Here is a 70,078-nt window from a genome sequence, read left to right as displayed (position 1 = left end):
TTTGTTCTCCCACAAAAAACAACTTCTATCCACAAACAAAACTAGCCCTGGGAGGGCTCAGTCGTCCAATTAAGAATCTATAGCAATGCCATAGAGCAAAAATCTAGAAAAACCACAAAGAAAGATTGCTAGGGATGTTGACTTAGCTGAGCTGTCTGGAGATGGCTAGGAATAAAGAAGGGTGGGAGCTGTCAGTATCAGCCCCATGGCAGTGCCATCAGGGTCCTTGATGGCCTGCTTCATGGGGACACCAGCAGCTTTTGCCAACAGGGTAACAAACAGCCTCACACCATATACAAAACTCAGTTCAGATACAGAGACCTAAATGTGAACGTTCAAACAAAACAATGTCTGGAAGAAAACAGAAAAAAAGTATCTTCATGACCTTGCAATAGGCAAAGATTTCCTAAACAGGAACAAAAATCCCTAACTCTGAAGGAAAGTAAGTGAAAAGACATCTTAAGAGAGTGAAAAGGAAACCAGAGAGGGAGAAGATATCTGTAATACTTCTCTCTGACAAAGGACTACTATCAAGAATATGAGGGGGGCACCTGGGTGGTTCAGTCAGTGAAGCCTCTGACTTCGGTTCAGGTCATGATCTTAACGGTTCGTGAGTTCAAGCCACATGTCCAGCTCTGTGCTGACAGCACAGAGCCTGCTTGGGATTCTCTGTCTGCCCCTCCCCTCTCAAAATAAATAAACTTTAAAAATATAAACATGAGGAAGTCCTACAATCAATAAGAAAATGATAAAGAATCTAATAGAAAAATGGGCAAAGTACTTGAACAGGAAATTCACAAATTAAGAAATATGAATGGCCAATAAATATATGGAAAAAAATGCTCAACTTTATTAGTCATCAGGGATATGCAAATTTTAACCACAGGAGATGCCATTTTGTTCCCTCCAGATAAACAAACAAAATTTTTAAGTTTGACAATCTCACTATTAGTGGAAGTGTAAATTGATGTAGTCGCCTTGGAAAGCAGGATTTATGTTATCTAATGAAGATGTATATACTCTGTGAGGCAACAATTCCACTTCTACGTATACACCCTAGGGCAAGTCTTCCCTGTAGAAGAAGAATATTCGTGGCAGCCTAGCATCCAGTACTCCCAAGCTGGAATGATGGATACTTTTCATCAGCAATAGAATTGAGAAGTAATTCACACAATGAATTCTGCACTATAATTAAAAAACAATGAATGGCAACACGCGCAACACAGATGAAAGAAGCTAGTCACACAAGAAGATGAGTGTGTGCTTTGCTTCCACTGAGAAAATATTCAAAAATATATGAAATCAAACAGTATGTCATTTCGGAATAGAAATGTGATAAAACCGTAAAGAGAAGCAAGGGAATCATGAGCACAGAATTAATGATGAAGGTTAACTCGGATCAAGGAGGGAATGGATAAGATTAGGGAGGCATTCAAAGGCAATGTTGCCATGTTCCGTTCCTTAAAATAGATAGCAGGACCATGAGTGTTTGTTGAATTTTTATTGTTTTACACACATTATAACTTACAAATGTTACTTCTTATTTAGTGATTTTTTAATGTTTATTTTTGAGGGAGAGAGAGAGCAGGGAGGGGCAGAGAGAGAGGGGTGGAGAGAATCCCAAGCAGGATCAATGCTAACAGTGCAGAGCTCGATACAGGGCTCAACCACACAAACTGTGCGATCACAACCAGAGCTGAAATCAAGAGTCAGACACTTAACCAACTGAGCCACGCAGGGCCCCTATTTAGTTAAATTTGATACAGCATTTAGAACTTTATGTATTTCACATACATATGGATTTCTGGTCAATTGGCTTGTGATGGAAAAAACATGGCTGCCCCTATACTAGGTTTCACCTAAGAAGCAGACCACAGTCATTTTCATTGTCTCCATGAAGGCCCTGTTGGAATGCTCTTCCTGAGAAGAGGGAATGTCCTGACCAATATGTTTATATAGTGTATCAGTCAGCTTGGGCTGCCATAATAAAATACCACAGGTAGGGTGGCTTAAACACTGTTCTGGAGGCTGGAAGACTAAGACCAGGGTGTCAGCACCGTCAGGTTCTGGTGGGGGCCCTCTTCCTGGCTTCCTTCCACTTCCTGCTCTGCTCACAGGGCCTTTCCTCAGTGAATACACTTGGAGAGAGAGTAAGCTTTCTGGTGCCTCTTCTTAAAAGGGCACTTCCCTTTTAAGTGGGGATCCCACTGTGGGGTCCCCACCCTCATGACCTCATCCAATCCTAATTGCTTCCCAAAGATTCCATCTCCAAATGCCATCTCCCTGGGAGTTGGGGCTTCAACATCTGAATTTGTGGGGGAAATAAACATTAAGTCCATAGCATGTAGCCACCCAGATGAGCTAGTTATTATAATTAGCTAATATATTATTTTAACTAGCTAATTATTGCAGGTTGAGAGGGGCACACAGGACTTATATGTGTTTTTAGTGAGTAGGAATGAGAAGAAAGGAAGGGACCAAGGATTCTCACCTCATCCCCTCCCAACAAGGTTAAGGGTTTGCTTAGCTCTGGGGACTCAGAGAGCCACTGCTTCTGAGCCCCTTTGCTGTGGGTGGTGCCTGCCTCATAGTCCCCTCAAGTTTTCTGGGCACATTCCATCCGCCTTACAGCCGCTAGCCCTCCCCAACGGAGGGAGAACAATGCTTCTGGGCAATTTCTTTAAACGGGCATTTCCTTCCAAAAGAACTGTTCCCCAGAGATTTCCTCGACATCTGCAATGATGGAGAGTCCACACAGAGGCTTGGGAAGAGCTTTAAATTCTAAATTGGAGAAAATAAAAATCCTGCCAGAAACAGAAGAAGATGGGGAAGGATGGAGACAAGGATCTAGGAAGCTTCTGCTTGTGGTCTCGGTATTGGGGTTTCATAGAACAGATGGCCAGGGGTTATTTATAACTTGCAACAGGCAGAGCTGAGATCCGTGAAATGCCAGGGGCTTGGCTGACAATGGATGGGGCCAGGGTAGGGACTGAAACTGCTAGAATGCTAGCTGTGTGTGCGTATGTGTGTGTATGCATGTGTGTGTGTGTGCACATGCATGTGTGTGCATGTGCGCACGCGTGTGTGTGTGTGTATGTATGTGTGTGGTGGGGGACGGGGATACATCATGGAAAGGTTATGGAACCCAAGCCCCATCCTATCGGCTACGTGGGAAATCCCCCAGAGAACCACTGCTTTCAAGAATAATAATAGTCCCACTAATAATAATAAATAGTAACTAACACATTGTTAGCTGATGTGGTGCCAGGCATTAAGCTAAATGTATTATTATGCCCATTCTCCAAATGAGAAAACTGAGGCTTAGTGAGGATAAGTAACCGACCTAGGGCCTCATAACTCTAAGTGATGAAGCCCTCTGCCTGGCTCCCTGCCTTGTATGGAAAGGACGAAAGATCAAGGATCTAGACATCTTCCACTGTCACATCAGCCCTTAGCCACCTCAAGAGGCAAGATCACAAGGGGTAGAAATCTGGACCAGGAAATTTGATGTGGTTAGAAGGGGACAGTGACCTGTCAGAGCCAGGGGAGGTATAGACGGAGGCTCTGGACAATGTGTGTGTGTAGTGTATATGTGTGTGTACACGTGTGTGTGTGTGCATCCAGGTGATCACTCAGCTGAAGGCAATGTGATTATACATAGAAGACATTACATGTATATTAAATGAATATTTCCTGGCTCTCGAAGACAAGGCAGGCAGGCTGCTGAAGTCCAATATGGTTTACTCCACTCTGCCATCTGTCACCTTAAGCAAGTCACTTCCTTCTCTCTACTTCTCAGTTTCTCCTCTTTAAAATGAGGCAGTTGGTCTAAGATCCTTCCCAGCTCTGATCATCTATGCATCTATGGCTTCACTGGAGTTAGCAGGTGTGGGGGAGGGGGAGGGTTGAGGTTGTCAGAGGTCAGAAGTCAAGCTCTTGGCTACCAACCTCCCCAGCCAAGAACCAAGCCTTGGCAAGGACAGCCAGCAAGAGCAAAGCAAAAGAACACAAGTCAGGAGGCTTGTCTCTGTTGGCTCCATGTGGCAGGGAACAAGGCCATGATCATGCCAACACCCACTCCCAGGGCTATAGGCACTGGTGCCAGGCGTGCCCGCCAACGAGTGGATGGGATGTTCCTAAATTCACGCCTCTAGGAGCGAGGCTGTCTGCCTCAGAATAAGCAAACCACCAGACGGCTTGATGCAGCTCACCATTCCTGCAACAGCCCTTTTGAAGGTCAAGGTGTCCGGCCTCCTGTCTCAATTCGTTTACAATTCCGTTCCCCCCTGAATGACATCTTGACTCATCCCAGTGGGTACCACCAGCATCCAAAGGATCAGGAATTCACCCCAGGTCACAGAGCATGACATGGAGGCTATGATGTTCAGGTCAGCCCAGAGAAAGAAAAATGGCCTGAACTCTCATTCTGTGCCATAGAAGGGACTTGCTTTGATGACATGGGCTCCATTGTTTAGCTTAGCTAATCAGTAAGTAGGTAATGAACAGCTACGTGTGCACTTGCTGAATACCCACTATATACCCACCGTAAGGAAGGGTTGTTCACCAAGGTTTTCCAAGGCTTGAGTCTGAGGTAGTAGACATTAATGGAGGAGACCATCCACCAACTTTGGAGTTGGCCAGGCTAGGTTCTAATCCTGCCTCCACCTTCTATTAGTACTATTAACGAATTTCTTAACCATTCTTAACAAATTTCAGACTCCTGGTCTGAAAACTGAGGGAATACCTACTTCATAGCATTATTGTAGGGACCAAAGAGTTCATGTGTATAAAGCATTTATCACAGTGCCTGACAAACAGGAAAGTCCTAAATGGTGATGTAGTTGTTGATGATGACCTAGTAAGGATAGTCACGTTGTCCCCTTGAGTCAATCCTACTTTGGACCCAGATTACTTCCCCTGACCATCCAACGCCTACCAGGTGGCACTAGATGGAGAATGCAGCTGCCTCTGGGTTCAGGAATCCAAGAAAACACTGCCCCTCGCCCCTGGACCAGGAAGTATGAGAGCCTCACTAGCCAACGAAGGAAACAGTCTCTTTTGATAATCTGGTTACAGTCAAGAAATATGAAGAACAGGCAACTGGAGACTTAGGAAGCCAGACACAGAGTTGGGAAAGCAGCCTTATTGAAAGACAGGGGTGGGGAGTCCAGTCCAGTCTGGGAAGAGCAGGTGCCTGAGTTCCTGTCCCAGTCTGGCCCTCTGACCCGCGTCCCAAGGCCTCAACTTCCCCATCTATGAATCATCTATAGACCAAGGGGAGCCGTGGCTAGCAATCTGAAGTCAGGGCTATGTCTCCGCTGTGGAGGGAGGACATGTGAGTTAGCCAATGTCTGGCTACAGGAACTCCATCAATGGTCTGAGAGGGTGCAAGGCCGGCACTTGAGGAATGAAAACAGCCTGCTGAGGAAAAGTCCCTGGGCCTGGGAACCAAGCCCACCCGACCCCACCCCTACCACCCGGAAGCCATCTGCTTTCAGCTGCAGAAAAGCAAACCGGGTCCTGCCTTGGGCTGGCCCAAGCCCCCACGGAGAGGGGAATGCAGACAGGCAATATGGCCCAGGGAAAACGCTCCAGGCACCAGGGCCAGAGGGCAGAACGCAGTGTTCCCACAGCCCGCAATTCAGGGAATGCAACAGATGGATCTGCCCCAACTCCAGGGAAACATTTGGTTCCTTGTCTCACACCGACTTGCTGGAGAGGATGGTGAGGAGGGCCTGGCGATAGGCAAACAAAAAAAGAAGGTCGGGAAGGTCAGGGAAGCCAAGCCAGGAAGCTAAGCACAAACTTCCTAAGACCCTTCCAGAGGCTTTGAGCGCGGGGTAACAAAATGCCAAAGCTGGAAGGGACCTTCCAGAACACTGAATCCATCCCTTTGTTTTACAGATCAGGAAACTGAGGCCCCCAGAGAAGTCAGCATTGCACAGTAGAAAGAAACTGCAGAGAGAGACAGGAACTAATTATTTAAAGACGGTGTGGTTTGATCCAGGTTCCTTAACTCCTCTGAGCCTCAGAGAAGTTTCCCCTTTGTAAAACAAGGATTCTGTCGCTACTCCATATACTTGGGAGAAATGAGTGGGGTAATGCACGTAGGCCATTTAGCACTGTGGCCAGCACAGAGGAGAGACGCAGTAAATGTTGGCTTCCATTTCGCAAGGTCACATAGGAATCGACAGCAGAGCTAGGACTAGAATACAAATGTCCTGACTCTCCACTCGATGAGTTACACCACATTCCTCATCCCAGCTAAAGGAAAGAGTCAAAGACAAGATATGCCTATAATGTGCTATTAGGGTGGGGTAGGGTGGGGGTGAAGTGATGTTAGAAGGGATTTTCTCATGGCCAAAGCATGGGAATGTATTACCAAGGGTTCCATTTTGGGAGCTTATTTAAGTGTGTGCCTGGGATGGATTAAAGGCTGGGAGTGAACTAAATGTCATCTCAATGACCTGTTCAGCCCGCAGATGCTAGAATTCGACTTACCCAGAGCACGGCTGGTTGCACCCCTCCTTAACTCCCCGCCTCCAAAAGAAAAGAAACAAATATGCATTCACTCATTCATTCATTCATTCATTCAACATCTACTGAGTATATGGCATGCCCAGAGTAACAGGTTTTCTAATTAGCATTTTGTTATGAGAAAACAGTTTCCAAGATATCAAATGAATAAAAGGTCACGCAATTAGGAAGCAGCAGAGTTAGGACTCAATGCCATATCTGTCTGCCCTTTGCCCCATGCCATCCACATCTCCGGTCTTCCGATGAGGAGAAAAGAATTAAGATCGTGCCAAGGCCTGATAACCTCAGTGGTGGACATGGACAGAAAGAAGGTCTTGGGACAACTTCTGGCCGGCCCCTTCCTGAGGACAGAAGTAGCCCTTGGAGGCTGCTCTGTGACCTCAATCCTGGAGCTGCTCAGCATTCTCTGGGGGCCCCCCTGGGTAGGAATCTCTGTCTAGGACTCCACGGCTCCCTCAACAGGGCCCCTCCCTGCAACATCCTCACCACCTGGGAGCTCTCCTGGTCTGCCATATTCACATCTCTGTCCTGAGTACCGGGGCAAGCAAAGAAGGAAATTCAGAGCCTGAGGACAAAGACACAGTCCCTGTCTGATGGAGAGACATATTCTTGTGTCCTCAAGGAGCCCCCCCACTCATTAGGGAAGATGCAGCCCTCTCCCCAGAGAACTCCCAGGATGACAGAGCAAAAGAAAAAAAAAACACTACTGCTGCTTCCAGGAAGCTCCCAGTCTGATGGGGGAGACATGGACAGAAGGCAGGTTCAATAGTGATAACGGAGCTAAAGTTTATTGAGTATATACTAAGTGCCAAGCACTTTATAAATATGAACTCATTTAATCTATACAACAACTCTATGAGACAGGTCCTATTTTTATCCTTATTAAAAGATTTAAAAAGTAGAGGCACAGAAAGGTCAAGCCACTTACATAATATCACCAAGCTAAAAAGTGACAATGCCAGAATTAAAACCCAGGTAGTCTGGCTCAGGGGTCTCTCAAGTAAAAGACCAAGAAAAAGCAAGCAGTCCAGTTGCCGTGGATTCCAGGTAACTGATGATAGTGGATCTGGTCTGAGAAGGCTGCCTGAGGAGCATAGTGTCTCAGGTCTTGCTTGGAACTGAGGACCCGGGGATAAGGTTCCAGAAAGCCCTGGAGCAGAGAGCAGGCCTGCTGAGATCTGGATGGGAGAGCCAGGCTGGGGGCAGTAGATGTAGAACCCCTGGAGGAGGAAGACCAGGAGCACTTGTGAAGAGTTTAGATGAAGCACCTGCGAAAGGCCAGTGAGCCTGCCATGGAGGGAGCTGGCTGGGACAGAGGAGCCCCAAAGCAGAGAGGAATTTGCTTGGGGAAGAGCACAAGGAAATATCCGAAGTGAAACTTTCCATGGGGAAGGTTCTTCAGCACCAAGCCTGGGGGTGAGACTGGGGATGGGGAGTTGGAGAGGAGGCAAGCAGCTTGTCAATGGCTCAGCCATGCACTCCTCCCCCCACCCCCAGGCCCAACAGGGCTCCCCAGCACAGCTCTCTTTAGTGCACCCATCTCAAATACTCTAACTAGTTGATTATTGACTAACATACTAATCTTGAGTTGGGCTTTGGCATGAGACGGCTCTGTTTGTGGTCCTAGCTTTACAGTTTACCAACTGCCTACCCTCTCTGGGCTCTGGATGCTCATCTGCAAAATGCTGATGATAGTAATTATCTTATGGGGATTGTTGTGAGGGTTAAATGAGTTACAGTTATCTAGCACTTAGCACAGATCTTGGCAGAAAGGACTCAATAAGTAATGATCCATGGGTCATTTAAAAGTTTAATTGCCAATTATTTGGGGATTTTCTAGAGGTCTCTGTTATTGGTTTCCAGTTTGATTCCATTGTGGTCAGAGCACATGCTCTTTCTGGAATAAGTATTTTTAAATCTATTGAGACTTTTTTTAGTAGCTCAGCATATGATCTACCTTGGTCAGTGTCCCATGTGCCACCTATTGTTGGGTGAAAAACCCTACAAACATCAGCTGGCAAACTGATGGAATGAGTAGTCTTCTGTTTCTTCATTGATTTTACCTACTTATTCTGTGAATTACCAAGAGAGGATTTTTGAAATCTCTAACTAAAATCTTGGATGTATTGGGGCGCCTGGGTGGCTCAGTCAGTTGAGCGTCTGGCTTCGGCTCAGGTCATGATCTTACAGTTTGTGGGTTCGAGCCGCTCATCAGGCTCTGTGCTGACAGCTCAGAGCCTGGAGCCTGCTTCGAATTCTGTGTCTCCCTCTCTCTCTGCTCTTCCCCTGCTCATGTTCTGTCTCTCTCTCTCCTTCAAAATTAATAAAAACATTACAATCTTGTATTTATCTATTTCTCCTTAAGTTTTGTCATTTTTGCTTCATCTATTTTGAAGGTCTATTATTAGGTACATAGACATTCAAAAATTAATGTCTTATTGATGAATTGACCCCTTTATCATTATTTAGTATCTCTCTTTATCCCTAGTAATATTTCTTGTTCTGAAATTTGTTTTCTGATACTAATATAGCCACTCCACATTTCTTTTTTTTTTTTTAAGATTTTTTTATTTTTTAAGTAATCTCTACACCCAACATGGGGCTCAAACTCACAATCCCAAGATCAAGAGTCACATGCTCCACCAACTCAGCCAGCCAGGATCCCTCAAATTTCCTATGATTAGTGTTTGCATGGTAGGTATGTTTCCATCATTTTACTCTCAACCTGTGTCTTTATGTGTCAAGTTAATTTCTTGCAGACAGCCTATAGTTGGATATTGCTGTTTATTCAGTCATACTATTTACATTTAATGCAGTGATACAGTTGGGAGTAAATCTACCATTTCATAAATTGTTTTCAATTTGTCCCATCTGCTCTTTGTTCCTCTTTGTCTCTTTTCCTGTCTTCTTTTAGATTAACCGAGTATTTTTTTCACATTCCAATTTATCTCTAGTATTCGCTTCTTAGCTTCATTTTAGTTTTTAGAAGCTCCTCTAGTGTTAACAATATGCATCTTTAACTTTTCAGTCTACTCTCAAATAATATTATGCTATTTCACATATAATGCAGAAACCTTATAACAGTATATTTCCCACCTCCCATTCTCTGTACTGTTGTTCTCATAATTCTGTTTTTATATTATATACCCTACAACACATTGTTACTATTTTTGCCTTAAGTAGGCAACTATCTTTTAAATAAAATTTTAAATGGGGGAGGGGGGTATTTGGAATCCTTTTTCTATTACCCACATGTTCAGCACTTCTGATACTCTTCATTCCTTTATGTGGATTCAAGTTTCCATCTTGTATTGTTTTCCTTCTGCCTAAAGAACTTCCTTTCACATTTATTATAGTGACTATCTCCTGGTGATAAACTCTGCTAGCTATTCCCTGTCTGAAAAAGTCTTTACTTCACCTTCATTCTTGAAAGATATTTTTGTTGGATATAGAAGTCTTGGTTTATAGTTTTTCTTTTAGCACTTTAAAGAGGTTGTTCTATTGTCTTCTGGTCTTCATAGTATCTGATGATAAATCAGTACTTTTTTTTTTTTTTTAACTTGGTTCCCCTATATATAGCATGCCACTTTTTCTCTGGCTGCTTTTAAATTTTTCTCTTTACCACTGGTTTTTGGAAATTGGATTATGATATGCCTTGGTGTGGTTTTTTGTGTTTATTCTTGGGGGGGTTATTAAATGATTTATATTTATGAGTTTATAGTTTTCATCAAATTTGGAAATCTCTTTTTTTTTTTTTTTGAGAGACAGAGAAACAGAGTACACAGGGGGAGGGGCAGAGAGAGAAGGAGACAGAATCCAAAGCAGGCTCCAGGCTCTGAGCTGTCAGCACAGAGCCCAATGTGGGGCTCAAACTCACAAATCATGAGATCATGACCTGAGCCAAAGTCGGATGCTTAACCAACTGAGCCACCCAGGCGCCCCTGGAAATCTCTTTTTAAGTAGGCTCCACGCCTAGCCCAATGCAGGGCTTGAACTCACAGCTATGAGATCAAGACCTGGGCTGAGATCAAGAGTTGGGTGCTTAACCAACTGAGCTACCCAGGTGCCCCAAATTTGGAGATGTATAGCCATTATTTCTTCCAACATTTTTCTGCCCCTTTCTGGGACTTGAATTACATATATGTTAGTCCACTTGATGTTTTCCCACAGGTCAGTGAAATGTGGTTCATGTTATTTTCTCTGTGTTTCATTCTAGATATTTCTATTGCTTTGTATTCAGATTCAGTGAACTTTTTTCTGCAGTGTCTAATCTGTTATTGATATGCAATGGACTGAATGTTTGTATTCCCACCAAAATTCATATATTGAAGTCCTTGCCCCCAGTGTGGTGGTATTTGGAGATGGGGCTTTGGGGAGGCAATTAGGTCATGAGGGTGAGAGCCTGGTCTGATGAGATTAGGAGCTCTTATAAAAAGAGCTTGACATCTCTCTCTCTCTGTGTACACATGCACTGAAGAAAGGCCATGTGAACACACAGAAAGAAGGCAGCCATTTCCAAGCCAAGAAGAGAGCTCTCACCAGAACCCAACTGTGCTGGTCAGTACCCTGACCTCAGACTTGCAGCCTTCAGAACTGTGAGAAAATAAATGTCTGCTGTTTAAGCCCTCCTGTCTATGGTATTTTGTCATGGCAACAAAGCAGACTAATATATAATCCTATCCAGTGGAACTATAATCCTTTTTTATATCTTCTAATTCTCTCTTCATTATGTTCATGTTTTTCTTTAAATCCTTAAACATATTGAGCATATCTATAATAGCTCTTTTAATGGCCCTGCCTGCTAATTCTATCTTCCCTATCATTCCTGAATCTATTTCAATTGACTGATTTCTGTTTGTGGGTCACATTGAAATAAAATCTTCAGAGAAGACAAGAGTAATGGGATCAATACGACGGGGAGAGTTCCCAAGTCTCCACAGTTAACAGGTGGCAAAACAACTTGCTGTTGGCAGGGAAGACATTATTCATGGCCCCCATCTTAAAAGATAGAAAAATGAAGCCCAGGGCAGGGAAGAGACTTGCCTCAAACCACACAGCTTGGGACTTGGCAGAAGAGATCCTATCCCCCACACCCAGCCACCTGACTTTTCTATCCCAGAAGACTCCCTTTCTATCAGTCTAGAGCCTGGGCCACTCCTGCGGAAACCTAGGAAAAGCTGGATGTCTGAGTTCCAGAGAGGGGAATGCAGGGAGGGTCTTCTAGCACATTCTGGGAAGGGGTGGCTGTTGGGAGAGGTATTGGGGAGGAGAAGACAGAGCCAGAAGAAAAGCAAAGGCATCTCCACCCAGGCAGCAGCTGCTCCCAAATATGTCACAACTTGTCAAAGAGGCAGAAATAGAAGCTGTCTATGGAGTGGAAGGGGGTGGGGCAGCTTCTGAACCCACAGTGAGGGCAGAAGCTTCTGAATCCACAAGGAAGACAGAATGGGGTGGGATTAGAAAGGAAGGGGACCGGGTGGGGGGCTAAGTCCGGGGGCGAGTATGACAAATACATGCCAGGCGGCGGTTCTAGGTGGGCCGAAATGAGTCCCGAGAACCATCTGGTTGCACTTCAGTGAGACTGAGTATGGGAGCAGAAGTGGAGATGGGAAAAGGACAAAACTTCCAAAGAAACCTGCCCCCTCCGATCCTACAGGTCCATTCTTTAGGGCCAGGCCCGCTTCAAACGAGTCTCCAAACAGTCCGACTCTGACCCTATGAGCACTTCCTCCAGACCCACGTGCTGAGTCAGAAAAAGAATGTTACCTCTCAAAGGGCTACTTGGGTCATTCATATCAGCATCTTGACTTGCAAACAGGGAAAATGAGACCCAGAGAGGAGAAACAACACCAACGTGCCCCGACTCCTTATCCGGGGTTCCTTCTTCCACATGCCCTTCGTTTCCTCACAGTATTTGTCTTAATCCAGAGCTAAGGCCCAGCTCACACAGGAACACGGAATACGCATAAGAAATCCTCAGCCGTATTTCCAAAGGCGCCCAGGTTCACACTGGCACACACTCTGCTGAAATCTGGTCTGGTTATTTTTAAACCTAGCTCTGTGCTTTGTGTCCACCAATCACCTCTCCGTGACCCCCACTCCCTGGGGACCCATTCCCTTCCGCCTCCAGGCCCACACCTTCCCCCACCCCAAGGCCAGAGATTCTTGATGAATGAGCCTGGCTCTGAGCTCCAGATTCCAGGCAGGGACGGATTTCCCAGTGGTTATCTGATGCTCAGTCCTCAATGGAAACAATGTGTGGCCTCCGGAGGCCTAGAGCCCCCCCACCCCCGACACCCCTCACCCCTCAGCTGGGGCTCCCATCTGCCTCGAGACCTCTCCTTTTGTCTCAAACCCTCAGGCTTCCTTCGGTCTCTCCAGCCTAGTGTCTCTCACCCGTCTCTCCTATCTTCTGTTCATCTCTCCACATCTCCCTGACTCTCCATTCGAAGCCTAAAGCAGCTCCGGTCCCTTCACTGCCTCCTACCCGGAAAGCAGGTACTCACTTGAAGCATGTTCCTCACCTGTCAGGCTCAGGGAGGGAGACGAGGCACTGGGATTCAGCCCCAAGGCCTAAGATCAGGCCCCCTTCACACTTCTGACACTAGTGCTCTGTGCACCCTTGGCAAGTCACATCCCCACCTCTGGGCCTCAGTTTCCCAGTGTGTAGAAGGAAGAAGGTGGACTAGCTAATCCTTAGGCTACCTCCCAGCTCTGATATTCTAGGATTCTGTGATCGGTTCTCACCCTGCTTGCAAGGCTACTGCTCCCCCAATAATCAAGCTGATTTGGATGCCACGTGCATGCATCTAGGTCCTTGAGATGTACACACATTTCTGCCACCCAAGCCCTACCTAGTTCCCATCCATAACACCCAGAGACCCAGGCTAAGAAAACAAAAGGGGGGACTTGTACGGAGAAGCCAGAGGCTCCTGCCCTTCCAGACTCTTCTCCTTCTTGCTCCTCTACTTCCAGAATCGAGGCTCCAGAATGGGAAACTTGCTTTGATGTTGGCCAAACAACATGGCAGCCCAGGTCAGCCCACCTGCGAGGTCAGCAGGGACTGGAAGAGGCTAGGAGCCAGAGAGTAAGGCTGAGTATGTAGAGCAGAGTGGGGAGGAAGGGCCCGCAAGGCAGGTGAAGGGGATTTCTGGGCATTTTGAAATCCAACCACTAGCATGCAAATGAGATCAGCCCAGCAGGCAAACAGACAGAATTGAGTTGAGACAGACAGGGTGGGGACACAAACAGCTTGGCCCTGGAGCCCCCACCAGGGATAAGGGCTTCCTCCGGAGGGAGCAGGGGACGGCTAGAGGAGGCTACAGTCGGGGCAGGGGGCCCTGAGTGCCCAAGCCAGCAGGGATGGGGATTAGGGCCCGACGCCCTGCTGTCAGGTTAGAGCTGATGGATCACCGCTGGTGGTGGAGCACAAAGGCTGTTCTGTGCTTGGCACCAATGTGTTCCCATCCATCAGAGGGCAGCCTGCATGGGGTGGGTGAGTGTGCAGGGGAGGAAGGCCAAGCCCCTAGATGCGGCTGTTCCACAGCTCGGCTAGGAAAGAGGAGCAGGGTGGATAGAGGGCCAACCCCCCATCAGGGTTTTGAGGCCAGAGATACCTGGGCCACCCTATCTTCTCGGGCCTGGGAGGGTCTGTGCCCCACAGCTGAGCCCTGACGTGGTCCTCGGCGCTTACTTGGGCAGACGTACGCAAGCACGACTACAGACAGGGATGCGCTGAGACCCGGACGCACAAGATCACTCTAGCCCTGCAGCCCCACCCTCACATTTGGTTACAAGCAAACGTTACACGCACAAAGCCAAACTCCCATCAATCCCATAGGCTCCTATTCAGTGCCCTCACCCAGGTCCCGTCCCAGCCCCAGGGACTGACACAGAGTGGGCTCCTAGGGAACCGGGTTCAGCCGATGAAGGGGGGAATTTAATAAATTCTTTCTCTGGATTACAGGATAGTACTCCTTTACCACCTACCGCTTCCCACCTTGGTTAGATAACTTTGTGCGCTCATCTTACCCAGCTGTGTCTATTTGCAGGCACAAAGACCGCATCGTCTTCACATCAGTGACCCCAATGCCCAGTGCGAGACGTGCAATACAGGTTTCTTGATCAAAAGAGTTGAGTGAATAAATATATAGGCACCTGGGGTGAGACCAGGTTTTCCCTCTCCCGTTCTTGCTCTTCTGGTCCCCTGGAGGCAATAATGGCCAAGGCAATAGACTGAGAGAGAGAGAGAGAGAGAGAGGGGCCAGGAGTGGAGGACAGGACAAAGCAAGGAAAGGGACTAACATTGATTGGGTGTTGCCATGTACCGGGTGCCCTTTCATTAATACAACCATCATCCTCCTATCTCACACACACACACACACACACACACACACACACCCCTTGGCCAGCTGAAACATGCATCCTCTCCTGGTGGAATCCATCCTCCTGCCTGAGTGGATTGCTCAGGCCTCCAGCACCCCACTCCTGGGTTACTGCCATGGTTTTCTATGTGGTCCCTTTGCCTCAGCTTTCAAGTCCCTCCACGCTCAGCTGGGCCTCCTCTCATCTCTACACACTTGTCCAATCGCCCACTTACTGGACCCTGCGTGCCATACAAACCCTCCACCCAGTGCCCCCTTCCTCTCTTCTCATTTAATTCTTACCTGTTCCCCAAGACCCAGCACAAACCCTCCTCCTCCTCAAGCCTTCCACAGAGACCCAGACTTGGTGATTCTGACTTTCTATAAACTCCTGAAACATTCAGTTGATGAGCCCACTCACTGGCAATCGATCACGGCCCCTGTGTTTACTGCTGAATTAAAATAGCTCTCTCTCACATTATAATTTAACATTCACGTTTCAGTGTCCATGTTTGCCAACCAGATAGTAAGATCCTGGAAATCAGAACAAGCCCAGCTCTCCTGCTTCCATTTTTAGAGGATGCGAACACACTGTTTAGGGGCAAGGCAGATTGGATCCCAAAAGGACAAAATGATGCAATTTTTTGGTCTCCACGGTAACTTCCACATCCTTCTTTTCCCAAGGCTCATAGGACTGGAGTGTAAACTGAGGCCAGGTTTTTCTTTGCTTGGAAGGATGTGGGTTAGAAATAGCAATTCTTCCTCAACCCAGCTGGTCGGGGTCAAAAGCAGGGTTTAGAACCCATAGCCCCCAGGCTGCCACACTGGTAAGGCCAAGAACCCAGGTAAGACCCCATTGCTTTCCTCAACATGTGTGGGGTTTTTTCTTGTCTAGCTACGACCCCTCCTCATCTCTGTTCCCTACCCCAGACAGACACCGGCATTTTCCCGGCTCCTCACCATAGACCACGAGCGACAGGACATCCAGGTCCGTCAAGCTCCAGCTGGATCTCACCTCCCCTGAGAAACCCTCTCTGAGTCCCAGCACCATACTTCCTCCTTTTACTGTCCTTGCCACTGATTGAAACTTATAACACCAATCTCAAACGTCAAGTGGAGGATGGATCAGACTTAGTCCACGGGTTCCTAGAGGAAAAATGGGGACCAAAGAATAAAAGAGGGAACCGATGGCAGTTCAAAACCCAGAAGGCCTCCCTGTGGCCAGAGCTGCACCTCAGTGGGACGGGTTGCCTTGTGAGGTCAGTAGCAGCTGGACAATGGCCACCTGTGAAGGGGACTGAGGCATCATGGGTTGGGTGGAACCAGACGACCACAGGGGTCTACGAATGGTAAGGTCCTCAAGGGCAGAGACCCTGCCTAGGGCTTCCCTGTGACCAACCCCTCAGCCCGAAGACTGAGCTTGTTCTCTGCTGGTCTCTCAGGCCTGCCCACAGCATTGGGAGCATTGGTCCTCTCAGGCCCCAAACTCTGCTGAGGGGTGACCATGGACTGAGAAGCTTGAAGGTTAAGTAGTCCCTCCTCCCCCTGACATTTGAGACCTACATGCTACGTGTAAAACTGATGGCTTAGACAGGAAGATGCGGAACAACCGAGCCAGATGGTCAAGGAGAAGGGAGAGTCAAAGTGAGTCTGGAGGGTTCTGCTTTCTCTCCCTCCCACTCCACCCACTCAGGAAAAGCTTGGGGTCCCAAGGGGGCAGGAAACAGAGTTGAAGAGGCGACACAGAAGGACAGATAAACGATCCAGAGGGAGAGAGAGGGAAGAGACCGAGGGTTTAATAGATCTTGACCTTGCCACGGAGGGAAAGGTGTAGCCTATTAGTTCTAATTCTTGCTCTGCCCCTGACCAACTGAGTTAAAAGGAAAACCTCTACTGACCCCTGCCAAAAAGACCAAAAAAATTCATCTCGCCTCAATTTCCCCCGTCACAGGAGACCTAAGCGACATAAGATGTCAAGGCTGCTTTGAAAACCCAGAAGTTGAAGCCATTTGACCCTCCAGGTTTCAATCCTTCTTACCCCTGGACACTGAGCCCACACACATGCCCCAAATTTGAAGCAGTCTCATGCTTCTGACTGATGGAGCCTGGTTAAGGTGCTGTCAGGAAGCCGGGGGATGGATACTTTGATTTCTTAAGGCCTCTTCCAGCCTGAACCCTGCCTTTCCTTGTTCCCTCCCCTCAACAACCCCCCCCCCCCACACACACACACACACACATCTTTGGGACTAGCAAGGAGACAGCAGGCAGGCCGCCCGGCTAGGAGTAATTGAAAGGAGCAGATGAGAGGAGAATGTGTGTCCTCCCCCACCTCCCCTGCCCCACGGGGGCTGCTGAGAAATGAAAACTAATCAAATTACACCGACGGCCTCCCTCCCCGTGCACAGGAGCCGGCCCAGGCTGGGGCAAGCGGGCTGGGTGGGGTGGGGGCTGGGGGGAGAGGGAAGGGGAATCACATCTAATCCACTGTAAACGTCTTGATGTGCAGCGACAGCTTAGGGGGGGCTCAGGTTTCTGCGGCATTGGCTATATTTATCTCTGGTTCCATGCCAGCAGGGAGGGTTTAAATGGCACCCAGCAGTTGGCGTGAGGGGCTGCAGGAGCTTGGGGGCCAGTGGCAGGAACAAGTCTCTTCCGACCCCATGGAGCTATATGAGACATCCCCCTACTTCTACCAGGAACCCCACTTCTATGACGGGGAGAACTACCTGCCCGTCCACCTCCAGGCCTTCGAGCCGCCAGGCTATGAGCGGACTGAGCTCAGCCTGAGCCCTGAGGCCCGAGGGCCCCTCGAAGACAAGGGGCTGGGGACCCCCGAGCACTGCCTGGGCCAGTGCCTGCCGTGGGCCTGCAAGGTGTGTAAGAGGAAGTCGGTGTCCGTGGACCGGCGGCGTGCAGCCACACTGAGGGAGAAGCGCAGGCTCAAGAAGGTGAATGAGGCCTTTGAGGCTCTGAAGAGGAGCACCCTGCTCAACCCCAACCAGCGGCTGCCCAAGGTGGAGATCCTACGCAGCGCCATCCAGTACATCGAGCGCCTACAGGCCCTGCTCAGCTCCCTCAACCAGGAAGAGCGTGACCTCCGGTACCGGGGCGGGGGCGGGCCCCAGCCAGGGGTAAGTAAGCGTCCCCCCCACCAGCCGCCCCAGGGGGAGGGGGCGTAGGAGGCCCCTGGACGGCTTCGGGACCCTAGTGTGGGGTTCAGTCAGAGGGTTGGAGCAGGTGGGGTCTTGGGGGCTGCAGGAACCCCTCCTTCCTCACAGCTGGGCGGTCAAGTTGACCTCCTGTGTCCCTCTGTCCTTTCAGGCCAAGCTAAAGGCCACAGGGAGAAGCAGAGGTGGAGGGGGGTGGCAGAGAACAGAAGGACGGGCGGATCCAAGAGCAAGTCCAGAGTCAGCCTGGGTGGGAGTGAGAATTAATCCCAGCGCCTAGGGATGGGGTCCAAAAGGCAAGGCCAAGCGTCGCTTTGCCCCACCACCCCATCTTGAGTGTGGCCGAGCAGAGGCAACACCTACCCAGGGTTTCTCAAGAACCCCAGCGGGCCTGCACCTGCTTCCTTCACCTTATCCTTCACCCTTATCGTAAGGTCAGGAAAACCAGGAACCCTTTTATTTTTTTTTTTTTAATTTATTTTTTTTAATTTTTTTTTTCAACGTTTTTTATTTATTTTTGGGACAGAGAGAGACAGAGCGTGAACGGGGGAGGGGCAGAGAGAGAGGGAGACACAGAATCGGAAACAGGCTCCAGGCTCCGAGCCGTCGGCCCAGAGCCCGACGCGGGGCTCGAACCCACGGACCGCGAGATCGTGACCTGGCTGAAGTCGGACGCTCAACCGACTGCGCCACCCAGGCGCCCCCCAGGAACCCTTTTAAACCGGCTGTCCTGTGAGGACAGAATCGCCACCCAGAATGGAGGACAAGAAAGGCCTGGAAGTAGGGGCTCTGTGGCCAGGCAGGGAGCGGGGGCATGAAAGTTGCTGATGGGGAAGATCCTGAGGCCAGGGGTGCCCCGGGCTGGAGGGCTGCAGCCTGTTGCCCACCCTCCAGCCCCACAAGGGGAGCTTTTGCCCATTGGAACTGGACAGAGAGACACCATCAAGAATGGCTGTGCTCTGACCTTGGGCCTTCTTCACCCCGTCTTGCAGGTGCCCAGTGAATGCAGCTCCCACAGCGCCTCCTGCAGTCCAGAGTGGGGCAGCACATTGGAGTTTGGTCCCAACACAGGGGGTAAGTGAGACCCGGACCCTCATAACCTTGGCTTGACCCCATCAGCCCGTCTCTAGGCCCAGTTGTCTCCTTTTACCTTGCTTCTTGCTCCAGTCCTCTTGCCTTCGGCTTCTCCAGGGAACTGCTGAACCCGGGGTTCCAAATGGTGGGCCGCGAGGCCCTGTGCCTCCCTGAGACCTTGACCAGCTAAGGAGTGGTCTAGGCCTCCTGCAGCTCCCCGACCAAAGCCTGGTGCCTGACCTTCTCCACGGAGAGGGGAATGTCCCTGCCCCAGGGGTCCCTGGGAAGTGCCGAGTCAGTGCTGCAGAACTGGGCCAGCAAAGGACAGTTCCAGTCTCCCAGGATACACCGTCCTGGCTCCGTCTCAGAGTAGCTGCTTTCAAATCCTAACCCCACTAGGGGAGCTCAGAGAGAAGGCACATGCGTTCAGTGTTCACACGCACATGCGCACGCGCGCACACACACACACACGCACCCACACGCGCGCGCACACACACATATGCTTGGCACTGGGAAAGGCATGGGCTAGCGGGTAGGATTCTTGAGTTTTGCGCACTCATCTGTCCTGGGAAACCTGTGCCACCCCCAAAGACCTTGTTCCCTGTCCTGGGTCTTGAAACCCCCTTCGTCACACAGGTGACATCCTCCCCCCTTCTCCTTACAGATCACCTGCTCACGGCCGACCCCACGGACGCCCACAACCTGCACTCTCTCACCTCCATTGTGGACAGCATCACAGTGGAAGACGTCTCTGTGGCCTTCCCAGATGAAACCATGCCCAACTGAGATTGTCTGCCAGGCCGGGCGTCCATGAGAGCCCCCACGCTGGCCACAGATGCCACCGCCCCCGCAGCAGGGGCTTCCTCAGCCAGGCTGTCCTGATGCCAGAGGGCCAGTGCTGGGGCTATCAAATGCCAGCCTATCCCCTTCCTCATCCACGTAAGGTTAACTCACCACCCAGAGAGGGAACGGATGCTCTCGTGTAGCTGACTCCTTACAGCAAGGAGCATGCCGTTTCCCGGGAAATAGAGCAGGGGACCAGAGTGCCCCTCGTGTATGCCCTGTCTCAGGGCAAACTCAGGAGCTTCCCTTTGTTCATAGTGCAGCCTCCAATTCCACCCCCTCAAAAGAAACGGTCTGAGAGACGATGACAGTGTCCTGACCAGGACAGGCTGTGTACATCTTCTGTTCTTGTCTTTTCCTGATGCCAGGGGCTGGGCTGGGCCTGCCCTGAATCGAGGGAGAGGAAAGGGAGAGGAGCAATCCTCTGTTCCCAAGTCCCTGGGGGGCCAAGCTTTTGCAGTGAATATTGGGAACCTCCCAGTGGTTTTATGTTTTGTGTTGTTTGTAAAGCCGCCATCTGACCAAGGTCTCCTGTGCACAAGTGGCCAGGGACAGGCAGGGAGGGGGGCAGGGGCTCTTGGGGGTGACTTCTTTTCTTAACTAAGCATTGTGTGGTTTTGCCATTGTTTTGTATTTTTTTTTTTTTTTTTTTTTGCTAACTTATTTGGATTTCTTTTTTAAAAAACGAATAAAGACTGGGTGCTAGAAGAATGTCTGTGATGATGTGGAGGGAGGGGGTGCCCGCCGCTCCTGCCCCTCCCCCTCCAGTGGTGCAGACACACCTCAGGGGGCAGGCCTGCTAAGGATTGGAGCTGATGGGGCTCCAAAAGCAGCTGGGGCACTACCTTGCTGCTGGTCACCAGGTACTGGGAGCCCCACTCTTTTTACCATTCTGAAGGGAGCGGGGTGTGGTCCACAGGCTGGGTGAGAGCCAGATCCACAAACACCTTGTGGGACAAGGAGGAAACCCTGGCAAACATTCTGTGTCACTCTTTCTTACGCACGGACACCGCAACGGTCTGTGTGTTCCATCTCAAACCCCAAGGGGTCCATCCCAACTAATGAGCATGCTCTGTGCCCAGCACTCATCCCACAGCCTGCAGGCAGGGTGGTAGCATGGGAATTTGCAGGTTTTCCCCTCTCCCTGCTCCCTGCTCCCTGCCTCTCCTCTGGTGCGACATTACCAGGAGCCCAGCAGGAAAGTGGGAGGGGATTAAATCAGCATGATTGGGGTCAGACACTGCCACTTCCTCGCAGGCAGGCCAACTAGCATGTCCCCTTACCAAACCCTTCCGTTCCTCCAGGCCAAAGAGGATTCTGGCCCATGCCCACAGCTCAGAGGATGATGGCAGTTCCGCTGGGGGCGAGGGGAGGGCCTCACCAACAATCACAGGAAGAGAAGCTGGGGTTTTCTTCATATGGGATGCTATCTTCCAACTGCCAGCTGAGGGGAGAAGGTGGGTGGAGAATAGAGAAGATTCTGGACAGAAATTACATAAGGACTAGCTGGGGAGATAGCAGGAGCTAGAATGTGAATGGCTCATGAACATCTACTAAAATTTTGATTAATTCCAACTGCTTGAGGCTAAACTTGTCTGATGTATTGCAAATTATAAATTTCAGAATCATTACAGAAGCCTGGGGATTCACAGCGTGGTACACTGTAGCCCCCACCCAATTCTTCAGGGCCCTTGACAATGGACGTAACCCTGTTTTACCTACCAGGCTCTGTGACCCATTCTGCAGTGTACCCCTGGGTTCAGCTGGGCCATCTCCCCCACATCTGCCCCTCCTGACTTGCTCCTGAAGAGGGCGGTCAACTCTTGGCTCCCAGAGTTTCTCCAGAAACTCTGCCTAAGGAAGAGAAGAAGGAAACCTCAGAGTAGGCTCATAGACCGAGGTGAGGGTGCAGAAGGGAGCAGCCCCCCACTCGGGGTGTATCTGTCCCAAACAACCAGTCAGGGCCGGGCCAACTGAGAGTCACAAACTGGCCTAATCTGCCCCACTGTGGGATTTTCTTCTTGAGTTGTGTCACTGTGTTTATAGTCATACCACCTTGAAAGGGCCGGAGAGGAATACCGATGTCATTTCTAAGGCTCTTAGCTCCCCCTGACTCACCGCCCTTGGAGATGAGGAGAGCCACAAGCCTGATTGCCACACCTTGGTTCTCAAATTTACATTCACTCCCTTACGAACCACTTAAAATGCTGAGCTACACATTCAAGGGGGATCTGCTCCCCTCGAGTTCATTTCCTCTGCCCCTGGCACCTCCCAAGCTCCCAAATGGATACGATCCCACCACCTTCAGTTGACTTGCTTCTCACTGGGGGCTTGGGGTGGCCATGAAGAAGGGGGCTCATCTCTACAGAGCTGATAGGCTCTGGAGTGGCTGCACGTATTTGATAAGTTTATTCTTCTTTACCTATCATGTCAGTTGGAAACTGAGGTTCACGTTCATGACCTGGTAAGAATGAACAGTCCTCAGCAAAAGCCATCAGGGTTAATAGTTCCTGAATGTTGTCAGGGGTGGTGGCCATTGTCTACTTATTTCTTCTTCAGTCTTTACGTCCTTAACCCTTCCACCAGAGAAAGAGAAACGAGCTGCTGGAATCTCACAGGTGTGAATAGCAGACATGACCAAATGGAAGCCAGCCTCACTCGTTATTTGCACAGAATGAGCAATTGTCATCAATGCACTGGGTCTTTCTTAAACTAAATGCTTAGCCTTCACAATTAAAGTACAGATAAGACTCCAATTAATGAATAATGAGTGGTAGTTCTTTAGGGAAATTAGCTTCAATCCGGTCTCCAGGGGAAGTACCTGCAATAAATCAAGCCAGGTTAATCAAATGTTACCTAACAACGGGCTTCAGGGAATGCGCTAGAACGAAAAGAAGAATTACTTGGAATTGGCATATCAGTTGTTGAGAGTGTAGATAGGAACTTCTTAGGGTGTTTAGATAATTAGTGTGACCTTCAAGTACTATTTGTGGCTTAGATCTCTAACTTCTCAAGGTAATCTATCTCGCAAAGTGGAAAACATTTTAAATGCTGCACCTGGAGGGGCGCCTGGGTGGCTCAGTCAGTTGGGCGGCCGACTATGGCTCAGGTCATGATCTCGCGGTCTGTGAGTTCCAGCCCCGCATCGGGCTCTGTACTGGCAGCTCAGAGCCTGGAGCCTGCTTCGGATTCTGTGCCTCCCTCTCTCTGCCCCTTCCCTGCTTGGTCTCTCTCTCTCTCTCCCTCTCTCAAAAATAATAAACATTAAAAAAAAAATTTAATGCTGCACCTGGAGAGGGAGGTGGAGGGGGGCAGACAATGGAGGGTGAAAGGAGAGGAGTCCCCTCAGTTCAGGTTCTGTCATGGATAAAACCCTACCCCCAAGATGTCATCCCCCCCGCTGCCCTTGGACTTGTCTCACTGCCTGGCTTCTGGGCTCCAGGCTCGGGCAGCGATGCCTAAAGGTGAAGGTTCCAGGTGAGGCTGGGGTCTTGGCTAAGGACCTATAGCCCAGGCCCATATGGGAACCCCAAATCTCCACCCCACGGCAATTTGGGCTGTGCCTCACCCCTCAGCCACGGGCAACAACCAGACCCAGACTCTATGCCTCTTGCGCTGCTTAGAACATCCCTAGGGGAGGCATGTTCTTTCTGGGAAAGAAACCTAGAATCTTCTTTCCTACAAATGCTGACAGAAACATGATGTTGGGATCTCATCTCAAGCTCGGCAGGTCTACAACGAAACACATTTCCACATAAGCCTGCTCCTTCCGCATTCCCCATCCCAGTGGATGGCAACACTGGGAAACAGTTTCCCATCCCAAAAAAGTTTTTCTGAGTTCCTTCGGATCTCATCCTGTGGCCAGCTGGTCACCAAGGCTGGTCGATTCTACCTTTGGTCATGGAGGGAGTGAGGGGGGCCCCCCAGAGATGTGTAAACACAAGGCCAGCACCTTCCCTCACCTGTGTGCCCTCTCCGGGTCACAGGTTGCTTTGTCCAGGATGCACCCTGTCACGGGTGCCGGTGGACTCCGCCTTCCCGTACCATCAGTGTTTGGGACGGCATTAGCCTTGGGAAGGATATGGTGTATTGTGCTGTTCTCAGGGAGTTCACAATTTAGGTGAGAAGAAACACAGTCCAAAGACGAACATAAGCCAAGCACCACAGGAGGGTGGGTTCGGAAACTGAGCCACCCAGGCGCTCCAGTATGAGTGTGGGTCTGGGACAGGGAACTGGGGGAGGCTTAGCCAAGGGGCAGAGGCTTGAGCTCACTTAAAAGAGAAGTAGAAAAAAAAAAAAGTAAAAAAGAGAGAAGCAAGTAACATTTAGTAAGTGGTAAGTGCTCTTGGCAGATGGTCAGAACTTTTCACATACGTGTCGCAGTTAAGGACGGGGCCCCGCGCTAGCTTTGGGACCTACGTCTGTCTCTCACCAGCTTAGCCTTACAATTAACCACACTTAACCACACTTAAGAAGTGTGGTTCTTAGCCTTACAATTTCCTGTTCTGCAAGATGGCGAAGATAACACCACACAGAGTTGTGAAGGCTAAGTGAGCTAATACATTGAGCATGCTTAGAACAGCATCTGGCACACAATAGTTCCCAGTAGTGTTGAGCTTTATTTAATAATCATCCTCATAAGAGCCCTCTGAGATAAGGTCGGTTCATTTATTCTCTCGAGCGTCTCTATCGAGGGGATACGGAGATCAAGAAGACAGACCCGAGGGGCTCCCTCACAGCGCCGTGTGGGAAGAGACAAGGAGAGACACCACACGGCACGGTGGCTTCCAGAGTGCCAGCGAGCAAAGGGTTGTCGCTTCTCCAATTCTGCTGGGGAGGGGCTGGTCCTGCCTTCCAGGTGACGCTCCAGGTGGGTCTGGAAGGTTCGCGCTGCAAAGGCAAGAGGCACTCTTGCTGCCTTCTGCTGATGGGGCTGGCGGACACAGGTTTCTGAGGTCGGCGGACTCAGACTGGTGGGAGGAGGGGCGGGAGCCTGGAGCCAAGTCGCAGGCAGCCTGTCACACCGTGTGGAGGGAGCAGGCCTCTGACCTACAGGCTGGGGGGGCTGCTGCAGTGATCCCGAGCAGGGGCCCTATAGCAGCGGCAGCCCTGGGGGCCGTGGGAAAGGCCACGAGGCAGTGGAGCATGACCAGGTGAGTAGAGAGGGAGAAGGAATAAATCAGGTCCAGCATCGGGGCTCCTCAACTCCCCTGGCACAGGCAACCTGCACATTAACCTCTAGCAACCCCATGGTTATGTAAGTAAACAGAAGGTTACTGACTGTATGTTTTTAAAACTCTGATGTCGACTTCCCAGAGGAGCACAGCCCTAGGACGGTGGAAGAAGCTGGACACGTCAGCTGAACGCGAAGTTAAAAAAAAGACCAGAGCCATGTGTAGGTTGTCTTAAAACCATCAGGTTGTTTATTGGTACGTACACACACTCGTACACCCCCGCACATCCACTCCTGACGCACTGGGCCAGTACAGTACTGAGAAGGGAACTGACAAGATACAGCAGGCTGGTGAGGGGGCTTCGGGTCACTGGTGACTCTCCAAATAAAAAATACGTGGACTGTGAGGCAAGGGATACACCAGGACAACAGCCTTCCATCACTGAATGGACAAGTTCTCCTGTCCATCACCTCCCTGCAATACCTCCCCAGATGCCCTGAAGAGACCCAGGTACATGGCCAACCATGACAGGGTCAAGTTGTAGAGGAGAAGATGGGGCTGAATCTCCCACTGAGCTAGTCCATCAAAAGTCCCCTGACACAGTCAGATGGCTTTGCGATCCCCAACTCCACCAATCTTAGGAACCTGGGGTTTCTCCATAATCTTAACATCCATTACCCAAGGATAGGGGCTTTTTCTCTCCACCCAACTCATTTTCTGCTCAAGAACGCATCCAGCTCCATTTGCAGCAGCCTGATGGACAGGGAGGGCGAGGAACAACCAGGGAGAACAAGGGCAGGTGGGGGGCCTTGCCCACACCTAGGGGAGCCCACCCAGCCCCGCCCCTGGCAGACCTCTGCTCTGCCGAAAAACAGAAGGCTCTGAGCCCTGGCCTCGTCCCAGGCTCCATCACTCCTGCGGGCCAGGGTGCTCTGACCCACTATCCCACCTGTTAGCCGAGCCCCTGCTCAGAACCCAAGTCGATCAGGTTGCAAACCAGCTGCTCGGCCACCTGTAGGTGACGAACTGGCGCCTCTCCAGGAAACATGCTCAAGACACGTGTCCTCTCCTCTCACTTGGATGAAGCCCTGGGTTCCATCAACTCCCCCTGAACTTGGGCCCCAAACATGTCCAGGCATTTTGGCAGGACGAGGAAGTGGATTAAGATGGGTTTCTTGGGAATGACATTCCGACCAAACTAGGACCTGTATCCCCCAGCCCCGGTTGCCACCGTGCTGCGTGAGGGAAGAATTCAAATGGTGGAAGCTGGGTGGGGCTCAGGAATTTCTGGAGGAGGCAGTCCCCGCACACTGAGAGAGCCCTGAACAAGGACTGGCTGATTTAGGGGCAAGCAGGAGAGTGAAGACCTTCATCGACACTGGATTTCCTGGACCTGGAATATGACTCACTAAAGCGGAAGCTTTATTTTCTTCCTAAGAGATCAGGGGAAGAGAACCCCGGACTACCTTTTTCCCACATCTGATTTGAAGGTCAGTGTATCTTCAATCCACCCACTGGGTATATTCTTAGGGGCTGGACTACTAAAGTGGGACAGAGGAGGACAGCAAGGGAGGGGATGCTGAGCAGAATAGACGGCGCATGGGTAGCTCTCTTCTGTCCCCAGAGCCAGGACCCCACACAACCCCCAGCCCTGCCCCAGCAGCAACTCCACCCTACCGCTGGGGTAGGAGGCGTTCCCACCACTCTTTGGACTTAAGGCTACTGCAGGCCATTGGCTCTCTGTCCAGCTGACCTGCCTGCACTTCTTACTGGGTACGAGGGCTGAGAGTTTCCCCATCCTTACCCTTGGCCCAAAGCTCACAGGCCCATGTTTCTCAGATTCTTCCCCAACTCACATTTGGGATTCATCTTAAGCAAGAGCCTGGAATCACCACCTTAGCCTTCCTCTTCCCCAGCCTCACCATCTGAAGGAGAATGGGGTTTTCTGCAGCCCCTCCCTGCCCCCAAAGAGGTTCTGGAGGCAGGAGCTGCCGCTGTGGAGATAAGGTGGGAAAAGGGGCTTGTGCTGGGGGGTGCCCAAACCAGATATCAGACAAGCAGGATGTGCACGGGGACCAGAAGGCCCAATAGCCTGAGCAAGGCAGAGTCCGAAGTGCCGTTTTCTTGGAAGGGCCATCCTCAGCCCTTGGCACGACATCCTGGTATCTGGTGGAGGTCGCAGTCCAGAACAGGCTGGCTAGGCCCGGAAGAGGGAGGGTGAAGTCACAACCCCGCCTGGGCTACTGCTGTCCTGTCCCTTCTGCAGAATCCCAAGCATGGACAACCTCGAGTCCCAGCCACAGCCACAAGAGACTTACAAAGGACACACGGTGGGACTCAGAGTAGTGGGATGCCGAAGGGGGTGGACGAGTATATTCTGAGATCCAGGGCAACCGGAAAGTCACGACGAGACTAGGAGCCGTGAGAGGACCAGGGAACGAGCAGGAGAGGCCAGGGCCAGCTGAGCCTGTGAAACCCAGCGGGAGGATGCTGGCCCTGGGGGCCGTGGCTAGTCCCGGAAGGCGGAGAGCATGTGTCCATAGAGATAGTGGGAGCGAGCTGAAAGAGAGAGGGAAAGAAAGAGAGAAAGAGAAAGAGAGAGAAGGAGAGAGAGAGAGATAGAGAGAGAGATAGAGAGAGAGATGCATTGCACGGTGAGCTGGGAGTCGTCCCTGGGGGTCTGGGGCGCATGCATGCGCAGCGAGCTTGCAAGCGCCAAGCGCCCCGGCGGCGGCGGCGGCGGCGGCGGCGGCAGCGGGCAGGGCAAGCCGGACGAGTGCGGGCCTGGCAGGTGCACAGCGTGCGAGCAGGGGCCGCCGGCGGCGGGGGCGGGGGTGGGGGGTGGGTGTCCGGCCCGGGCCCGGCCCACTTACCCCGCGCCACGGGCACACCCCCGCGAGAGCCGGGGCGGGAGGGGGGTCAGCAGGAGTAGGTCCGAACCGTGGAGGGCTCCAGTCTCTGCGCCCCCGCCGTCCCGGCTGGGAGGAGTCGGCGGCCGCGGGAGAACACAGAGCGGCGGTTAGTGCGCGCGCTCCGGGGGCCCGCCCGCCCGCCGGCCCGGCGGCAGCGTTAGTGCAGCGGCGCCCGCAGGCCCCTCCGGCGGCCCGGCACTCACCCTCCGGCGTGATCTTCTTCGGCGGCGCGGGCGGCGGCTGCAGCGGCCCCAGCGTGGCCACGCGGAAGGCGGCCGGGAGCGTCTCGGCCGAGGCGCCGAGCAGGCCGCCGTGCGGGTCCCGCGGCCGGAAGCGCTTCCTCCAGGACGGCGCGCGCCGGAACACCTTGTCCTCGCCCTGCATGGGACACGCGGAGGCCCTCAGTCCCTGCCCGCGGGAAACGCGCTCGCGGCTGCTTCTAGGGGTGCCACTCCCGTCCCACTGGAAGGCGGGGTACGGAGGGGGGGCAAGGTCACCTCCTCTCCCTGGCCCTGTTTTTCCGTCGGTAAAATGAATGGGGGCGAAGTAGAGGACTCCCAGCGCCCCCGGGGGATTCAGATTCCTTGTCGCCAGGTAGGGTGGGGTCCCCTCTGGTCAGACCTGGCACCATCCTGCAGTTGAGCCGTTTCCCTGCCCAGCCCCGTCATCTCACACTGGGCTGGGGATGCCCACTGACCTTTCACGTTCTCCTAGCCTCGTCCCAGGGGCACCGAGAAGCCCCCACCCAACCCCTCCTGCCTTCCCTCTGGCTGCAGCCCAGGGTGTGCCAGAAACCCACCGGGCCAAGAGTCAGGAGACCTGACTACCATTTTACTAGTTATGTGTCCCTGGGCAAGTCAAGTGACCTCTCTGAGCTTCCATTTCTGTGTCCATAAAATAGGAAGAACATCATCTGCCCTCTTTCTCAGGCTGCCTACCCCTAATGGGATCAAGTGAGAGCATTCTGTGACAGCGATGGGCCAGGTGGATGGCAGATCAGAGGCAGGCTCCCCCAAAGGAGGTGGTGGGCCATCTGTCAGCGGAGTCTCCAAACTGTCTCTGCCAAAGGGCACCCAGAGCCAAAACACTACAGGATGCCCCTCTGCACAGGCCTCCCCATCCTCCCCGGAAGAGCTCACTTCCACCCTGCTTGGCAGCCATGTCTAATCTCCCCAGCACCACCCCCCCTCCACCCCGACCAAGCCAATCGGTGTTCTCAGAATGGGTATAGGCAGAGAGCTGCAGGAGGAACAAGAGACATTAACCCACCAGTTCTTGCCTCAACCCCTCCCGGCCCCAAGCCCCTTGTTGCTTGTGCTCTGAGGAGGCCAAAGCCTATCACTTCTTGGCACAATGTACCTCTGTCCCAGCACCCACGCTGGTATCAGTTTTTCATGTACTTACGGGATTACAGTAAAACCTTGGATTGAGAGTAACTTGTTCTGCGAGTGTTCTGCAGGGTGAGCAAACGTTTGTAATAAATTTTAACTTGATAAACGAGCGATGTCTTGTGATATAGTTCGTGACACTGAAGGTCACATGATCACAACCGAGCCAATGGTTCTTGAAATTTGCTTTGATATACAAGTGCTTTGGATTACAAGCATGTTTCCAGAACAAATTCTGCTTGAAAACCAAGGTTTTACTGTATTTCATTAACCACCCCCCTCTCTCTCTCCTTCTTCCACTCCCCTCCCTCAACTCTCTCCCTCTCACTTTCAAATTCTGTCCTCCATGGGACAGACACCATCATCTTTTTAGTTCCAACCAATGTATCCCCAGCCCCAGAGTAGTGCTCAGGAACACTGTAGGCACTCAATAAATATTTGTTAAATGAATGGATGGCAGCTGGCTTCCTATGTAGGCATCCTATCCCTGAATTCATCAGGAACTTTCCTCATTATTTCTGTCTGGCCCACGATCCTACCCTTAATCTAGCCCAGGGTGGTTTCCCTTTCTCTCTCTCTTTCTCTCTCTCGATTTCTACCTTCAGCCAGCGCTAAGACTTGTTTCTGTATCACTTGTCCCCTAGAAGATGTTCTTCCTGTTCCTCTCCTCTTTTTCCTTAAGTCCTGCTCTCCATGTAGGGGGAGACTTGGATGCAGCCCTCCAGGGCCTTGAAGCTTGAGAGGGGAAACTGAGAACCAGAACTGACAGAGGAAACAAGAGACAGCTCAAGGTTGTTGATGCTGTGCTAGATGCCTAGACAGAAAGCAGTCTCCCTGGATCTCTGACCTCCCCTGTGCCCACCACCACCAAATCCCACCTCAAGCTTAATTCCTCATCAGTCAGAGGGGGATGATAACCTGCCCCACATGATGATTGTTAGCATAAAATGAGTTGTCTGTCACCAGTATACCCCTGTGCCTGGGCCAATGCCTGGCCCAGAGGAGGCCTTCAAAGAATATTTTTATAAGGATTGAAGGAATACACAGCTTTCTAATTAGGAAGCACCGCGCTAAGATATACAGGAGTCATTTTTCTAAACAGCATCAAAGAAAGCTAAGATCCTCGGCGGGTGGGGAATAAAAGAAGGGTCCACATGGCAGGGGCATTGGAAAAATTAAGATCTCTGAGGGTGGGGACAGCTGGTGGGGTCTGGCAATTTATCTCCTTGACAGGAATACATACACACGTACACACACATATGTGTACGTGTGTGTGTGATTATATATGTGTGTGTGTGTGTGTGTGTGTGTATAAATAACACACTCCATATTTCAAGGCACCTCCGTGAAGAACACACCCCTCCACGAATTCCATGTATGCCTGAGCATGTCCTATCTACCGAAGCAGAGCAGTCATTCCACAAAGGTGGATTTTAGCCCTGGCCAACCCAACTAAGAAAGACTAATTGATAAGGAGGCGACACTAAGAGTGTCCCAAAAAAGGAGGCCCGCTAGTCCAAACAGAGGCATTGGTCGGGGAAGGGATGTGTAGAAAGGGAAGCTACACAGACAACGGAGATCAGAAGAACTAGATTTGATTGAAGATGGAGAAGCTAAAAATAAATAATCTGGGCTCCTTTTTAACTTGTTTGGAGCCAGGGCAGCCAAGCCTGACCTGACAGGCAAAAGCAGGGAAGGTTGGTGATCAAAAGTAAGTAGGGAAGAAGGCGGGAAGGAGGAAGGGGGAAGAAGAGAGGAGGGCTGGGGAGGGGGCTGCACCCTCAGGAAACAGGTAACCCTTTGGTAGGCATCTCCAATGGGGGCATTAGAGCTCAGGCCATGCAGGTCTTCCTGGACACAGTCCAGCCTAAATGCAAGGGAAAGGCCTGACAAAACCCAGGGGAAAAGGCTGTGTTTTCATCGAACATGGGGGCCAAGAAAAGAGAACCTTAACTTGATATGAAGGTAACTCAAGAGTAAAACTGGAGAGGAAGCAGTGATGATATACGTCTGAGCCAGTGAGTCAAACTGCCCTGTGGAACAAGCGAGCGAGCCTGTCGTTTAAGGACCTCAGCATAACGCCTGCCTCCAAACAACCACACTATGACAGGATGGGCATCCTAATAAGCAGGCTGGAATCACGCTCTGCCAATAGCACTGAGAGATGGTATCTGAGAAATGGAAGAAAAAGGTATATCCCAAGGAGATGGCCTTCGGGGGAACTTCTGATCCTGTGTGGTTAGGACAGCGGCAGGGCACAGAGTTGGAAGATGCTAGAAGTATAACATATAGGAGCCTTTAGTTTTTGTACAAGGAGTTTCGTGGAGACTTCTCCAGGCCTACTGCTAGGCCTCGCTCTTTTGCCCCCCTCCCCCAATTCCCTGACATCATCGCCATCCCCTCTGGCCCTTCTCCCTTTGACCACCCCACCAATCATCGGCCCAAGGAAAGCACAACTCATGAACTCCAACCCAACCAACCAACCATGGCCAAATCCCAAAGGCCCCTAATTCACAGCCAAGTACTCACATCATCCAGTTTCCGGTCTGTGCCCAAGGCCAACAGGTTGTTGAACTCTCTTTCCATCACCTGGCGAGCCTGGAGTCCACAGGGTGAAAGAGGAAGAGGTGGGAGGGGTATAGTCAATGACTTCTATGTCATCTTGCTTCTGTTTCATAGGGGCCCATAGACAGAGATAGGGCTTTCAGTGCATTTAGCCTGTGAGCCCTGATGCTGTTTCAAGCAAACTTCAGCGTCCTCTTGGAAGTGAAACTGTAAACCTTAGGATTCTTTCATATGGAGCACATTAGAAAACTGTAATTTTGTACAAAGTAGGACCACAGAACACGTGGATCACAGGGTTCCCTTAAGTGGGGTGGGGGGGAACCCCATATTGTGTCTGTAAAGGAAAATCAGGCCTTACTACCTTTCTGAAGGGATAAATGAGCATGTAGACCATGGATAATAAGGATTTAATTTAGATTAAGGAAACGTATTTCATAAGGCTCCACATCAAAACTTTAAATTAGGAGGACGGCTGAGTCACAGATCTCCATGGCCCTTGGGCTGACGGTGCATACAGGCCTTGACTAAGCCTCCCAGGAGCCTAACTCAGCAGGAGATTTGGGAAACGCCAGAAACAACAAAGTTTTCAGAACTGCCACCAGATATTTTTAACCATTGTTGAGGAAGAATTCCATGTTGGGTCAGCCCCCACTTCCTCTCATAGCTGAGCTAAATGGAAGAGTCAGGAAAACCAGAAAGGTTAGCACGCACCAGAGACGTCTCCGGCCGCTCTTTACAAATGCACTGCGAGCCACAAAACCCGGACACATTTAGAGACAGGAGACAAACAAACGATAGAGAAGAACAAGCCCATTTCCGGGTGAGAAATGCTAACCACGGAGGTTCGTAAGGACTGTCTCTGTCAGTATTGAGAAGGTAATATTCTCATAAGTGACAGCAAAGGAGAAGCCTAATACACTTCCAAGTATCCAGACGAAACCGCTCCTCTGGGTAGGGAGAGGTGACGATGACACTTACAAACTTCAGAAACCCGTCCCAGAGCTGTGAGAGCAGGTGAGAACGCAGATGAGGTTGGAGGTGGGCACGTACAGAAAAACTGCGTAGGGGGGTAGGGGAATCCCAGCTCTTCTTAGAGAACAAGGGATCTGTCCTCTCCGTTCTGACCGGTCGGGGGGGGGGGGTAAGGGGGAGAGGGGGTCACTGCCGAGAGCCTATGGGACACACTGGCCCTGTGTGCTGCCAACATCCCCAAGAGGCCAACACGCCACCCGGCATTACGAGACCACACAGCCCCACCCTCGCACGAGCCAAAACGCATCTGCTCCCGGAATAGCTTGTGCGACTCCAGTGGCTGAATTTCAAGAGGCCTGACAGCTGCAACCAGTCCAGACAGGGGCAGCTAAAACGATCAGGGCACGGAGGCGAGTCTATATGAGGAAAGCCTAAAAGAATTAAGATCACTCCGTCTGGAGAGACAAAGGCCTGAGCCCCGAGGCAACACAATCAGAGTTTATGAAATCACAAAAGGTGAGCACGGGCCAAATACACGTAGCCTCACCAAACCTAGTAAATGAGGATGAGGCAGTTCCCTTCCCCAGGGGGAGCCTGACTGGGGCACAATTTGGGACAAATAAAATCAGGAAGTACTAAACACAACAGGTAGTACTTCTGGAGTCCTTTACCCACAGGAAGCTAGAAAGGCCAAACATATAAATAGGTCCAAGAGAGTTTAGATATCGTCTTGGATGAGAGCTCCATAACAATTGTGAAATGTAATTTAAGGAGATGTCTAATCATTTGAGCTGCTGACAGGGAGACAACGGCCTGGTGCAGAGAGGCTCTGGGCTGTGTTATTTGGTATATTTAGCTTTCTCAAGCCTGGGAGCCCAGGGCAGATCTCTGGGGTAGGAGACAAAGGAGATGGGGGGGGGGGGGGCTCTCTGATCCCTTCAGGCCCCCAGGCCTTTTGTCCTCTAAGAAGAGTCAGGTCAGAAAAGCAGAGTGAGGAAAAACAAAGCGTCACTGGGTGTTGTACGTGAGCGATGAATCAACGGGAATCTAACCCCAAAACCAAGAGCATACCGTATATACACTGTATGTTTGCCAACTTGACGATAAATTATATGAAAAATAAATAATTAAGTAAGCAAACAGATTAATTAATTAGTTAATTAATTAAATAAAAAACAGAGTGTCAAACGCAAAGATGGGGTTGGGAGAGGATTAACACCGTGTTCTGGGCCTGGGCTAGATGTGCCCTATGTGTGAAGGAAGTTTGCTCCCTAGGTGGCCTGGTTATGCACAGGGACCACTTGGAGGTGTGAGGACGTTGTGATCCCCTCCGAGACAGGCTCCAGAACAGTCCCCCAACAAATCTATAAACCTGTGTGTGTGAGCAGGAGAGTCGGCGGAGGGGGAGCCTGAGATCAAGACTGACTGATGACAAGGATGCCCACCTGGGTGTTCTGTGTGGGAATCTGGAGGACCAGGGCCAGCGTGTTGTGGTCAAAGTTCTCATCCAGGGCCAGCAGGGCACCATGCACACCGCTCTCCTGCAGATTTCCTGCATAATCCCGGAGCCCAATGGACTGGACCCAGTGAACCACCTGGTCGTTGGTCCAGACCAGCACATCTGGAGGGCGGGGCAAGAAAACGGGTTAGGAAGAGACAGTAGGGTTGGCCACACCCCCTCCAGGGACGGAAACCGGCTTCCCTGGACCCAGAGCTCCAGTCTACCCTGCTTTCTGTCTTCTGTCTGTCCTCCCTGGCACCTGGGCTCCTAGAGAACCAGCACCACCTCCCTCCATCCCTGCCAGCCTGTAGGACTCAAGGGTCAGGCCAGCAGGCTCCTGACTTTTTCCCCAGAGCCCTTGGCCAGGCCATCCCCTACCCCCAGGCTGGAATGGTCCTCTTAGAATCTAAGACTTGTCTCTCTTTCCTGCCCAATGCCACCCAGATCAACACAGTCCATGAGCATTTTCCCAGGCCAGTCCATAGCACTGTCCGAGGGGATTCACTGCCTGTGTCCAGTCGGTGGCCATTGTCAGGGGGTAGGGTGGGGTTACAGGTGACCAGGCAGGGCTATTTCTTCTCCACCAGATGACAACGTCCTTTGGGCATGGACTAGGTCTCCCTCATCACCTGAGCTTCCCTCAGGTTTGGAGGCTCCCTAAGGTACAGAATGCCTCTTCTCCCCCCACTCGCCCAGGGCAGGGGACAGGAGGCAGGCATCTGCTCCCCCAAGGCTGCTCCCATGCCTTTCAGAGGAGGCACGCTGAGCCTGCTAAGCTTACCCTTGATCTCATGCTGGCTTTCCTCCCGTCTTTTCTCCAGCTCCTTTCGGTCATAATTCAGCCTCTTCAGACACATGATGCCATACTGAAGACTGGTTCTGCAGGTACATAGCCCCCCCTGAGCCAGAGCCTCAGGGGGGCCACATTCCTGCCACATCTGTCCTACATCCAGCACTGGCCCTAGCATGTTCAGGCCTGTGTCTTCCAGCATAAAGAGCACCCCGGCCCACTCATGCTCCTCCTTTTCCCAGGGCTTGTGTGTGATCCAGCCCAAGACTACTTTCCCTCCTCTGCCTACCCTATGTCCTCCCTCTTGGCCAGGGTGTGGGCCTGATGGAAGGAAAGTTCTCTCAAAGAAGCAACATTCCCCCCGCCCCGGTCCCACCCCAGGCACTGGAATGACCCTACAGATATCTGACCCATAAAAATAGGACCCTACAGAAAGATCCCTACAAATATTTCTTTGTATCCCCATTTTGCTCAGAGTCCTTACAATGACCTACACGAGCTACATGACGTGCCCCTGTACAGTGACATCTCTGTTCTTCCTCAAACACAGCAGGCACGCTTGGCCTCTGTGCCTCAGGGCCTTTGCCCTGGCTGTTCCCTGTACCTGGAACACTCTTGCCCCGATCTGCTGCGTGGCTCACCCCGTCTCCTCGAAGTCTTTGCTCAAGTGTCATCTTCTCAATTCAATGGTCACCCTGTCCACCTGATTTAAAACTGCACCACCACCATCACTACCCCCAGCCCGTATTCCCAACACCCCCCCCCCCCTTATCCTGGTCTAACCTTGGTCTATTTTTTTTCCTAGCAGTTTTTATCTATTAACGTACTTTATATACAATATACGTATGGTTCTTTGTCCCTCCCAGTTAGCATGTAAACTCCACGAGGGCAACCCTGTTTTGTTCACTGATATTTCTCAAACCCCTAGAATAGCATCTGGCACTTAGTAAACACCATAAATGCTTAACGAATGGAATGAAATGGTTCACGGAAAGTACTGAAAGTCCTTAAACAGTACCCGGTGCATAGTAAGCATTCAATAAATAATAACTAAACCAGACCAAGAACCATCGAGTCTGCAGGTTAGAAGGGACCCTCCAGGCCACTGGTCCAAGCTCCTATATCATGCAGGTGTCACCTGTGTACCATCCTTCTGCATAGTATGAACACCTGGGCCCAACACCTCTGACGACAGGGAACTCACTACCTCCTGAGGCAGCTCCTTCCACCGTGGGCAGCTTCTATTGTAAGTTCCTTCCTTAACTTGAACACTGCTTGTCATGCAGCCTCTCTGGGTTTTGTCGCCTATCAAACAGAGGAATAGACGTTCCCTCCAAACTCTATTTTGTGGCCATTGCTTTGTGAAATTAAACTATGCTGCTGGCTCCTTTCTTCTCTCTCCCTTCAGCTATACCCAGGCAGCCCTGGGGCCTCGAACAACCCCTCACAGCTCCGAGACACCACTTGTAGGACTTCTTTTCTGGCCCAAGGCACTTGGTCATTGCTCAAGCCACTGGTTTAAGCCTGGGTCCACTGGAGGGGGCAGGAGCACACACACGTCCTAACTAGAAATGCCTTTTGTCTCCTTCCAGTCCCACTTGCTATATTTTCAGTCCAGTTCCCAGGACTTTCAAAGTTGTTTCACAGAAGAGCAAAAATCTAAAGTCGGATCAGCCTGGGTTTGAATGCCAGCTCTGCCACTCCCCGGCCCGGTGGCCCTCAGCACATGTGAGATGAGGTCACGCCTCTCCGGCCAGGCTGCCGTGAGCCTCACAGGTGATCGTGCATGGAAGGGCTTAGCCCAGCCCCTGGAACGTCCAGGCACTCAGCAATGGTACCACCACTGGGAGAACATTACTGATGCCGTGTGGGCCGGTTCTCCTCAGGACAGCCGCTTCTCTAGAAAAGCTGCTCACTAGGACACCATGCTTCCAGGGAAAAGCGCTCAGAGTTAGGTGTGAAGAAGGAAGGATATTGGCCCCATCCTGTATCCACCTGGCTGAGTGACCTGGTGATACTCCACCTCTATTGGGCTTGTTTTCCTCATTAAAAGGAGGGTTTTTTAATATCTTTTTCTCATCATAATAAGGATGATTCAAAATAATTTCTTAAAGATGTAAGAACACGCTTTATGGAAGGTTAAGTGGAATAAATGTAGGTGTACACAAAGTTGAAGTAAAGGGCGTGGAAATGCTTTAGGAACCCTTGAAGTACTCGAGATGTGCAGCTGAATCTGGAAGCATGAATGCAGGCCGAGGCTCTCCTGGGGCCTGGGCAGAGGGTCCCCAGGAGGACCTCCATAGTGCTGGGTGGGGCCGAGCAGACTGATCCTCCAGCAGCCCAGGGACATCCCAGCTGGCAGGCCAGTGGCCCTTCTCTCCACAGCCCTGTCAGTCATTGACAAGGGGACAGGTGCAGCCAGGCCTGGCAGCCTCCCGGACCCACTGAGACAGAAGATTCCCTTTCAGCCCTGAGAAGGGGTGGGGGGATGGTGAGGGAGGTCACAGTAGAGAGTTCTAGCATCAAAGGCTCTGCAGCATGGTGGCAAGAAGGCTGGACTCAGTGTCAGGAGACATGCACTCAGCTGTCATGCCTGATGCTCCTTCCTGTGCCTCAGTTTCCTCACCCACAAAATAGGGAGGCTAACTAGATCCCTTATGCATTTAACCTTCCATGGTTTATGAGTCAGAGAGACCAAGGGACATCCAAGGAGCCCCATGAGAAGCTAGTAAAGCCACATGCCCCCAGCTCCAGCGTTCGTCCCATTACCCTCTCATTCGCCTGGGTTGGAACGCCAGCTGAGCCACTTTCCAGCTGCGTGGCACTCAGAACATGTGAGATGGGGTCACACCTCTCCTGCGGGGTGGCGTAGGCATTAATTAACAGTAAAAGACCAAGAACCTGGCTCAAACAGCGACCCATGTGATTTGAAGCTAGACGTTAAAAGGACTCCCTAACTACCGTCGACCCCTGGAACATCAGCACCCACCTTGCTCCCCACCCCAAGTGCCAACTGGGGTCAAGCACGCATCACTATGCAATGAGTGAAGCAGGACCTGGAGACTATGCCTACCTGTCTCAGAAGGGCTGTCCCCATGCTGGAATGTGTCAACACATCTTCCAATTTTTTTTTTTAAGAGAAGCCAGACACCCAGAATTTTGTGTAAAATCTCCTAGTGTTTGAATACTGGCAACTAAACTCATAATCTTTAAAATACCGTGTCAGCCAAACAAAACACATCTGTGGGCCAAATGCGGCCCACGGGCTGCCAGTTGGAGACCTCCACCGCAGACACTTTTGAACAGAAGACCTTGTCCGCGAGGAGGAGGAGAGAACTGGATGGCATCCTGTACAAAAGGGCGTGGGCTGAGCTGAGAAGCTCAGACCTGGGAGGCAGGCAGGACAAGGGCTCAGAAAGACCCTTCCTCTTAGACACCCAAGCTGGACACTGGTTTCAGCTGCAGCCTCCCCAGGGTAAACAGAGAGACCTCGGCAAGCCCGAAGAAATGAAATTCAGACCTCGGAGGGGAAATCTCCCGGAAAGTGAAGCGAAGGAAAAATGACTTTCTGTGTCTTAAGGGCGGGAGGTGAGAGGGCAGGACCCTCCCTCAAGCTGCAGGACGAGACAAGGACCCGGCTTTCGCAAGGGGGAGACCTGCGGGCGCCTGGACAGGCCGCTTGGAGGCACGTGCGTTGCGGGAGACAGACCCCCGGGGCTGGGGGAGACCCGTGAGGGGCTCCAGCCTTGCTCACCGGTGGAAGCTGTCCACCATCTTCAGGTGGACCCGCAGGTCCTTCTTGGTGAGGTGGTCCAGCATGCGAGCATCCACCAGGCACTCCATGAAGTAGCTGCGGTACTGGGGGAGCCCCAGGCTGGGGAGCCATTCATTCCCAATCCACTCGTGGTTCATGTCGCCATAGGCCAGGGTCTGGGGGAACAAGGTAGAGGAGCTATAGGGGAGGAAGGCAGTGCTAGCGAGCCGCGGCTGGCGTATCTGCTCGAGAGGAACGTCACTCCATCCTCCACGGCGGGTTATTTTCGCTAAGAAGCTGGGCGTGGTAGGAGGTGGGGGGTTTAAATGGAACTTTGTAAGATCTCAGAATGATACGGTTCCCTTCGTGGATCACTTATCTACACTAATGAACAGAAGCAACTATCCAGGCAGCAGATAATATGAAGTCCTTCCTGTCGACCCAGGAATGCATTTGCGGTATTGTGTGGCAGACCTGCCTTCCTGCTGCTCGGTCAGCCTCAAGCCCACTGCGCCCAGGGGACAGGCCAAGTTACAGAGGACCCGCAGAACAGCAAGAAAAGAGCCAATGTCACTTGGGAAACTGGCTCACGCATCTACAGGGGAGTTAGGTATTGACTCACGACGTCAAAAGCTACAGGCTGATGAATAGCGTCTGAACAGCCAGCACTCAGTTCTCTGAGGCCTGGTGTCCACTCCAGGAATTCTCCAGAACCCCTGTTTCCCAAGCACCCTCCACGCCCCCGTGACCCTCCCCACCTTCTCCGGTTGTCACCTCCCGCCGACAGCAGGGACTTCCCTGACCACCTATCCTTAGAGAGACTGGGTGAACAGCAATCTTCCATCATGGTTTCCTTACCCTACTTGATTTTTTTAGGCTGAAAAACTCATCTTTGAAAATGAAACTGTTATACACACAAAAATAAATGTAGCAAACGTTCGCCGTTAAGCATAAATAAATGAAGTTAACATTGATGGACAACACCAACCGGCTGTGTCCGCCTTACGCTCTCCTTCCCCGTCCTGTCCCCTGCCGCCCGTCTAGAGGTAACTGCCCGTCTAGAGTTTTCTATCACTCCCTTGCTTGAAAAACATTTTTTACAGTCCTTATAATCACCAATGCATATTTCTCTAAGAAACGTATTATTAAGTTTGCTTGTTTTTGAGTTTTAGTATAAAATTCTGTGACTCTTTTGGGACTTAGACTTTTCACTTGACGTCGTATTTCTAAAATTCATCCATCTCCCCTGCTGTTTTACTGGGTGAATGTACACGACGATCTGTCCAGGCCCCGGTTTCTGGCTCTCCCTGTGCTGTTTCACGGCACGTGGATCCGTGTGATACAGCGCTCACTGATGGGTTTACGCGCTTAGGGTCCATCTCTCTCCTAGAATATAAGTTCTGTGGGGCTTAGTTTGTCCACTTCTGTATCCAGAGAGCTTAGAAAGGCCCCTGATACCTAGCGGCTGCTTAATAAATATTTGCCCACTGAGTGAATGAGTAAAAGGCCTTTGCCCAGCTCACGGCTGTGCCCTCTGAAAGGGATGGGGTGAGGAAAAGGGTTGGTACCAATCTCAGTCTCATGGTTCCTGGGAAGAGAGGGGAAGATGCAGGCATGCTGGGGGCCTCCAAGGCTCCCCACCTGCCATCCTGAGAAACCAGAAGCTAGAGGGCAATGAGGAGGGAGGGTGCTTTAGCGGCAGGAGAAAACCTGTCCAGGGCTTTTCATGCGAAGAGGGACATAAATAGACTGGGACTCAGGGCGTCCTGTCGGGCAGACAGCCTGTTGGGAAAAAATCTGTCCTGAACTCCTGGGAGGTGGCTCTGGACAGGGAAGGGGGTCTTACCTGAGCCCAGCTGCCCTCCTCACTGTCCTAGCGGGAACGATGTGCAGCGTGTCAGGGGAAACAGGCAAAGTCAAGAAACCTGGAAGCGTCCACCCCAGGCCCCATCGAGAAGAGGGAGCAGACGCACCAGTGGCTAGGAGGGTGACTAGGGAGAGCTTGTTGGGAGGACCAAGTGAGAACACAAGGCTGGCACATGTGCCTGTGTTTGCAGTGAGGGGGGAGCGAATGTGTGTGTGGCAAAAACACGTTTCCACACCTCCCCAGCTTGGCTCGCAGCCCCGCAAGGGGCCAGGCTCTCCCACTCCCCGTCCCTCCACCAAGGATCAGCACAAGGGAAAGGACTCCGGCTTCAGGCCCACAGCAGGGCAGACCGCTCCCATGGCCAGCTCTTCCCCACTGGCCTTGGAGACCCCCCCAGAGATGGATCCCCCCACACATGCCAACTGCTCCCATTCCCACCTCTTTCTCCCAACCGGCCACCCTGAGAATAGAACCCGACATACATCAGGGATACCAATCTCGTATTAGATCGACCACAACCCCCTCTGACTCCCCAAACCTTCCCCTCATCCTCATGGGGGTCATCAGCCCTCAGTCCAGGCCCAGGGCCCAGGGCCAGACTCACTGTTTTAGTGGGTGTTGCCAGAGTTTCCATCTCTTCGTGGGTGACCCAGACATTTCCGGAAGACTGCAGGCAGAGAGGAAACCTAGCTGGTCCCACGTGTGGGTCCCCAAGATCCCCTTGAGGCCGGGAACCCCAAGGGCAAGGACACACATCCCTTCCCCTGAGTCCTCCCACAGGCCCAGCCCCGAGCCCTGCATACTGTCTGGCTCAGAGCAACTCCCTCTATGACTGTATCCGCACTGCTCGACACAGTGTCTGGGACCAAGAAATGCTCAACGAATGTTTCCTGAAGGAATATGAATGAATGGGGCAGATCTGGAAAGCCGGCTGATGCCAATAGAAGAGACAGCTAATATTAGCCTGAGGGTCCATGGAGTAGTCTGTGTTCTTGTGGAGAGGTTGGAGGACCAGGACAGAATTCACAAATGCCCTATCCCCTCTGCCTCCCTGAATCTGGCAACAACACAGAACCCCAGAAGCCCTGTCCTGGAAACTCTGCCCGGAGATGTGCGGTGATTGGCACAGTAGGGCAGAGAACCAGGCTGCTGGGATCCTCCTGGAATCAACGTCAGCCCCTCCTAGAGACCAGGTGGAGCCCTGAGGGGACTGGAAGGAAGGGGCAGGAATCAAGTTACTAGCTTCCCAAAGACCAACGGGAAACTTTCCAAATGCTACTCCAGGGCTGTCCAAAAACGTCCTGGGTGAGGGAGAGGCCACTCACAGTCCTGGAGGTGGGCGGGGCGGAGGGGCTGGTCAGCGACACCATCTCCTGGATGGCCAGCCGGAGCTTGAGCCGGTGCAGGGCATTGCTGATGCCAATCTCCCGTTGGATCTCTGTGTCCGACAGGGCCGACATGATGGCACCGCTCTTGACGTTGGCCCGGCAGGCGGCCACGTACCAAGCAGGCATCCCCACCCAGAGCTGCAGATATGGGCACAGGGGGTAAATTCAGCTCCTTCCCCCAAGATCTGGGCCCTGCTGCCACGAGCTTGACCATACCAAGGGGGTAGGGCCAGGCCTCCTCCGCGGACTCAAAAGAGCAAACGCAGAGCAGAAGAACTTAGAAACGTGGAGATGACCATCACCAAATGCCTCTCTTCCCCATTTTACAGATGGAAAATCTGAGGCCTGAGAATGTGAGGAGATTTTCCCAACATCATATGGGATCAGCTCCTGGGGACGGCCTATGGGAAGAGTCAAATTGCCTGTGGAAGCCTATGGCTCGGTGACCCTTAGCGCCCCTTGTCCAAACCCACCTACCTGCGAGGCAACAGCAGTTAAGTGGCATCAGTTCTGCCCTCCAAGGTAACTGGAAGGGAGCGGGGCTAAATTCTAGGTGTGGCACATGTGCACTTGGCAGGGGAGAGACGGGATGGGAAAATTCTAGGGACACCACCCCTCTACCTACAGAGGAATCCTTGTCCCACCCCACGTACCCTTCCCACCGGTCCTCTTGAGTAGACTTCCTTTGCCCAGACTTACCTCCAGCCAGGAGACCACAGTAGGGCCATCCCACTGGGCAAAGGGCATTCCTTTCCTGCGGGCATCTTCAAGCAGCTGGTGTCTTGTGGGAAGAGGAAGAAGAGACTCACTAGTCTTTCCCTGTCTCTCAACCATGCTTACTCCTGAGACCATGGCTGTGCTGAGTGGGACTTCCACAACCCTACTCCCCACCACTGAACTGTCATCCCTGCTCCATGCCTGAAGCAGTATGATGCCAAGACACGGGGGGAGGAAGTCCCCTCCATCCCCACATGGCAAGGGGAGGCTCTTCCTTGTTTGCACAGGGCCTGACCCATAGGCATTGCAGTCTGCTCTGCGAGAGACCCACAGGGCCAGGGTCACTCTCCCACTGCCCCCCCCCCCCAATCCTCCCTCTCCGGGCGGGTTGTCCTAAGAACCACCTCCCAGCCCCTGATGTGCCCGTGTGGACCAGGCCAACTCAGTTCAGAAAGGGCCTTGCCACGCTCTGGCTGTCTGGGCTCAGTCCCATGACAGGCCAAGTGGGTGAAGGGTTGGGTGCCATCCTGGCAGAACCTGGCCTGTGGCTCTTACTTCTTCTTCAGCCGCCGGTCCTTCTCTGCCTGGGTCCCCAGCTTGGCAGGCACCATGGGCTCCTGCAGACCAAGCTCGGAGTCTGTCAGCATAACTGGAAGGGAAGATGTGGCATGTCAGCCAGTCCCTCTCCTTCTCCTCCCTTGGCCTGGGCCAGGATTGGGGAGCAGACCAGCAGATGTATAACAACCTCAGTGTATAACAACCCCGGAGGCCTGACGGGACCATCCACTATTCCTGGAGCCTCTGCCCAATGTCCCTACATCCAGGCAGCCCCACAGTGGCCATCAAATAGGTCACCCAGCCCAGACAGTCTGCCCTGGGAGCCTCAGCCCTGGAGGTGTTTTCCAGCCCAATGGACCAAAGTTGCCACACCCTGACACCAGCAAAATCCTAGACAGAACTTATCCCTCCTCCAAACCGAGGTGCAAAGGAAACCCCGAGAGCCACCCATGAGGCGGGCTACGGGCTCAGAGGATTAGCCTCATCTAGTTGGGGCGGGGAAATGGGCACACTAAGAGATGTGCCTCTCGGCCTCTTTCTCAGGGGCACACTTGCACAAACCACAAAGGGGAACATTCCAGCTCTGTCTTCTTCTATAAGGATCTCCTGAACAGATGCCAAAACCCACAGAGTTCACGGCGGGGGCAACATCTTAGAATTCATGAAGTTCTGGTCACTCCATGCAGCACAGATAGCAGTAGGTGTGGATAATCCAGAAAACGAGGTGAGATGCTGTCTTAGATGCCACTGGGGCGCGGGGAGCGTAGAAAACCACGAGACTTCGCACAGATCAGACTTTCTCGGCTCCCTCCCAGCCCCATCTGTGGTCAGCTCCACAACTCCCTGCACCCCTGTGGGCTGGGGGCAGGGTGCTCCACCTCAATACCCTCCCAGGGGACAGGTGCCCACCTTTCCTCCTCCTCCTCCTCCTCCTCCTCCTCCTCCTCCTCCTCCTCCTCTTCCTCCTCCTCACCCAGCTAGCTATGTTCTGATTCACACCATGTTCTGATTCACACCTTCCCTGAGGTGCAAGGTCTAATTATGCCTTTGGGTTCAAAGGTTCCTTTCTTCTAGTTGATCAGGTCCCCCTGCGCGCAATTGTCAATGCTCCCGTGGCCTTGGGGGAACTTCTCAAGGCCCTTATGAGCTGGCCCCAGCCTAGGATCCAAAGCCATCTCCTCCACTCCTCCCACCCCTTTCTTCCCACTTTGAAAAGACTCCATTGCAAACAAAGCTCTTGCACCCAGAAGCTGCCTTTCCCAGATGCCCGGTTCCCTCACATACAACTCTTCTTAGCTGGGCTAATTCCTACTCCGCCTTCAAGCTTCAGCCCAGCTGTTACCTAGCAGAGGAAGCCACTGCTGGCGTCCCTACCACTCCATGGCTGCGTTCTGAGTTCCAGAAGCACCCTAAGCATATCGCTATGATTACACTACTTTGGAATCATCTCTTTATTATTTCCTTTCCACTAGGCACTGAGCTCCTTGAAGGAATGGCCTACTGCTCCAACACCCAACACTAAGCCTTGTATATAGCAGTTAATAAATGTCTGTTGAAAAAAATGACTGAAAAGATGACAGAAAGCAGGAGAGGGGGCGGGAAGAAGCAAAGAAAGATAGCTGACATTTATTGTGTACCTACCATGTGCCAAGCATGTACGAGAACTTTGTATTAGCACAGAGGTGGTAATGCTCTTTCCCAAGCGTTTACGCGAATATAAGGTCTACGAAGCCATAATGAGGCATTACGATACGTTGCGTCCAAAGGTCAGGTATACTAGAAATAAGTTCTAATCACGAACTGACTCTCCTAAAGAAAGAACCAAGAAATTCTTCCCGAAGGCCCTGAGAACACCAGAAAACCTCCAAACTGAAAGAAACCTCAGAGGGCCAATCTCTCGCTCCAGACAGGAATCCCTTCCACATCACTCCAAATAAATACCTCCCTCCCTGCAGCCTGGAGCTTCTGTGGCAGGAGCTAGCACCTCCTGAGGCAGCCCGGGGCTCTCAAGGAACAGATCTCACGGAAAACCGCTGCTCTCTGGAGCCGAAATCTGCCTGGCTGTGCCTTCCACCCACTGGCCCCTGGGAGGCAGGGGGAGAAGGCTGGACCTGAGTACACCCTCCTGCTCTGGCCCCTCTACTTGCACCCGTTCGCTAGGAAGTGGACAGAAACCATGGCCCGTGGCTCCATCTCGGCTCAGCTGGATTAGCCGGCCCTTCTCCTTCTTCCCGAACAGGCGGCCGATGGACGACTTGATGCCCTTGCGCTTGGCACCCTTGTGCAAGGAGTCCTGGCTGCTGTTGCTGCTGCTGGGGTTGCTGCCCTGATCCTCCAAAGCACTACAGGATGACAGCCAGGAGCGGGTGGAATGAAAAGAAACATACTTTAATTATAGCAGGAGTCAGGGACGTTAGACCTCAGGAAGAACTTAACAGGAGGCTGGAGGTGGGGGGCGGGTATGATCAGAGCAGGTGACCAAAGGAGATGTGGGAATGTCCTTCCATGATGGCGTTTCAAAGAGAAGTGAGATGTTCTCTTGAAACAGGGAGGACATGACCGTGGCAGTAGAGAGACTCAAGGTGGGGCCCGTGCCACTTACCTTTTGCCTTCTTCCTGGCTCAGGGCTGGGTGGCCAAGCTTCTCTAGCCGCAGCGTCCTGGGTGAGGAAGGAGGAGAAGTCTCACATTTTATGGTGGCTTTATCCTCCCGGTTCTCTTCCCGAGACACTGGCGACTGAACAGACAGTGAAGCCGTCAGGGGATAGAGGGAGAGATCTGGGGCCTGCCTACCCAGCCCGGACAAGGCAGAGGAGCTTGGAGAAACGCAATGGGAAGGCCTGGGGCCTCTCTGAGCCCAGACTCAGACTCAGGGGCCCAGGGGAGAGAGGCCGAAAGGGAAGGGCCTGGGAGAATTAACCCGTTAGTACCTGGGTCCTCAGGCAGCACTCACCAGCAGCTTCCTCCTATGCTTTCTTAAGTCACTGGGCTGGAAGAGAGAGTGAAGGGTGAGCTCAGAATCACCCTCTGGATGCCTGAAAGTCAACCCCAAGGGGAACCTGGTGGTCTTAGGATGAGAAGATAGGATTCAGTGCCTCACACAGGCCTTGAGAGAATACGAGAGCAGAAAAAAAACTGGCCTGATGAAATAAGTCAGGGCCACCTCTGGAAGAAAGGGAGAGGTATGGGCAGGGGGCGAGTTTCTTACGCATTCTGTGCTTATCCAAGAGAGAGGGTTCAGGAAGATATGACAGGCCCTTTCCAAACCCAGAAGGACATGTTGGTGGCCTGACATGCCGGGGTCTGCACACATCATGGGAAGAAGATGCCAGCCCCAACTGAGAGGGAGGGAGTCCTCCCCTGCCTTAGCAGCTCCCCTCGGCCAGCCCCTAACACAGAGCCCGGCCATGACAGGGCCTCTCATCAACTGCCCCAAGACTCTCACCAGGGTCATGACCCCCATGCGGTCCAGGTCCTGGGCTGCACTGCGGGAGGTGAGCTTGGGTGTGGAGCGGCCGCTGAGAGGAGGGGACGCGCTGGCCAGGGACAGGGCGGTCAGAGAGGTGGGGATAGAACCGCGTTTGCGCAGCTGGGTCAGGTTTAGGGCCTCCATGCTGCCACTGGTCACTCGAGTCTCAATCTCCTCGGCACGGAGCTCTGTGGACTCCTTCTCCTCCTGGATCATCCTGGGGAAACCAGACCCTGAGTTGGCCCCTCCGAGGCCCAGCAGGAGGCTGGTTGTGGCAGCGTCCGCGCTCACCACCCTGGGACCCCGGGCAGAAAGCCATGCCTGGGGTGGGGGAGCCACGCTGTGTCTGGCATGGCCTCGCCGACACAGCTGGCCCTGCCCACCGCAGCTCAGAAACATCGCTCTCTCTCTCCCTCTCTCTGAGTCTCTCGTCAGCTGGCCTCACGTAACAAAACTCCCCGGTTTACCAAAAGAAGTTGCGGGAAAAGGAGGCATGTAGTCAGTGGCATACAAGCCATCCTGGGAGGCAGAATTCTTGACCTACCACTAACTATGCGGGCAACCCTGAGTCAGGCTCTCCGGCCTCAGTTTCCCCATATCCCCAATGTCAGGAGGGGTCTGAGCCAGCAGTTCCCAAACCCAGGTCCCTCCCCAAACCCATTGTCCTTTAACTGACAATGACCCCGAAGGAGTTTTCCCTGTTCTACAGAAAAATGAGAAAACTGATGACCATGGGGGGGTGGGGGGCCGGGGGAGGGGGAGCGCGTGCGCACTCTCACACACGCGCGCTGACGTAACATGCCTTCTGTCCTCCGGGAGCACGGCTTGTCTTTATCCTGAGAGTGTCTTCTGACACTAGGGAATGTTAAAACGCCCTTTCTTTTGTACAATGGTTGTGATAGGAAACAGCAGCTACCGTTCCTGATTGCCTTTGCAGAATAAAAGTTGGCGGCCCTATGTGTGTGTGTGTGTGTGTGTGTGTGTGTGTGTGTGTGTTATGATGTTTTCCTTTTAACTGGTCTGTGAAATCCAAAAGTGTGGGAACCATGGAACCAGATGCCCCCGATAGCCCTCTAAAGCTCTGATGCACTCGGGCTCAGATTCTCCCTTGCCGTTGGTGATAAACATTAATAGCCCCCCTACAAAGGCAGGGTAAAGTTCAGGGCTTGATAACTTTCCCCGCCACTGGTTTCCGCTTGATGTCTTGTTAGGGATGGAAGACATGCTACAGTGCACTGAGTGTAGACCTGAGTTTGAATCCTGGTTCTGCCACTTACTCTGTGGTTTTGGGCAAATCACTTAACCTGTCTGGTTTCCGTTCCGTTGTCTGTAACATGGAAATAATGCTGCTTCCCCCGGAGGCTAGTGAGACTGACAGCAGCATTTATACAAAGCTCTCACCCTGAGGTGACCTCAGTAAGTGGGAGCTAGGCTCTTAGCGATGACATTTAGCTGCAGGAACACAGCCTCCCAAGCCCTAGGAGGGGAAATGAAGTCTGAGAAGTCAGTCTAAGACCCCACCCCTCTCCGTCCAGTAGTGGACCTGAGACCCCCCCCACCACACACACACACACAGAGTCCCTAGACCAAGCACTCGAAGGTGCAGCTGTTGGAGACAAGCAAATACATGAAGAATTTTTCCTGCAGTGCCCAAACCCAAAGGGGCCCCTGTCCTTCAAGGTACCTCCCAGACCCTCCACCCCTGCCCTAACCTGATCTCCTCATTGATGGCATCCAGCTGCTCCTGGAGCATCATGGCCAGGGTCTGGGCGTCCGAGTGGCCGCTGGGAGAGACAACATCCACGGAGCCCACCAGACCCCCTGGCTCATCCTCATCCACGTCGGAGATCTCAGGGTCGCTGTCAAAGGCAGGGGTGGCTGTGGGCGCCAGCACCCCAGGCAGTGGAGAGGGCTCCCAGCCCTTAGCAAAGGAGGGGAGAAGGGTAGTAATAAGACACAACAGACGGGCTGAGGAGCAGGACCCTCCCCACCTGTACCAGCAGCACTGGCATCTCCGGGGGACTTGTTAGAAGTGCAAAATCTCGGGCCCCGCCCCCCGCCTTAATGATTCACAGTCTGCATTTTAACCAGATTCCCAGGTGATTTATGTGCCTGTTAAAGTCTAAGACGTAATACTCCAATTCAAGGAGCCAGAGTGGCCGAGTGGTTAGGCACAGATTCCAGAGAGAGACTGCCTTGCTTTGAAACCTGCCGGGCAACTGTGGTAAAGCTGTGTCACCTCTCTGTGCCTCAGTTTCTTCGTCTGTACAACAGGGATAGTAGTAGAACCTACTTTGCAAGTAATTATGAGAACTGAGTGAGGAAATGCACGTGAGGCACTTAGCACAGCGTCTGACACAAAGTAAGCACCGTATGTAGGCTATCCCTTTCTATTAACACGAACTCTCCAAGAGTAACCAGACCCAGGCGACAAGAGAAACCAAGCAGTCCTGACTGCCTTGTGTCTCCCAGAGTTTCAGCACATCACAGGGCCCTGTAGTCAACCCTGAGAGGTGGGGGCTTCTCAGAAGTCACCTGCAAACCTCGTCGGTGGACAAAGGCGTGGAAGAAGAAAGAGCACAGAAATGAATGAGCCAGAAGAGGAGGGGAAGAAAAGGAAAGGGACCAGAGACAGAGAGGTGCCCTAACCCCATCCTCTGGGACCCAACCCTCCAAGGTTCCCTTAGGGTTCCTTTCTAGCTCCTGGGCACCTGCTGTGTTCTTAAAAACAGAAAGAGCAAAGGGTGAGGGGAGAGAGAATGAGAAGCCTTCGTTCAGGCTGCGATTCCATCAGACTAGGGCTTTCCTAAGGGCAGAGATGAACCTTCCCCTATCAGGCTAGGAGTTCCCCCCTTCTCTACATGTATGTTGTAGTGCCTCAGCGCATGTAGAGGGCCCGGGCTCAAGACAAAGCATGCTTAACCATTATGGGGCTAAGAAAGAATCACATTGCCCCCCAAAAAAGAAGAAGTTGGTCCTTTTCTGCCCCTATCTTTCTTGTTCCCTCCTCCCGCCCCAGTTCCCCAGGCAGTCTCAGCATGAACTTGAAGCTGCTTCTCAGAAAACTTCAGGTGCCATCCCCAGGGCCAGTTAACCTGCCATCCCTCCCTCAACTCCCCCACAAACCACAGCTTTTGTTCCAGAAAGCTTGCCAATTCCGTCTCGCCCCTGCATCTCCCACCCCGACCACTAGAAACACACGCCTGCACGCCCAGGCACACGTGCACACACTTCAGTGGGGCCTCAGGGACTGGCTGGCCGCCCGCCAGCCCCTACCGCTTGCCCACCAGGAGGCCAAAGTGAGGGGGCACAGCTGTTGCAGCTGACAGTGGCCCCAACCCCGGCTGCAGCTGTTGTCCACATGGGGGGGGGGGGACGGGAGGGGGAGGATTTGCACCGCACGCCAGCCGTCTGTGAAACCGGAGCCAGGCACGCGGCTGAACTGACCCCAAGCTCCCTGGGGAGACCCCTCCACACTCACCCCTCCACCCCTCACCTTGGCAGACTCCTCCCGCAGTGCCGAGTAGCGCCGATGCAGACCTGAGGGCGCGTGGGTGGCTGTGCTCAGGGAGAACCGCACATCCGCTGCACTGCCCATATGCGACCTTGAGTGTTCAGGGGGAGAAAAGGCCAGCCCTGAAGACTGAGTGCCCCGGCTCACACCCGCTAGGTCCAAAGGGTTAAAGGATCTTCAGTTTGGCGAAGAGAAGTCTTAGCAGGCATAGAGCTATCGTAAATGGTTTAAGGACTGCCATGTAAACAAGATTCGATTTATTCTCTGGTGCCCCAGGGATCAGAATGGTCCAGGGGAGAAAGTTCTAGGGAGGCAGCTTTCCATTTAACATAAGAAGCATCTTGGGTGCACCTGGGTGGCTCAGTCAGTTAAGCGTCCGACTTCGGCTCAGGTCATGATCTCACAGTTTGTGAGCTCGAGCCCCACGTCGGGCTCTGTGCTGACAGCTCAGAGCCTGGAGCCTGCTTCGGATTCTGTGTCTCCTACTCTCTGTGCCCCTCCCCGGCTCATGCTCTGCCTCTCTCTCTCTCAAAAATAAATGAACATTCAAAAAAATTTTTTTAAAGAAAACGTAAGAAGCACCTACGAATGGTAAAATTTGGCTTGGGATGCATCTGGTGGCTTTAGAAAAGCTGTCTGTCTGTCTCTCTCTCTCAAAAATTAACATTTTTTTAAAAAATGTTTAAGGTGGAGTGGGGTGGGGCGCCTGGGTGGCTCCGTTGGTTAAGCGTCTGACTTCAGCTCAGGTCATAATATCACAGTTTGTTCAAGCCCTGCATTGGGCTCTGTGCTATCAGTGCAGAGTCCTCCTGGGATCCTCTGTCTCCCTCTCTCTCTGCCCCTCCCCCGCTCATTCGCACACAGGCTATCTCTCAAACATAAATAAACATTAAACAAAAATTTAAAAAGCTGAGCTCCCCATCAACGAGTTATTCAAGCAGCAGCTCTCGGGCCCTGACAAGAATGGTGTGGGAGAGCTCCCGGCATTGAGAGACTTTGGAAGGAAGGATCTCTAAAAGTCCTTTTAATCCTGAGGGCCTTTTTTCCTTCGCTTTCTCCTAAGCAACATTCCTTGGGTTTCCCCATAATCTGGAAGAGTCCCTAGTCAAAATTCAACCCAGGCATATTTCCTACCCCCAGGAAACTTCAGGACACCCTGATACCGTATCAGAGACATGGGCTAGAGATGCCCCCAAAGGTCTATTTCAACTCTGAGATTTTAGAATCTCAGTTATGATGCTCTGGAATGTCTGGAAGCCTTCCCTAGTGACACTTCTTCCCTATGCCTTCCCAATTTGGAAGCCTTGAGGGGGCCCAGGGCAAAGGGACGGGGCAAGCCTACAGCAGATTGTACAAGGTAGCTGCAGGGAAAAGGGAGTTTCTGCTTATCTCCCTCTCCTCCCCTGCAGTTCAGTCCCAATTCCATGATGGGTCCTGTATTTCTACGGTCAAAGCCAAGAATTCCCAACCATTAAGGAAAGCAAGCAGTGGCAAATGGCTTGGTATACTCTAAGTCATGTCTTATTTATGGGGGGGGGGGTCTCTTCTGAGAAACCTATGGGAAGGAAGAAGTCAGAGGAATCCCACCTACTATTTCCTGTTTCCACTCCCTGCTTCTCTCCATACTCCTCTCCTATACAACAATTTCTGATGAACTTGAAGATGGTACTTACATCTCTACTATTCCAGACAGCCACAGGCTTCTCTTCTTCAAATTCAACGTCCCTTTCCCTAACTCAAACCCTACCCCTCCACACATATATATGCATGTACCCATTTCCTTCAGGGAAGCTGATCCCCATCTCCCTGATATGGCAAGAGCACGACTGAAGGGAACCTCTGAGACTCTCTTCTGTGACACTTTGGTTTGGAAAGAAAACAGCCAGGAGCCATGAACCTCAAGTGGCATCACCTACTAGTATCTTCAGTCTTCACCTTGCCTCTCTGGGCAGAGAAGTAGGGGCAGGATTGAGGTCTGAGTTCAATGTCAATGACTTCGCAAAATGTGGGGGGGAAATGCAGTAGTTCCCTAAAACATGGACCTAATTCAAACACTAGGTAGAAAGCTCCACTCACCATCTCTTCAAATGTTTTTGGAAAAAGGGATGTCACCAACCGTGGACATGGCATCTCAACTGCCAACAGTAAGGAAGTCCTTAATGCCTCATTTCAGTCTCTCATGCTGCCTTTCTGCCCCCCGCCTGCTACCTGAACCTAGGCGGTCCTTAACTCTCAAACAACAATCCTCCAGAGCCCTAAAGATGGTGACTCAAAAGAACTAGAATGAACCAGACATTCGCCATGAGCAAGTCCTGTGGGACATGGGTGAGCATGTAACTCAGCAGACCCCTTGCAAGGGCATCATGCCCTCTGTCAAGGAAAACAGCATGGCCTGTGTCCCATGGCACTGGGGAAGGAGCATCCTGCCTTTACTTGCCTCTCAGCATCCCTCAGCTCAGAGGACAGGTGCTCCTTCTAAGCTTCCCAAGTGAGCTAGGTGACTTTGACCAAGTTCTTGGAGCCTCAGTGTCCCACCCTGGATAGGAGGAGGACCCCTGAGGTCCTGGGCGGTCTTTTGGTGGGAGGAAGTCTCCTTCCTCAGGGTCCATCCAGGACCCCATCCCAGCACGCCCAGCCTCCCGCGCTCCAGTACCTGGAGTGGATGCCATCCACAAACGGCCCCCCTCGACCCTTCAGCTGGTCCACCTCTTGGCGCAGCTTCTCAATCTCTTCAGACAGGCGGCCCTGTGCCAGGCAGACCCGGGGTGGGGGTGGGACCAGGGAGGGGCGGAGAGGGGAGAGAGGGACAGAGAGGACAGCAGAGTTGGGGAGAAGCAGAAGAATGTACTGCAAAGTCCAAAGCCAGGGGCCCCCGGCCAGGCTCACAGATGATACCAAGAGAAGAGGTCCAACTGGAAAGGGAGCAGAAAGGTCGGCAGTGGGCAGGCAGAGGGGCAGGGCCGGAAGAGGGTCTGTCTTGGGTAAGGATTCTACCGGAATAGGCCTGCTGAGCCCTCACCACCACACAAACGCATGGCAATGGAGGCTGGGCAGCAGAGGGGCGCCCGGTGCCCGCCCAGACCTCACAGACATTGCTGAGGCAGGCACAGTGCCTAATCCTCCCAGAATCACCAGACTCCTGCCTTACCAGGTTTGAGGGCCCCACCAAATCTCTCCCTGGGCCCTGCCTCTCTGCTACCCACCCTATGCCCTATGCTTATGGCCTCCGTTTCTTCTTTACATGTGGGTGGTGATGCACCCACCGTGACGGGCTCTAGCGAGGATCAGTGAAATAACGTCTGTGCCCGGACTAGCGTGGTGCTGGGTGTCAGAGCAGCTGCATGAAACAGAGGCGTGTTCCTCACCGCAAGCCCGGCCCTCCCAGGCTGGCGGGGCTGGCCGGCAGCTGGGTACCTTGTGATGGTGCTGCTCCTCGATCTGCCGCTGGGAGCTCTCCAGCTCCTGGATCAACGTGTTCTGGGGGAGAAGAGCTGGGAGCTAGGGACTCCGCCCCGCACCTTCCCCCTCCCCGCCCCACCTCCCCAGGCCAGCCCGCCCCTCCTCACCCTTCCCGCTCCCCCTTTCTCCAGCCTCCCTGGGGTCAGTCCACTAGTGTGTGCGGAATGGACACGCCCCGCCCCTAACCCTCTCACATCCCGATTCCTCCCCTCGGGCCGCCCGGCTCCACCCACACCCACCCCCCTCGCCCCGCCCCGGCAGCCCCGCCCACCCGGGCCGGGGTCCCACCGCACCTTCTCCTCCAGGGCCGCCATTCGCTCCTTGAGGTGCAGCTGCAGTCGCTCGTTGGACTCGCTGAGCAGCCGGTCGACGGTGTCTGACAGCCGCTTGTTGTGGTCCTCGTTCATCTTCTCCCGCTGGCGCACCTGCATAGCCAGCACACCTGGCACCAGGTCACCCCAGGCCCTTCCCGGGGAGCCATCCATCCTCCCCCCAGTTCCAGCCCACTCACCTGACCACCTCCTCCTGCCCCTCTATGGCTCTGCCCCTGGCCAGGCCCCTCCCAGCTCCCACCATCCTGGGAGGCTGCCCTGGGGACAGGGAGGGGGACCGAGAGCCCCAGCCCGGTGCCCTCACCCTTGCCAGCTCCTGGTTCTTCTCCTCCAGCTGCCCCTCCAGCTGCCGCAGGTGTTCCTCAATGTTGCCATGCCTTTCTTCAGCCTGGAAGCAGGGATGGGTCAGTGCAGCCTGCTGAGGCCCCCACATCCCCCAGTGCCAGGGTGCCCTTGGGGGATCAGGGCCTCAGTACCAACGAAGCCTAGCCCTCGACCTCTCACCTAGGAGCAGAACTGCCATCACCACTGCCCTTCTCCCCAAGTACTCTCTACCCCCTGCCAGGTGTTTCCCCCACCCCATTCTTCCTGCTCAGGGCCTGCCTTAAAACATCCCAGGGGCACCTGGGTGGCTCAGTCGGTTAAACGTCCGACTCTTGGTTTTGGCTCAGGTCACGATCTCATGGTTTGGGCCCCACATCAGGCTCTGCACTGACAGTGAGGAGCCTGCTTGGGATTCTCTCTCTCTCTCTTGCTCTCTCTGCCCCTCCCGCATTCATATTCACTCTCTTGCCCGCTCTCTCTCAAAATAAATAAATAAATAAACTTAAAAATCCCAGAGCTGACAGCCCAATGGACTGTAACTTCTCTCCAGGCTCTCAGAGAAAACTCCACCGGAAAACATGAGCTACCATAAATCTGTATGCCTCCGGGCAGATGCGCCTGCACTTAAGAGTATAGATGCAAGCCAGACTGCCTGGGTTCGAATCCCGGCTCCCCCTCTTCCCAGCTGTGTGGGCAAGTCATTGAACCTCTATGTGCCTTAGCTTCCTCAACTGTAAAACACGGATAACAACAGCACCTATGCCCATTGGACCACTGCAAGGACTAAATGAGATAATCCATGGCAAACACTTAGGACGCAATCAACACTCAGTAAACGCTAGCCATGGTTATCATCTTTGTAATTAAACGAGCCAAAGTAGAGTGGTCTCCCTTCCACTCATGTGTCTCCAGAGATGGAGACCCCACTGTCTCTGCTGACTAGATATTCCAGACTATCCCACATCTCACAGTCAGGAAATCCTTCCTTAAAGCCCCACCCCCCCCACCCCCGCCGCCACTGAGTCATTTGAACATATTATTCAGTTCAGCCCATCCTTCCTGGCAGTTTTGGGAGATACTCAAGCTGACGGCTCAGCATCCCACATGTGACATCTTCTGCTGCACTTTAAACCCAGCACTTCATCCCTAGGAGCTAGAAAGGTCTTAGACACCACCAAGTCCAACCCCATCATCATGGAGATGATGGCATCATCAAAGAGATAAAGACACTGACACCTGATTGGGGAGGGGGTGACTTTTCTCAGGTCACGGAGCCAGTTGGTGGCAGAAGCAGGCTTGGTTCTGGGTTTCCCCGAGGACAGCCAGGCTGCAGGTTCTCGCCGCAGCGCCCCCAAGCTGCCACCCTGCCACACTGGCCAGCCTGTGTCCTCCCAGGCTCCGGGGCCTGATGCTTACTTCTGATTTCCTTCTCTCAGTGGGCAGGAGGATAGCGAAGGTGATCCCAAGTGAGGCCACCCCTGAAGGCATCCAGCCTGCTGCAGACACCCCTAAATTCTCTTGATTAACCCCACCCCATGCCTATGTCTGTGCATTTACCCAGCTCTTCCAGATCCTGTGATGTTCCAGCCTGCACACCTCTTAAGAATGATTACTCCACAAAGTTAACTACCCATCAGGTACAACTCTATTGCCTTGTATTAATCCTAAAGCCGCCACCTTCAAGCAATCAGAGTTGGTCCCAGAATGCTTCAATTTGATAAACAGAGGTATACTCAGCAGCACCTGGGTGGCTGAGTCAGTTAAGCATCTGTCTTTGACTCAGGTCATAATCTCATGGTTCGTGAGTTCAAGCCCCACATCGGGCTCTGTGCTGTCCGTACAGGGCCTGCTGCAGATCCTCTGTGTCCTCCTCTCTCTCTGCCCCTCCCCTGCTTGCACTCTCTTTCTGTCTCTCTCAAAATAAATAAATAAACTTTAAAAAAAAAAGCTCGGTCTAAACTCCCACCCTCTACCCCCTCTGATCCTATCTCCTCTCGGAATTCATCTTTCCAGAGATTAAAGTCCTAATTTTTCAACTCCAGCCCCACACAAAAGGAAATATTAACACAAGAGTGTAAGTGATAAACGCTCTGCATCCACACAGGCTCATCTACTTCTCCCAGGGCTTCTCCACCCCTTCTCAGGGGACTGTCTCCTCCCCGCGGGGTGATGAGGGCAGGGATTGGTCTTCCAACCGACAGACACGGACAGTGAAGTCATGCCGTGGGAAGCTGTCTCCTGGCTCCCGGTGCCGCGTGCCTCCGGCTGTCTCCACTCACTGCCTGGCTCCATAAGAGCTCCGGGAGAGGAAAGGGAAGCAGGGGCAGACCCCCGGGCCCCGGGCCCACTCGCCTTGGTGAGGGCCGCAATTCTCTGAGCCAGCTCGGCCTCCACCTCCGGCAGCGTCTCGGCCTTGCGCATGGTCTGCTGCAGCTTCTGTTCCGCCACCTCCAGCAGCTCCTGCAGGTGTCGGGCCTTCTCCTCACACTAGCACGGGGTGGGGCGGGGCGGGGCAGGGCGGGGGAGAGTTAAGAGGGGACACCGAAGCCTCCCGACCCTCTGCCCCAGCCTCAGGAGAGAGCAGGTGCCAGGCCAGAGAAGCAAAGGACAACCTTGGTTCTTGGCTGCCCAAGAGGCCTGGCTTCCCCTTTCCCAAGGTGACCGGCAGGACCCCCAAGGGCTCCTGGGCCACCAAGGGGAGGTTCCGGCATGACCACCAGGGCCTCCAGGGTCAAGTACGAGGCCTGCCCCCACCCCATCGGGAGGAGTTACCTGGCGGTGCAGGGACTCCTTATTGGCCAGCTCGTTCTCCAGTTTGTCGTTGAGGTCATGGATGGAGGTGGCCTCACGCTGAGCAGCCAGGTAGCGCTTCTCTAGTGTCGTGATTCTCTCCTCCATGTCCTCCTTCTGGGCCAGAGCCTGGGCAGGAGAGGAGGGGACAGGACGGAACGTCATCAGCTTCACCCCACTCCCATCCTGTCTGCACCTCCCCACCAATACCTGGCTGGCTGTATCTTCCCCACATCGCCCTGCCAGTTTCTGACCTTGACCCATCCCTCCCGCCACTCCTCCCCACAGTGGAGCCCACCCAGTATTTAGTCTTAAACCCCCCAGCCCTGGTCCGGCCCTCCCTCCACCCCCAGGGCATCCAAGCACCTCCCCTCCCGGGTGCCGAATGCCCCCAGTCAACCAGATGGGGCCGGGGGGTGGGGGCGGGGGGCCTTGCTCACCTCCCGGAGGTCCCGCTGGTGCTTGCTGCTCAGTTCCTCCGACTTGATGAGGTCCCGGCGGGCGGTGCCCAGGTCCTCCTCAAGCTCGGCCACGGTTGCTGTCAGGGTGACCAGTCGCTCCCGGGCCTGGCTCAACTCAAAGTTCTGCTTCTCCAGGAGCTCCTGCAGCTCCTCTACCCGGCCCGTGTCATCCTCCAGGGACAGTGAGCCACCAGTCAGTCCTCAGGGCCCCGGGTATCCCACTCCCCTGGCCCACCCCAGGGACAGCACAACCAGAGCAGACCACAGCTCTGCCTCCAATTTCAGGGCGCACCACCTTCTGCTGTCTCAGAATCTTGTAACCTAGGAAGGGGCCTGACTAGGGGAACAAAGGCTCAGAGAGAGAAGGGATCTCGCCTGACACCGACACACCAGGCAGACGGCACCTAGCGATTCAAGTGGACAACATTATTATGAGCCAGCAGCACGTTGGGCGCACACACACGCTCAAGATCTATAGATTTCATTGCAGGCAGGGTGGGGGAAAGAAGGAGACAGAGGTGGCAATATTGGAGAAAGTCCCAAATTTAATTCAAGCATTTGCTCTGCTGAACTAAAGCGGGGTAGGGCCCTCACCTCCCGTCTGGCGGAAGACCTGCCCCTGCCACGCAGTTTCCCATGACCCACCTTCCGCAGGCGCTTCGGTCCCAGCTCCACGGCCCCCTCCTCTTCTGCCGCTCCATCCCGCGCCCCTGCCCCCTGCTGCAGGGCAGATACCTGTAGGGCACAGCCCCCAGGGCAGTGAGTCAAAGAAGAGAGAACTTCCTGTATGTTCCAGACCCTTCGGAGTCCCCTGCCTCCCAGCCTCGCCTTGACTAGCGGTCTCCAGCCTTGATGGTGGGAGAAATCCAGTGCAGAACAGGTTGGGGCGGATCAGTAAACCTGCCGTGGCTTCCAGGAGCCGTCTGCAGGTGGACGGTGGGCAGGCAGCTTACCTGCTGGTGGGCACCCGCCAGCTGCTCTTCCAAGGTGGTAACTCGCTCCAGGGCCGCTCGGAGCCGCTCCCGCACCTGCCCGCGGAAAGGGGAGATGAAAGAAGAAACAGGGACCCCACTGGACTCAGGCTGGAGGAGCCTGGGCTTGATCCACCAGCTTTGGGCATGAGGCAAAGCGAGGGACCTGCCAAGAGGCAAATTTCTGAGAGGGAACCTAAGAGGAGGACCTGGAGATCAGGCCGGTGGTAGTGGTGGGCGGGGCCAGTTATGAAGCGAGAAGGCTGTTTTCCCCAAGCACAGGATGCAGAAATCGCAGAGAAGGGTCTCACAGAGGCCCCAGGGAAGTGGGCCACGCGGTGGGCCAGGCTGGGTACCTTCTCATCCAGGGCCTTGTGGTGCTCAAACAGCGACTTGAGGGCCTTCAGCACCTCCACCTCACTGGAGACCCCCGAAGGTGACTGGGCCTGGCGCTTGACCACAGTCATCCGTAGCGACCGCTCATGGCGGGACACCAGGCACTCCAGATGTTCCAGAAGCAACTGGCAGGGAGCAGGGGAGGGCAAGAGGGAGGGCTGTGAGCATGTGCCCCAGGGGCTATGAGCAGGGTCCACATGACCACCGAGTGGACAGGAGTACAGCCATGTGCACTGCTGTTAAAACACCGAAATACTTCATGTTGGTAAATACCTGCTGCCCCAGTAGAACACCTGCCCCGAGCCAGCTGGCCTGGCCTCTCTCCCAGGACCCCGACCTTCCTATGACCACCCCCATCTACAGGTGAAAAGCCTAGCACCGACGGCTGAATCATTTGATCCCAGAACACAAGACAAAAAGACGTTAGGAAGGGGCAGGGGGTATGCCTGGCCCTGGCCATGCCAGCTCCCTTGGTCAAGGGGTCCACACACACATACACACACCAGGTCACCCACTTACCCTTGTGTTATTCCGCTCTGCTTTCAGCTCTGATATCTCTTCCTCCCTTTCTAGAAGTTGCTCCCGACACATGCTCAGCTCCCGGGTTAAGGTGGCAAATTCCTGAAAACCCCCAAGGCCTCTGAGTGCTTGGGGATTTGCCCCCTAACCGGTGTCCTGCATGCCCACGTCAATGGTGGGATCGTCTCACCCGTCCCTTACTTCCAGCACCTGCCCCCAGAAAAGTCCCCATCCATCTGTATTGCGGGGCTGTAAACCGCAGCCAGCATGTGCATCCCTAGAGGGGTCCACATCTCTGCGCCCTCCATGCATTCCAAGTATGTGTTAGGGTACCAGGGACAGAGGTGGAAACAAGAGTGAGAAAGTCACCGAATCTGCTTTGCAGCCCCCTGCCCCTCCAGCCAACAGTATAACCTGATTATGTCCTTCCTATTTTGTATTTCTATTTCCCCAACAACCCGATGACAGCATCCTTTAGAAACAGACGGAGGGGAGTCTCCCCTTATGGTAAGGTCCCAAGATATTAGTCAAGGAAGAGAGGGGGCTTTGAAGGGAGTACCCCGGGGAGCTCCCTCCCACCCACTCCCCAGGGCTTTGCAAGCTGCAGGTGGCTGGTGAAATAAGGATCCATGGACAGGGGAGCAAAACAGCCTGCAGACCTGCTCAGTCCGCCATTTGGCTTTAGCACACATCCTAGGGATCCCCACTCACTTACTCCAGGGCTGCATCCCGGGGCTTGATGGCAGGGCACTTGCACTGGCCTTACTGGGTAACCATGCTCAAAGTATCCCTTTGAGGGGCCCTGTTCCCACGCTGTCAGGCCCACACACCATGAGACACCTTTTCAACCCACCCATCTGGGTCAGGACAAGCACACAGGGGTGAGAAGCTGGCCTCACATTTCCAGGTCCATCATATCCTATTAAATTAGACACAGGGGTGCCTCGTGGCTCGGTTGATTAAGCATCCGATTCTTGGCTTAGGCTCAGGTCATGATCTTCTGGTTCTTGAGTTCGAGCCCTGCATCAGGCTCCACTCTGATAGCATGGAGCCTGCTTGGGATTCTTTCTCTCTCCCTCTCTCTCTGCCCCTCCCTTGCTCATGCTCTCTTTCTCTAAAAAAAAATAAATAAATACTAATAAAAACTAAAGTAGACATCACCTTATTCCAGAAAAGTTTTCAGAGAGGTGACGCAAACCCTGTGGCTGCCCAGCGTCTGGGAGTGACTGAACAGTAGCTGCAGCCCGGTCCTAACCTAAAGCTTCCTTCACACACCAAGGACTCATGATGGAAGGAAAAATTCCAAAGCAGTCCCCACTGATCACTTCAGATCAGGCAACAGGGGATAAGAAGGGCTCTGGGAAGGGCACAGAGACCCAGGGATGCCAGAGCCTGAGAAGTCTCAGACTTCTAACCCTGTTCCTGGATTACTGCTTTCTGTCAAGGCCATGGCCAAAGGTGGAAAGCCAGGCCTGGTGCCAGTGCTGCTCCACTCCTTAGTTTACACACACACACACACACACACACACACACACACACACACACACGTACCCAGAGGCAGGACTCGGCACGCCCCCAGCCCCATGCCCTGACACCACCACGAGGGCTCTCTCCTCTCCCTTCCTGGGCTCCCCACCCCAGAACACCTGCCTCCTCCCCAACTCTAGCCCATCTGACACACTGCTGCCAGGATAATCTCCCAAAGCATGGCATTGTCTACAACGCTGAACATAAACTTCTTACCCTGGTTTTCAAGTTTCTTTCTCATGGTTCCTTTTTCATATACCCTAAGATCTGGTCAACCTGGGTCTCCTGCTACATCCAATCACCAGCAAACCATCCTAATTCCACACCTTTGCTCAATGGGCTCCCTCCCCATGGAAAGCCCGACCCTCTGTCACCACCTGATGAAATCACATGTAGCTTTCAAAGCCCGTCTCAATGGATATACCTCCTTGGGACCCTCCAGACTCCCCAGTGGAAGATTCTCTCCCTCCTCTGAAAACTGTCTGGAACAGTGGTTAAGAGCACCATCTTAGAAGTCCATGGTTTAACCACAAATACTGTGGGCACCTACCGTGTACCAGGTCCCTGAGTACATACACAAGAAACACATAATCCCTGCCCTCCTGAAGTTCCCAGTGTGCGGCTGGAATCAGATCTCAGCTCTGCCCCATTAGCTGTGTGACCCTGGACAAGTCATCTAGCCTGTTTGAACCTCCATCTCTATCTGTAAGACACAAGTAGAGGCCACCCTCATGTGTTGCTACAATGACCAAATGAGCCAACGCATGGAAAGCACTTAGCACAAGTCCACCAAAGGCGGCTACTTTTACCACCATTTCAGCAACCCTTTGGAGCCCCTCTTCTCTTCCCCTGCTTGGTCTTCCGGTCATTTGGGTTTTTAACCCATCTCCTTTATAGCCCGTGGGCCCCAGGGCCAGGGACTGGCTCCTTCATTCTAGGGCTTGTTCGGGGCCTCATGCACAGTCAGCGAGGACCTCTCACGCCATTTCTTCCCCAGGGCTCCATATCCCTCTTGATGAAGCATCACAAGACTCTGCCCCCCACCACTTCTGAGCTCCCAGTAGGAGATTTCTGCAGCCCTCCTGGGTTCACCTCAGTTCTCCTCCCCACAGGTGGGGAAAGAGCCTGGGGCTGAGTCGGGAGCCGTGTGGCTCCTCAGAGCTTCCTCCCCGGTCCCAGCAGCACCCTCACAGGCTGTGCAACTGACTAACCTCCTCAAGCTTCACCTCCATCGTTTATAAAACAGAGACGATGGCGGTAACAGTACCAGCTTCATAGCTATGAGCATTTAGTGGGGGCAAACCGCACACACAGTGCTTAGTACACGGAAAACAGAAATGATGACCATCGTTGCTAGTGGTAGTGGTGTTGATTTAGGAGCATGAGACAGGTGTCAAGACCCCTGGCTTGTAGGTTCAGCTCTGCCTAGAATTTTCTATGTGATACCCGTTGTTTTTTCCATCTGTGCATTAAGAGGACTAGATGCTCTCTAAAGCTTCTCCATTTCCACCCTCTGTGATTCCCCACCCACCACCTCCAAGAATAGGGCACTGGTGAGGATCAGTCAAGGCGGAAGTGTCTTTCCAGTCTAGGGTGCCACCTGGTGACCGCATGGGCTCACTGCAGTTGGCAGCTATGGCTGGGTTTTTCTCCCGCATCAAATTCCATCCATTTCTCCAGGTGAAGCCAATGTCAGGCTGAGGAGCTTGGGAGTGACAGGGAAAGGATTTATGTAGGGAGATGAAGGAAAGTTAAATGCTCTGTGAATTCCATTTGTCGATACGCAAACAGATGCAGATAAGCTGAGGGCCCAGAGTGTGCAGGGCTCAGCAGGGCTCGGTGGGGGGGGTGGGGAGGGGGGCAGAATGTGGGGAGGTGCAGACAATCAGGCCTTACCTGGGGGAGGGCGGAGTTAAGGTGGCGCTGGAGCTGGTCCCGCTCATGCAGGGCATCTTGGAGCCGGCTCTGTGTGGCTGCCAAGGTCTCCTGACTCTCCCGAAGGGACTCCAGCAACTTCTCCCGCTCATCCAGCATGTTCACCATCAGCTGCTCAAAGTTGGCGTCAGCATCGGCGCCATGGGGGGGCCCCAGGGGGTCCCCCTCGTTGATTGTGGGCATCACCTCACACATGGTGGGGGTGGACAGGGCCTTCTCAGCGTCGGGGGACAGGGGTGGGGTTCACAGGGTTGGCACTTCCAGGGGGACCCAGTGCATGGGTCTCAGAGCAGGCAGCGCCAGGTGAGTGGGCAGGTGGGCAGGGGCTTCTCCCATGGCATCAGTCGCTCTTGCTCTGAAAGGGGCCTGGTGCCCAGAGTGCCCCTGTGGAATGGAGCCAGAGGGCCTGGCTTAACCTCTCAGGGCTGGGGCTGGGTGCCCTATGTCCCCAGACAAGCGGGCAGCAGCCGAGTGTGGCCATGACAGGCAGGGAGAGCAGGGCTGGAAGAGGGCCCTTCCTTAGGCTGAGTGCTGGAGCCTGGCAGAGTCCCAGCTGGGTCTAGCGACGCCCATCGTTTCTGGAGGGCAGTGGTCTGTGGGAGAAGAGGCTGTGGTGAGGACCAGCTGAGGAAAGAAGGGCATCCAGGGGAGGGGATGGTGGCGGGGGGGGGGGGGGGGGGAAACAGGACCGGGACCAGAACGTGGGGGAGGAGAAGGAGATGTCAGCGCACGCCCCTCCTCCAGGCTTACTCACTCACTCGGATGGCGCCTTCCTTAGTTCTCCCAAGGAACGCACATGCCCGCTGCCGTAGCCTCTGCCTCCAGCTCTCCCCACCCCCCAGCTGTCAGAAGTGCAGCCGCAGTGGAGTGGTTCCCCACCCACGTGGCTCACTGGCCAAATATAGAAATGATTCAGTCAGTGGCAGGGGAGCAGCCAGCAGGCTGCCCAGAGTCCTCCTGAGACCCAGGGGTGGGAAAGTGAAAGGGGGGTAAATAGGGTCTCTGCCCCCACCATAGCCTTCCCCCCTGCACTCAGGCCGAGGTAAGCACAGAAAGGGCTAAAGGGCTCTAAGCGGGTGTAAACCCACACAGGGTGCACTATTAGGGTCACAGGAGACAAGGCCAGGGTACCTCCTACCCTGACCACTGACCCAGTACGGTTCCTTGGAAAGGCACGGGCTGGGCACTGGGTGGCAGAGAGCCCTGACCTACTCCATGCCCATCATTTGGAAAAGAGGCTCCAGGGGCGCCTGGGTGGCTCAGTCAGTTGAGCAGCTGACTTCAGTTCAGGTCATGATCTCGCGGTCCGTGAGTTCGAGCCCCGCGTCAGGCTCTGTGCTGACAGCTCAGAGCCTGGAGCCTGTTTCAGATTCTGTGTCTCCCTCTCTCTGACCCTCCCCCGTTCATGCTCTGTCTCTGTCTCAAAAATAAATAAACGTTAAAAAAAAAAAATTAAAAAAAAAAAAAAAAGGAAAAGAGTCTCCAGCTCAAGTCGCCCCTCCTCCTGAAACCTGGCAGAGAGCAGGCTTCCGTTCTGAAGTCGTGGCCCGCGACTTCCGTGTCGGAGCAGGAACTGAATGATGCGAAGGAACCCGTGGTCAGGTGGGGGTAAAGGGTGTCAGTCTCCCGAGGCGTGCGGGCCCCTGCGCGTGGCCAGGAATCTTCTCCCGCCGTGTAACGGCCCATCGCTGCCACTGCCAACAGGCTGGTTTCCCTGCTGGGGAACGTGTGCCCAGCCTAGCCTCGAGAACACCTTGAGCCCGGCGCGGGGAAGCCCAGTGGTCAGAGCAAAGAATGGTGTGCCAAGGAAGGCAGGGTGCAGCTGGGGATTCCTCTGCCTGCCATTGCCTTCCAACCCCCCTGCCCACTGCCAGGAGGCCACTACTTTAATCCGTTTCGGAAGAGCTCTTGCTGCATGAGAAATAGGATGTGAGGCAGTCAGCACGGTAATGGGCACACACAGGAGATGCTCTCTAAACGATGCTTTCCTTCCTTTCCCTCCTCTTACCATCTGGGGGACACGGACTGCGTCTTGTCCACCCCCCGCCCCGGGTGGCAGACTGGGCAACAGGCAGACTGGGACGGTCAGGGGAAAGGCAGGAGGTATGAGGACCCGATGCGAGGAAAGAAGTTGGACGTTGGGCAGCCCCCAGCCTGTGGCAGGGCTGAACCCAGCAGGGAAACCAGAGAAGGACCAAGCCGCTTCTACCTGAACCCACCTATCATCCCCCGCTTGCCCCCCCCCCCCACAAAGTACTCATGATCCAGGCAGAAATGGGAGCAGCAAGAGGGAGGCTGGGGAGGAATGTGGGCCTAGATCAGACACAAGCTAGAGCACCAGCTTGAGAACTCCTGAGCTCACCCCCACAGTCCTTCCCAGGGGGCCCAGGGGTTCAGGCAGGCATGTGGGTATACCCACACACACGCACGCGTGCACGCACACATGCATACAAGCAGACGCGGAACCATGGGGACCTAGGACATACACGTGTGGCCACACACATGCTCCCAGACCCAAACTGGACACAGACTCTGATCCAGGGGATCCTTTCCCCAAGCTGGAAGCCACCGTGGAGGGCTGGGTCCCTAGCAGCTACAGAGGTCAAAAGTAGCACCCTGGTCTGCACCCTCCCAGCCCAATGTCCCTGCCCCACAGAGCAGATGGGAGTAGACAGGAGGGGCTGCTACCCCAGTCTTGCCAGAAGTGCCAACTCACTAATGCCAATAATAGCGATTCCTCCAATTCTCCCTCCCACTGTGCCCACGACCCTCACCCCGAATGCTCTAATCTGTGAGGCTGAAAGACCACAACCTCTCCAAACTCACCAGCTGCCAGGCCCTCGTCCCCTCCCACTCCCCCATCCCACTCCAAGAAGAAATGAGAGAGAAGTGAGGGTCCGGCTGGGAAAGAGGCTCCTTGTGACAGAACCTGTCCTCGGAAGAAGAGTGTAGTGCACTCAGGAGCTCAGGGTCCTGGGAACAGCCTCAGTCCAACAGATCCCCAGGCATCCTGCAGTGTAGTAAGAGAGGAAGGAGCCCAGAGCCGGGACTCTGGACACCTCGGGTGCAGTTCTGCCACAGACCAGCCGGATGACCTTGGGCTTGTCGCCACCTACTGAGAGCTCTGCTGTAAGATGGAACCCACGACCCTTGCTCTGCCCACCTTCGAGGGATGAGATCACAGATAACACAGAGCTGGGAAAAGCAGAAAGCACCCCATGATTGCAGGGGCGTGTGAATTACCTTAGTAGAGGGCAAAGGCAGGCCTGTGGGAGGGCTTGTCCCAGCTCCTACGGAAAAGGGGCTGGGAGGTTCTCAGGAAGGAAGAACAGACCTCAGGCTGCCCACCGGGATGTGCTGGCTATTTGGTCCAGCTTGGCCTCCCCCAATCCTCCTGGTCTTTCTGGCAACTGAGAAGCTGGCTGCCCCCAGCCTTTCCCAGCCTCCCTCCCAACCAGGTGCCAGGTAACCACTCCACTTCCGCTAGTGAAATGGCACCACGTAGAGCAGGTTGAGGATGAGCCCAGAGGGCGATGCCAGGCAGATGCCCCGAGATGGCTGGCCAGGACCCCCCTACCCTGCCCCCACTTGTGCAGCACGGTGAACAACAGCCAGGAGCTCTAGGGCAACCGGGTCGGGACACCTGGCTCCTTCTGGCTCCAGGGCCGGCTTTAAATAGCGCAATTATCATCTCAGCCTAACAGAAGCCTCTTCAACTCCTGCACAATTTCTAAGTAACACTCACAGGTCCTGATTCAGAGGCGACAGCTACCAGCCCCCAAAGTGAGCATTTGAGGGGCTTTGCCAGTGAGGAGTACGGGCAGGCTGTGACACCGAGGAAGAGGGCTCCAGAGAGAGCAGGCATGAGTGTGAGTGCAAGTGTGTGAGTGTGTATGGAGGGGTCGGACCCACACCAGGTGTCTGGACTCATAAACACAGAAGAGGCAAATCTGAGGCCTCTCTGGCTTTCCAAGAGTCACCCCCCCACCCCATCTCTTCCCAACAAACAGAAGGGCTGTGCACTTGACTTGGGTCTGATGCTCTGGCTGGACACACACACACACACACGGGCCGGCTCCCTACTGCCCTACCAGATGGCAGGCCCCACCATGGTGAGGGAGCTCATCGAGGGCAAAGCTGGTGGCCCTGTAGAGGCCAAAGGGTTAGGGCAAAGCTGGCTGGAGCTGTGCCCAAATGTGAGTGGGCCACGAGCTTGGCCAAGAGGGGGCCTCAGGGTGAAGCCCCTCGGAGCAAGGAGGCAAAAGAGGAGGGCCGTGCTCCCTTCCTTCCCATGTTCCCACTCAACTGGAGGAAGGGGAGGGAGGTGGTCCTCTAGGAAAATAACACTGATTATGATAGCAGCTCTGACGTGCTCGATACCAGGCACTGGGCTGTCGGTTAACATCTATTAACTTACGTCCATCCTCACAATTCCTCACGAGGAAGACCCAATTCTTCCAATGCTTCCCAGTGAGAACTGGGTCTCAGAGTCATGTAACAAAGTCTACGCAGCTGGTAAGAGGAAGAACTAGGATTCGATCCCGGTCTGTCTGACTCCAAGGAGGAGGGGAAGGCAGTTGAGAAAGGGAAGACAGGCCATGACTCCTTTGCCATTTCTCGCCCTTGTCCAGGGACAAGGCAGCCTAGGGACATATCGCCTTGGCTTCCCCCACCCCCGTGCCCCCTGGGGAAGGCCTCTGCACAGCAGCCACCATGGTCACTTGCCCATTGGAAGTGACTCATTTCCAAGGCCTCATCCGCCACCCACCTGAAGCCCTCCCCCGACCCCAGATGCCCTAAGGACTCCAAACCGAGCTGTCAACAGTCCCCTGAGCCCCGCACCCCACACCACACTCCCGCAAGAACTTCAGAAACAGCCCTCAGCTCCCCTCACCCTGCGGGGTTTTCAGATACAATCCTCTGAATGAAGTCCAGCTGCCCACCTCTCCTTCCCTCTAACCCAGAAGCTTCTCCTCCCTCCCCCCTCTCCCTGTTCAGCCCACCACCCCAAAAAGCCTCACCCTCACTCTTCCTCTCCCCCAAGAGCCCAGTGAGTCTCCTCCCCTGCTACTCCCTACCCTGGGGTCATGCTCCCAGACCCACCATGTTGCTCACCAGCTTCTAGCATCTCACCCAGCCTGCCTCAGTGGCCCCTTCCATGTCAGTCTAAGGCACTTCCGCTCACCCTTCCAAGCCCATCTCAAACACTATTTCCTCCACGGAGCCCTTTCTGATTCTCCTACAGGTAAGACTGGCCCTTCAACAGACCCGGCACGGCCCTTTCTTTATACCTGTCTCTGTGACACATCATCGCATCTGAATACTCTGGGGTGAGAACCATTTCCTACTTGTCTTTAGATGCTCCAGCCAGGGGCCTAACATACATGGAACTGAACAGATACGTGTGGCAGAGTCATTTCTGGGCAGACCATCGCTGACCAAGTTCAAAGAAGAGGAACTCCAAAAGAGTGAACACTGGCCCAAGGCCTGGGAGCAGGTTCCTTTCTCTTGCCCTCTGAAAAGTAAAGCTTCTTGAGAGCAAGACAGGCGCCCCTCCTCCCTTGCAAGGCTCTGGAGCAGGCTGATGGGCCTGATTGCCGGCTCCCCCACTGACCACACATGCGACTCTGGAAAGAGACTTCATCTGTCTGAGCCTCGGTTCCTCATCTGTGAAGTGGGGAGGATAGCCAGGCCCGCCTCGGACAGCCCAGCTGATATGTAGATCACTGGTGTTAATGCACCCAGAGCGCTGAGGTCATTGTCCAGCACATAGTCAGTGTTAATTCTTAGCACCCCAGGCCGCTAAGGCACCTCAAGGCAGGGCTCACTCTAAGCACAGTAAGAAAACTAAAAATCCAGGAAACCATTCCCAGAGAAAAACCCTTAGGAAAGCTCTCCTGACAGTTTCTCACTGCTGGCTGGCTACATGTCCCTTCAAAAGTATCCAGTTCTCCGGGCCCCCGAAAAGACCGGCAGTGAGACTATCTCTCTGGGCTTCCAGTTTCCAAATCTGGAAAATGAAGGCCAGAACACAATACACTCTACTGATCTTATAGGTTGTCATGAGGGTCCAAGGAGATAAGAGACAGAAACTGTTACGAGGAATAAAAAACCCTACCCAAGTGTCAGTTAGCACCCACTGCCAGACCCAGGCACTCTCCTTCCTGATGCTGGGTGCACTCAGATAGACACAGGGAGCGATGTCTCTATCCGGCAGGTTCCCCAAGCCTGTATCTGTGAAGCCCATCTCCCCAGCGGCTCCCCAGCAGTCAGGTATGGGCCACCTTCTTCCCAAGACACGGCCTATCGCTTAGGTGAACATACAACTTACCGTCCAAACCAGGACCTTCTTTCTTTTTTTATTTTTTTTAACATTTATTTATTTTTGAGAGAGAGAGAGAGAGGCAGAGAGACAGAGAATGAGTGAGAGGAGGGGCAGAGAGAGAAGGAGACAGAATCCGAAGCGGGCTCCAGGCTCTGAGCTGTCAGCACAGAGCCCAACGTGGGGCCCGAACCCACAAACTGCAAGATTGTGACCTGAGCTGAAGTCGGATGCTTAACCGACTGAGCCACCCAGGCGCCCCAAACCAGGACCTTCTTGAGAATGGATGGAGGCGCTGCTAACAATCACACCAGGACATGGGTGTGAACCAGGCTACCCTGGACATACCTGGCTGCATGGTCACCCTCACTGTCACCACCCCAGGAAGACTAACGTCAAAGGCTAGTGGGGAAAGAAAGACTGTGAGTCTCCTCTTCTAAATACTTCCTCTTCTAAAATACCCAAAAGTATAGCCATCACAACTACCTCT

At 53.2% G+C, this 70,078-nt stretch overlaps 2 protein-coding genes across 2 annotated transcripts; one reads left to right on the top strand and one right to left on the bottom strand.

Annotated features, from left to right (window-relative positions):
- Positions 1-17,485: 17,485 nt before the first annotated feature.
- MYOG (myogenin) lies at positions 17,486-20,677 on the top strand. Its single transcript, XM_049634397.1, has 3 exons — positions 17,486-18,031; positions 19,060-19,141; positions 19,806-20,677. The coding sequence occupies exons 1-3, from the start codon at positions 17,486-17,488 to the stop codon at positions 19,925-19,927; spliced, it is 750 nt and encodes a 249-aa protein (XP_049490354.1). The 3' UTR covers positions 19,928-20,677.
- A 7,366-nt stretch (positions 20,678-28,043) lies between these two features.
- On the bottom strand, positions 28,044-63,841 carry PPFIA4 (PTPRF interacting protein alpha 4). The gene is made up of 28 exons (XM_049634396.1): positions 63,228-63,841; positions 59,805-59,906; positions 59,246-59,410; positions 58,872-58,946; positions 58,564-58,653; positions 57,898-58,089; positions 57,440-57,586; positions 57,020-57,154; positions 54,648-54,731; positions 54,305-54,436; positions 53,967-54,029; positions 53,206-53,297; positions 50,535-50,643; positions 48,751-48,959; positions 47,015-47,255; positions 46,523-46,558; positions 46,173-46,306; positions 45,746-45,912; positions 43,568-43,661; positions 42,995-43,076; positions 42,233-42,433; positions 41,512-41,574; positions 39,041-39,216; positions 35,278-35,375; positions 34,441-34,616; positions 31,988-32,056; positions 28,274-28,448; positions 28,044-28,136 (listed from the first exon to the last, which is right to left on the bottom strand). The coding sequence occupies exons 1-28, from the start codon at positions 63,459-63,461 to the stop codon at positions 28,078-28,080; spliced, it is 3,600 nt and encodes a 1,199-aa protein (XP_049490353.1). The 5' UTR covers positions 63,462-63,841; the 3' UTR covers positions 28,044-28,077.
- Between the last annotated feature and the right edge of the window lie 6,237 nt (positions 63,842-70,078).

The sequence above is a fragment of the Panthera uncia genome, chromosome F1 (assembly GCF_023721935.1).
Source record: "Panthera uncia isolate 11264 chromosome F1, Puncia_PCG_1.0, whole genome shotgun sequence".
In the NCBI taxonomy this organism is placed as follows: domain Eukaryota; kingdom Metazoa; phylum Chordata; class Mammalia; order Carnivora; family Felidae; genus Panthera; species Panthera uncia.
The sequence above is the reverse complement of the archived record's forward strand: the minus strand, read 5'-3'. Positions and strand labels throughout refer to the sequence as shown.

Coding starts and splice junctions, on each gene's coding strand:
- MYOG (XM_049634397.1), top strand. CDS start 17,486: ATGGCACCCAGCAGTTGGCGTGAGGGGCTGCAGGAGCTTGGGGGCCAG. Junction 18,032..19,059: donor GGGGCGGGCCCCAGCCAGGG/GTAAGTAAGCGT, acceptor CCCGTCTTGCAG/GTGCCCAGTGAATGCAGCTC. Junction 19,142..19,805: donor GTTTGGTCCCAACACAGGGG/GTAAGTGAGACC, acceptor TTCTCCTTACAG/ATCACCTGCTCACGGCCGAC.
- PPFIA4 (XM_049634396.1), bottom strand. CDS start 63,461: ATGTGTGAGGTGATGCCCACAATCAACGAGGGGGACCCCCTGGGGCCC. Junction 58,090..58,563: donor GACCGAAGCGCCTGCGGAAG/GTGGGTCATGGG, acceptor CTGTCCCTGGAG/GATGACACGGGCCGGGTAGA. Junction 53,298..53,966: donor AGGAGCAGCACCATCACAAG/GTACCCAGCTGC, acceptor TGCCTGGCACAG/GGCCGCCTGTCTGAAGAGAT.